The sequence below is a fragment of the Phallusia mammillata genome, chromosome 5, assembly GCF_965637545.1.
Source record: "Phallusia mammillata chromosome 5, kaPhaMamm4.hap1.1, whole genome shotgun sequence".
Lineage (NCBI taxonomy): Eukaryota > Metazoa > Chordata > Ascidiacea > Phlebobranchia > Ascidiidae > Phallusia > Phallusia mammillata.
This window is the reverse complement of record NC_137256.1, coordinates 14,468,979-14,529,926: the sequence shown is the minus strand read 5'-3', so window position 1 is coordinate 14,529,926 and position 60,948 is coordinate 14,468,979. Positions and strand designations below refer to the sequence as shown.

The window sequence follows — 60,948 nt, the reverse complement described above, 5'->3', positions numbered from 1 at the left end:
AACTGCAACCTTTTCAGGCTCTTTGTGTAATCTACATACAACTGGTTAAGATATCTTAGCCGAATCGCTTTACCCCGTACAATCGACCGAAAAGTTGCAGATGGATGGTGCGATGACCCATGTAAAAACAAACGATTGTTGCTGGTTGGCTTTGTGTAGCTGCACGTTACAAACCGATAGGGATGTGCTGGCGTTGTTCTGTGAAGCACATCTAAAAATTCCAATCTCTTGTTGTCTTCGTTTGTGTGTATCGTGCGCAGAGTTAGGTTTAACCCAAATCGCCCAAATTGATGTTTGAGGGCATCATGAATAATTCGCTTGGCAGAAGTCTTACCAACGCAAATAAAAACAATGTCATCAATAAATCTCTTGAAGATTTGCGCTTGAGACAGCACTGGGGCGATTCCAGAAATGATGTGATGCATGGCTATGTTTGCGATAGCAACTGAGTGGTTGTCGCCGGTTGCTATGCCATTTTTTATTCCATAAAAGTGTTCCTGGAACTGCGTGACCACGTTGGTAACAGTAAAGATTGACCAGCGAAGACTTTATGAGGGAATGTTTGATATTGGGATATAGCGATACAACATCAGCTGCAACAATATGCAGAGGGTTTGTATCTAGCTGTTCTGGAATGCTGTCGATGTTAGCTTCTTCCCAGTCAATATACTGTCTGCTATCTTTGCAAAACTCATCTACCGAAGTATGGCAAAATTCCTCACTGATCGGTTGAAGAATAAGTTGAAGAAGCGCGGTTACACGTGTGGTCGTAATGTTGCCTGAAGCTTGCACCAGTCTGACAGGTATATCTTCAATCGAAATGTTATCAAGTTGCGTCACTTCCAGCTTATGTGTCTTAAAAAGAGGGTATGCATAAGCGGGTTCCTGAACAGAAAAGAACTTTGCGATAGAACCTGGTATATGTTTATACTTTCCATCAGCGATTTTCATGCCTATTACATGCTTCAGCATGGTATCGTCTATGGCACCAGCTTGATGGAGACTTGTCACAAATTCTTCGCACTTTTCCTTAATGTTTTCCAAGTGAGACTTTATTGAGTCCTGGTCCAAGCGTAATAGAGGCAATTGTTGTAACTCTCTTTTCATAATGCTGTTGTACGATACCTAATTGAGAATTACCACTTTCCCGTCTTTATCTGACTTACACATAACAATTTTATTGTCCTGGACTAATTTTGAAATTTTCCGCATGCTGCTGCGAAGGGAAAAAGAAAGATTGTTTTCCCTTGTGAACGTTCGCTTTACCTTTGCTTCTGAGAGACGTATCTTAGCAAATATTGATTCAGTGTATGTTTTGGTTGTTTCATCTAAGACTTCCGTATCCGGCCGCGAAAAACTTGGAATCGCAAGCTTACCAAGAAAATTGTGGTACGATTTGTCACTTTCGTTGTCACAAAAGACAAAATCCCACTCCACCCTCCTGACGTGTTTCAATGCTTCAACCCATTCAGTTGAATCTAACCGCGCGGTCCAACGAGGTGTAGGTACAAAATTTAAACCGTGAGCGAGCAATAATTTGTCTTGGGGTGTCAATTCTGTGTCGGATTTGTTGAGTACTGAAGCTTCCGCTACCCGAATGTTATGCAAATGTGTTGATCGTTTTCGCCTGTTTCTGTATCTCTTTCCGTCCCTGGTGTTCTTGGATTGTGCACGCTGAAAGGTTTTGAGCGTTGCACGAACGTTGCGTTGTTTCCTTAAAAGCCAGTTAAATCGTTTTATGAAGTGCTGCTTGGCTTTGATGGACAAAATGGTAAGACTGGCATTAGCCTTTGAATCAAGTTGTGTTCGCAACCTGTTTGCCATCGATATGGACTGTCGCAAAAGCGGCAATTGAGGACGAAACTTCCTGTTTTGTTGCTGGAGGAGCAAGTCAAAAGCTCTCTTAAGAGAGCAGTGCCAGAAGGGTATTTATGCAGGACAGAAATTAATTTTTCTACGGAGATGTTCATCTCGTTATGTGCTGCTACTGTTACGGAATTATTTCGGCAGCTTTGGGAATTCGGCTAAAACATCTTTCAAGTGGCGATGTTAAATACCAATCAACCCCTTAAACCTAATTCTGTACCTTAAAACCAAAACTGCCTCCCTAATTCGGAAACGGCCCGAACCCTGCAATAACGGCTCACCACTAAGACAAAGAAAGACCACAAACTGGTTTCACTAATGGGCGCCTTGTTTAAATACAGCGATAAAAAGCCTTCACACAAAACAACTCCGAATTCGACAAGTTTCGCTACAAGTCAACGCCAGCAATACACGACACATAACAACACGGTGTTACTCGCACGGCGCCCAGAGGAAGACTGACCATGCTTTCTTCTCAAGCACGTTTTACCACACCAATCACGTTGATTAACAAATCACGTGATTCCAAGAGGCACATCCGGGTATCGCAGAACCAACAAGCGTAAACACGCAAACGGCACATATGAGGCGAACGTATAAAAGACAGGAAAAGCATCATGTGTAACAAGAACCATTTAGTGAGGATACTGTGTGGTGAGAATAACACGCAAAACAATTAAGTGAAGAAATGAGTGGCGAAACATGACAACGATTAAACAAAACAATTAAGTGAATAAATGAGTGGCGAAACATAACAACGATTATACAGACTAAACAATAGTGAAATACAGGATAATAAACTGTAAAGAATGTTATGTGCATGAAGGTGTGTAATAATCCGAACAAATATAAAAAAGTAACGTGAAAGAATAAGTGAAAATACGTGTGTGAAGGAAAAATATTCAAAAGATGCGTCATAAATAAAACGTGATTAAAATTCGCCACATTCCCCCCGACTTAAAATGGTCCTACTCCCGTAGGACAACAGTCTACACCATCGTTTCCGGTGAATATCGCGCTGGTCGACGACGTACCCGAGTCGACCTTCTGCACCCATCCGAATTGCCCTGACGATTCCACTCGGTTGTGTCTTCCTGTGAAACTACTTTAGGGTTGTAAACATACACGACTGCAGGCATTTCAGGTGGCGGTTGCGGATGTTCTAAAGGTTCTTGCGTGGCGCAGGGAATGTACTCGTCGTTGGCTTTAGTCTGTTAAAATGTACAGTTTGCCTCTTGCCTGTCGCGTCTTCGATTACATAATTCACAGGACCTCGGATATCGGTGATCCTGTATGGTCCCTTGTATGGATACTGAAGTTTTTTACTTTGTCCAATCGGGACGACCGGGTTTATCAACAAAACAAATTCGCCTACCGAGTAGGGTCTTCCTTGTTGTCGTTGATTGTACCAGTCTTCCATCCGCTTCCGTTGCGTCGTGAGACTCTCTCTCACTACCTCTTCCGCAAGTTGTAGGCCATCACGAAGCTGGTCAATCTCCACTCCATACGAATGTGTGGTGTCACGCGCCAAAGACCCCAACAAGTCTGCCGGCAATCGCAATGGTCGTCCGGTTAAGAGAGTATGCGGAGCTTCTCCCGTTGCATCGTGGGCACTCGCGTTGTAGGCGGCCACCACTCCTGGTAATGCTTCGTCCCACCGCCGGTTATCTTGTTGTATATAATTTCGGATCATAGTGATAATGGTCTTATTGTTGCGTTCGACCCCACCGTTCCCAGGCGCGTGGTATGATGTCGTGCGACTTTTCTTACATCCCATTAGGCGTAATAATTCTGCGAACAAATGGCTTTCAAAATTTGAACCGCGGTCGGAATGAACAGTCTCCGGTACCCCATGTACGGTGAACCAATTTCGATATAACAAACTGGCGGTCTCATTAGCAGTTTGATTTCGCATCGGCCAGGCTCTTACGTATTTTGTGAAAATGTCACACGCTACCAAAATAAACTGGTAACCCGACCGGGTGAGAGGTAGAGGTCCGACAACGTCCACTTCGATCCTTTGCATGGGTCTGTCCTCCGTTGTGGGCATGAGCGGGGCTTGAAAATGATGCGTGGGTCTTTTATTGTATTGACAGATGACGCAGTTGCGGCAAAAGGTCTCGACAGAATCGCGCCATTCATGCCAATAAAAGCGTTCCGCTATCATAGCCAGCGTCTTAGCTATGCCCAAATGCCCTCCCCCGTGTACGTTATCATGAAGACTTGACATTGCTTCATCGACTAAACTCTGTGGCAAAACAATTACAGAATCACTGCCTAGTGTAGAGTTTCCACGACAACAAAGTACACCTGCTTTAAGTAGGAGGCTGGGAAAGCGAGACCAATAATGGCGAAGTACTGGTGATTCTTTTTTAACGGTTTTGAATTTCGAGCGCATACCTTTATTCAACCATTCCAAGACGACTGCTAGATCAGGGTCATCTTTCTGCCGCTCCAACAAGTCCTCATGTTGATATCCTACCGTAGACTTTAAGTCAACGACGTGAACTTGGGTATCTTCGATACCCTCGGCCAATTTGTATGGGCATGCCCCGCAATCTTCTATGTCATCAAGGCGTGACAGAGCGTCTGCATTCCTATGTTTGCTTCCCGACCTGTGATGGATTCCAAAGTCATACGCGGATAGGTGCTCTACCCAGCGGGCGCACTGCCCGTATAACTCTCTAGACTTCCAAAGCCACCTTAACGAAGAATGGTCGGTCCGTAAGGTAAATTTTTGACCCAGTAAGTAACACCGGTACAGCTTTGTCGCAAATATTACGGCGGCCGTAATACGGCCAAAAGCTCTTTTCTCGTGGTGGCATAGTTACGTTCCGACCTGCTCAAAGTGCGACTACCATAGGCGACCACGCATTCCTTACCGTCGATTTCCTGAGAAAGGACACAGCCAACAGCAGCGTCAGACGCATCCGTATCCGTATCCAGTAGAAACGGCATTTTGAAGTCAGGGTATCGAAGAATTGGTGCAGTCGTCAAGTGTTGTTTTAGTTGAGAGAAGGCATCCTGACACTGGTCATCCCACTGAAATCTTCTTCCCTTTTCCATCAACCGGTGAAGAGGACACGCGATCTGTGCGTAACCGCAAATAAATTTACGATAGTAGGAAGTAAGGCGTTGCGGGGAGTCGGCCATTTAGCAACTGCCTTTATTTTGTTAGGGTCGCATCGTATGCCCTCTTTCGATGATACGTGGCCCAAAAAGTCTACTTCGTGTTTAAATAGAGTGCACTTGCTAGGTTTCAAAGTTAGACCAGCCGATTTGATTCTTGTTAGCACGTCCGACAGTCGCTTTAAATGCTCTTCGAAAGTTTTCGAGTATACAATGATATCGTCCAAGTACGCTAGGGCTCCCTGCCATTCGATTCCGTTCAGGACAATACGCATCAGGCGCTGAAAAGTCGCTGCAGAATTGCACAGGCCCATGGGCATTACATTAAATTCAAAAAGCCCGACGTGGCTAGTGAAAGCCGCTTTTTCCCGGGAAGAGGCGTCCATTGCAACCTGCCAATACCCGGATTTTAGATCCTTGAAAATAAGTTGAAAAATAGGCGGCGTTGGACATTTGGTCTAAACTGTCATCTATCCGGGGAATCGGGTAGCTATTTTTTTAGTTAACTCATTCAACTTGCGGTAATCAACGCAAAAACGAGTCTCACCGGATTTCTTTCGGACCAACACAATCGGGCTGCTCCACGGTGATTTCGAAGGCCGGATTAGGCCTTGTCTGTCCTTTTCAGCTAAGATCTCCTCTACCTTTGCTTTGTTGTAATGAGGCATGCGACGCGGTGGCTGTCTTACAGGGCCGTTGTCACCCGTGTCGATAACATGACGCACTATATCAGTGCGCCCCAAGACATCTTTGGAAGTCGAAAACGCTTGTCGATTGGCACGCAGCAAATCGAACAATTCACCTCGTTGATCTGCCGTTAATCGGTCACCGATGGTGACTTTGTCTACAATGTCCTGAAACGGATCTTGGTTAGATATTTTCTGGACCGATACGGAACAAATCTGGGTGTCTGTAACAAAACACTCAGGGTGTTTACATCCAGGGACACCTCCCTCTACCACTATACAAGTACCCGGGATTTTGCAATCGAGGTTACCAAAAGCATACACAGGGGTAACCGTAGCGAATCTCGCCCCACTTGGTATTGTTACATCCTCATCCCCCAAATTTGCCACAAACACCTTCACCTCGCGGCTTTGCGCCATCGTTACACTTGTCGCAGTCAATAACCCAAATCTCTCCACGAACCCAGCTATCTGCTCCGTTAGAACCGGAGTGGCCAACTCTTGTGAATTAAGAGATTCTTGACATAAGCTGCCTGTTACACATACCTCTGCGAACGCTGGGATAAGGACGTCATCCGCAACACATACGTCACAGGGTTGGGACAAGGCTGTCGAAGAACTAAAGAGCGGAAGTCTGGCGTTTCCTGCCGTTAGAGTATTTTCCCTGTAGCAGATTCGGCACGCATTGGCCTGCAGAAAATCCAATCCTAGAATAAAATCATGGTTGAGGTTCTGCACGATATAAACGGTCGCATGATTCGTTATGCCACCAACTCTAAGGGGAAGGCTAATACTGCCCTTCACCGCCAATTGCAGCCCATCGGCACCTACCAAGTGCTAGGGGACTTATTTATCTGTAGGTTTTGTTCTGCTCCGAATGAGTCCCATTTTATCGCACTCATCAGACATACACCCGAGCCGGTGTCTAACAAAGCACACATGGTTGTCTGCCCAACTAAAATGGAAACAAACCGTGCCAGCGCTGGCGGTGATGCGATTCTCTCCTTAGGCATAGTTTCCGGCCCTGGTCTATTTGCTCTGCCTGGTGCGGTTGGTTGTTGACTTGGGGATTCTTTTACGTCCACTGGGTGTTTGGACGGTCTGCAAAAAGAAGTTGGTAGTGACCTAGCCTCGCGACTTACCCTAATCATTTTGGGGCGCATACTCAGGTGTGGACAGTCGCGTCGAAAATGACCTGGCTGCCCGCAACCGTAGCACTTGCGTTTTTGCTCGTGTTTGCCATAAAAATGTCCTGTCCTTTTAAGGGAATCCATTTCAGCTTGCAGAGTCTTCAAAGTGTCCTCGAATTTAGCACTCCGTTCCGCCGTACGGCGCTCCATGTCTTCAAGTTTTTTCAAAATTACCTCCATTTCCGCGCGATGTTTTTGCGTTAACCGTGGCCACCTGGACAAAGCTCGGTACTTGAGCATCGACCACGACCTGGGCGGCGGCTCTGAACGTCCTTGTGTACTTGGTTGCCGCAGGGATAGTTTCCGCAAGGCGCCTGTCTTGCAAGCCTTGCAGCAATGTTATGTAGAGCACTTCGTTTTTGAGGGCAGCTTCTGAAGAGTTGCTGTATGCATTATCCCCCAGTGTTTGCAAGGCATAAACAAAGTCTCGCGCGGATTCGCCAGGTAACTGCACGCGCCTTATCAGCTCGGCGCGTTGGCGTTCTGCGTGTTGGCCGCTAGACTTATGACGCAGTGCGCGTTCTTTCAAGTCCTTAAACGGAATTGTAAAGAGATTGGAGTCCTTCTCTTGTATTGCCCATTTCAGATCATTGCCAATGCTTGCTAAAAACAGATGCCGTTTCATTTCTTCTGAAGCGTCGACACTCGTACAATAAGATTCGAGCATATTAAAATATTGACCTAGATCCTCCCCAGGCCGTAAAGGCGGAGGTTGCATTAAAACGTTAAAAGACATTATAAAATCAACCTAAAATACAATACTTAAAAACACAAAAAGGGGAGTCTTCCTAGTAAAACCAGCGGGTAGTGGTGACAGGGTCCTGGCGTGCTCGCCAAGTTGTTACGGAATTATTTCGGCAGCTTTGGGAATTCGGCTAAAAGATCTTTCAAGTGGCGATGTTAAATTCCAATCAACCCCTTAAACCTAATTCTGTACCTTAAAACCAAAACTGCCTCCCTAATTCGGAAACGGCCCGAACCCTGCAATAACGGCTCACCACTAAGACAAAGAAAGACCACAAACTGGTTTCACTAATGGGCGCCTTGTTTAAATACAGCGATAAAAAGCCTTCACATAAAACAACTCCGAATTCGACAAGTTTCGCTGCAAGTCAACGCCAGCAATGGACGACACAAAACAACACGGTGTTACTCGCACGGCGCCCAGAGGAAGACTGACCATGCTTTCTTCTCAAGCACGTTTTACCACACCAATCACGTTGATTAACAAATCACGTGATTCCAAGAGGCACATCCGGGTATCGCAGAACCAACAAGCGTAAACACGCAAACGGCACATATGAGGCGAACGTATAAAAGACAGGAAAAGCATCATGTGTAACAAGAACCATTTAGTGAGGATACTGTGTGGTGAGAAAAAACACGCAAAACAATTAAGTGAAGAAATGAGTGGCGAAACATGACAACGATTAAACAAAACAATTAAGTGAATAAATGAGTGGCGAAACATAACAACGATTATACAGACTAAACAATAGTGAAACACAGGATAATAAACTGTAAAGAATGTTATGTGCATGAAGGTGTGTAATAATCCGAACAAATAGAACAAAGTAACGTGAAAGAATAAGTGAAAATACGTGTGTGAAGGTGAAGTATTCAAAAGATGCGTCATAAATAGAACGTGATTAAAATTCGCCACACTACCATGTAATTTTAGAAAAGGCATCGATTTTGACTTGCTCCTCCAGCATCATTTCTGGAATCGCCCCAGTGCTGTCTCAAGCGCAAATCTTCAAGAGATTTATTGATGACATTGTTTTTATTTGCGTTGGTAAGACTTCTGCCAAGCGAATTATTCATGATGCCCTCAAACATCAATTTGGGCGATTTGGGTTAAACCTAACTCTGCGCACGATACACACAAACGAAGACAACAAGAGATTGGAATTTTTAGATGTGCTTCACAGAACAACGCCAGCACATCCCTATCGGTTTGTAACGTGCAGCTACACAAAGCCAACCAGCAACAATCGTTTGTTTTTACATGGGTCATCGCACCATCCGTCTGCAACTTTTCGGTCGATTGTACGGGGTGAAGCGATTCGGCTAAGATATCTTAACCAGTTGTATGTAGATTACACAAAGAGCCTGAAAAGGTTGCAGTTAAAGGCGAACTGCTCGGGTTTTTCCAAAAGAATGACTGCTGCTGTAGTTGAAGAGGCAAACGCTTGGAAAGATCAGCGTTATGAATACAAAAGACATTCCAAGAACAGTACGTGTGTAAAGGAAAGAACAAAGAAACTCGTTTGGGCCACGGAATTTCCAGCGCTACTGCACCTCACAGATAAAGAAAGGGCACTTAAACCCAACTGTATGGTGACATGTAAACGACCACCCTCCCTACAACAACTGTTTTTACGCCCTAGGAAACTTGCTTTAGGGCAGCGGTTCTCAACCTTTCTGGTGCCGCGACCCCTTAAAACAGTTCCCAAGTTGCGGTGACCCCACGCATAAGCGCCGAGTTTTACAAAAATGCAAGGTGGTGGATTTAAATTATGACGTCACTAATGCGTGCAGCCAAACGAGCTCCAACTCAAAGCCCAATATACTTTTAATAAAAAGCAAAGTTCGTCAATTTTAACAAAAAAATGTTTTTAAAATAATATTGATTTGGAACAATTCGCTTTAACGTTTTTTTGGTTTAGCAATGTTTAGAAACAGTTTCGTCAAGTCGTTGCTTTTGTATCACCCAAAGTGACCATTTATTACAGAACAATCGCATTGTACACCATAGTGCCCAATCATACACTGCCAACAGTTGTGTGTTTGACGTCATACAAGTAAGGCACCAACCAAACTAGTTGCTTTTTCGTCAGCACGCTTGTTCAAAAGCAAAACTGTTCCCAAATTTGTTCAGATTTTACGGTGTTTCGTAAGATACCGATACAAACAAACCCAAATATCCACGGTAATTAAGTCTTCGAAAATTAAAGATCCACCCCAGATGTAGTTACTAGTTTACATAAACAAACAATGAAGGGAAGGAATGTGGTGCCCAGTTCTTTTGTTTTTTATTTGTTAAATTAGTCTATGGCCTAAAATGAGTTGGGAGCCATTCCCTTAGGCGACCCCAGGCAAATTGTCAGGCGATCCCAGTTGGGGTCGCGACCCACAGGTTGGGAACCGCTGCTTTAGGGCGACTAAACCATTGCGCTCCATCAGGATGCTATCCCTGCGGGCATTGTGCCCTATGTGGCAACCATGGAAACCACAAAACCGGCATGGTTAAACATACCGCATTTCTGCAAACCTCGATGCGCAGATTTAAGATCTTGCAACATCTGACATGTAGGAGTTATGGCATTTACGTCGCCACTTGCAACTTATGCCAAGAACAATATGTAGGCCAGACAAAAAATCGGTTTGCAACTCGGTGGTCGGGTCACCGCGCCATTTGGGCGAAGTTTGACACTTCGCAGCGCGATGATGGGACGGCGCTTTTACACCATTATAAAGAACGACATCCAAACGAGTTTGCGAAAAAGCCATCAATTGAAAGTTGCTATTGTGTCGTGTTTGTTGAACAGCCACGTACTGCTGACCTGGATTTAGCCGAAGACAAATGGCTAAACAAAATCAATGCGAAAATAAACATTAAAAAATGGTTTTACTGAGGTGTAAGTGACGCGTGTTTTTTCCTTCGCCTTTTACGCTTTTACGTCTTTATCTTTCGTGCGTTTTCTTATCTTTCGTTGCGTGTCCAGTCATGCAGTTTAGTCTGTTGGGCTTTCAGTTGAGGATTGATTGTGTGTGCAAAGGAAACATTAGATTTTTCTATTTTCAATGCCTTTTCTATTTTTAATCCCTTTTATTGCTTTCTAGACACTGAAGATGCTTTTTAGCGAAATTAATTTGTTTTTACAACACTGTCAACACTGATTTCAGCCTGGAAATAAAGATTTCCCGAACTTGTGATTTAAAAACCCTTTCGTTAATTTAATTTTAATTCTACCCATTACCTTCACGGCTTTGTCCAACACCAAATATGTTGACTGTGCACTGCGCAAAACATTTTAATAATGTAAATCCGTCCTTTTTAACGCCCACTTCCTGAGATAATAACTCACGTATATTCTACAGTATGTTGTTCTAAAATCAATATTGCTTTGTGGTGGCGTCCAAAAAAATAGAGTCCGCATTATCATTGGTTCTGTTCAGGTTTAACGCTAACGGGGTACAACTCCGGTTCTGTTTCTTTTTAAATGCATCTTAGCGGTTCGGGCCTAATGAATTAAATCAAGGAATCGAACCGGAACTGATCCCACTCGTGAACCGGTTTGAGCGGTTTAATTCATAAACCGAACCGAATCCAACCGTAATTACATTTTCTTGAAAACCCAAACCGGAGTAGAACTGCTCCAATTGCAATAATAATTTGCAATATCGTGTTTATTCGATTGATGGCCTGCAGTTTGTGCCATTACCATCTTACATTTTAATATCATTAGTTCTACACTCCCGCTTTTTGATTTATTTTTCGTTCAAAATTATTTTGCGTGTTGGTTTTAGCACACCAAAACATACGCTCTGCTGGGTTCAATTATTTGGGTTGGGTTGAGTTAAGTTTATTTCACTCAGTGAAAAAATCGTAGTAACACAATTGTACTAAATATTCACCTTGCCGGAGACTGCGCAACGTTGAGTTGTAAAGCGCGACAAAGTAGAGGGCACGGGGTGGGGCCGCCACCTTGGGTTTGTAAAGCACGGTGGCGGCCACCGTAAAAATTTTGGTTCGTTTATGGCGGTATCGTACGAAATATCGTAAAACCTTAAGAAAATTAGTCTTTTAACAAGCGTGCTGCCGATTCAGCCACAAAATGTGGCTTAAAACTGCAACGTGTTTTGGTTAGTGCCTTGTTTATGACGTCAAACACACAATTGTCTGCCAGTGAATGTTTGGCCATAGGCGCCGAATAGGCAGTGGCGGGGTGGCGCCGCCAGCTTGCCTTTTTGAAGCACGGTGGCAGCCACCGTGGAAATTTTAGGTTAGTTTGATAACGGTATCGTACGAAACATCGTAAAATGTGAAGAAAATCAGGACTGATTTTGTATTTAAACAAGTGTGCTGGCGAAAAAGCAATAAAACGTGCCTTAAAACTGCAACCCGTTTGGGATAGCGCCTTGTTTATGACATCAAACACACAATTATTTGGCATTGAATGGTTAGTCATTATTGTGTACAATGCGAATGTGTTGTAATAAATAGTTATCTTAGTTGGTACAAAGCAACAAGAATGTGACAAAACATTTTTCAAAACGTTGCCAAACCAATGATAAACTCTGCAGCAACGTGTTTCAAATTAATATTATTTAAACATTTTGTTATTAATGATTTTGACGAACGTTGCATTTTATTGGAACTTTGTTAGGCTTTGAGTTTGCTCAAGCTCTTGTGGTTGCAGGCATTAGTGACGTCATATTTTACGTCCGCCACCTTGCATTTTTGTAAAACTCGGCGCCTATGCCCGCTGTATTATTTTGGAAACATCATGTCATTCATGCGGCTCTATCGCGTAACAATGGGTTTGACCATAGATAACTTAATTCACTAGATGCGCAACTCGTCTGCCGACTAAATTTTTTAAAAAATCTCTCGGGTAAATTACTGCATCAAATAAGATGTAACTTTTAATGAGTATTTATGTGTTGTTGATGTATTTTTTAAACATTTTTATTTTATCAAATCTTTTTTAATTACCACGAACGCGAATATATTGGTTTTGCCTTCCCTCAGACGTTGCACGCTTGAATGAACCAGTACACATGTCGTGTGCATTGGTAACAACATACACATATTTTGTGGTCTTGTCGATAGTTTTTTTGAGCTGCGACGTTTAGTTTGATAAAATTGTTTTAGTTTTTAGAATTTCCCGTATAATATCATAACAAAATGGCAATTAACTTCACTTATGTGGCAAGTTTGGACTTCGAGTTCGCTGAATTGGACAATATGCCAATGTACATTTGTGAGGAAGAATTGTGTGGCAAGGTGTTTGGCTCACTTCAAGATTTAAAGGTTCATTTTGATTCCCACCTTTCTTCTAAATTAGACGATGATGTTTTAAAAGATATCTTCACCACAGCTGTGTGTGAGTCGCAGAAGGTGAACAAAAAAATTGCGACCCCTTCCGAAAATCAAAAATTTCATCAAATACTTAGTCACAGAATTTATCAAACAAAAAAAAGAAGACCAGTTTTATATGCTTTATCCTCAATATGCACCTTCAGCAGCTAGTCATCTCGGCATTACAAACCAATTTGAAGCCGCTCAAATTCTCATCAAGATTTTTGATTGTATTGTAAAAAAAATTTCTGTTCTTCCACCGACAGAATCAAGTCCAATTCAGGACATTAATGAAAGGGAAACAGGTTTGGCTAATAAAATTACGATTTTGTTTGAATTTTAAATTTATTGCATTTTTCAGAAATATTGGAATATATTGATGGGTACCTAATAAAAAAGGCTAAAACTTATTTTCAACTTGATGATTCCTTTATATCATATATTGTAAAAGAGAAAGCATCTGGCAAGTTTGTGGAGATGATGGAAAAGAAAGCAAATGTTCTGCACTATCCAACCAATGAGTTTCAACAATTTATCCAATCAATTTTCATCCGTTACAAAAAAGAAACTGCAGTATCTCCAAAATCTGTCAACTTTTTTAGCATAACTAATGCTCTGTCTAATGAAGTTTGGTACAAAAGCTTCATTGCAACTATTGTTGGGATGTGTGGAAAAGATGAAAGTTTTGTTTTGAAAGTATTTGAGTATATTGTGCATTTGTTTATGAAAGTTTTAGGTCATAACTTTGCCAAATGCATGTTTCATAAGTATTGCAAAGCGACATCTAAACTGAATGCTGGTCTGAGAGGGGAACTTAAAAAAATCTCAACTAAAAAGTAGTATGGAAATTATACCCTGTGATCTTTTTTGTTAGGGATTGAATTTATTTATCTTTTTGTTTATCAAGTTGTAGTTGCTGTAGTTGTTTAGACCTAGAAAAAGATAATTAGTGTAAGTGGGTAAAATGACATTGGTTTATATGTTCTACCTTTTGTCTTTTAGGAAATGGTTCGTCACATACCTCGGTCCATGCATTTTTGTTCCCATACGTTGTGTTACCCCCCTTAACTTGTTTTATAGCTTTTCGCATAGATAGAGAATTGATACCAAAGCCAACTTGATTAATATCTGGGTTGGTGTTTCTCCTCATTGCAGCTCTCTAAACAAAATAATACAAACCAGCTGATTTTAACTGGGATTTTAAATTATACTTTGCACACCAAATTGCCAAAAACAGCTTCCAGGACATCTTGGGTGAGGGTCCCAAGGCAAACAAATCTCATGCCATCTTGCAGTAACCGCTTTGTAAGTGAAATCATGTTTGTTGTTGTAAACAAAAGTCCATTAAGTGTAGTTTTTGAAATTATGCGTTTGTTTTCCCCAGGATATATGATTTCCACTTCATTCTGTTGGATATTTAAAGAATGACAGAAAAACAAAAGTGAAATAGTTCAACTTCAGATGTTTCATGAGGGAGGAAAAAACCTGACTACCTGCCAATCAGTTAGGTATGGAATAAATTTTGATTCCAACCATTGCAACCGCTCATCTTCTGCTGAATAAATTGCCCTGTTGGCTCTGCATGTTATGATATCAAACCACCTGTTTAAATAATTAGTAATATCTGCTCTCAACTCTGGTTATTATGCTCCATCATCAAGTCAATGAGTAAAAAATAACTTAAATAAAACCTAACCACAAAATATATAATGCAGAATATACTTGTCCATCATGCAGATAAATTGAGCTGTTCCTTGTGAATGTGGAACATCTTGCTTTAATGCGACAGCCACACTCCAACTTAAAGTCTCTTTTGCAAAAGACACTCTCATCTAAGTTTGTATCATAAATTTTTGTTGCATTTTAAAGCTAGTCTAATTAAGTTAGTAGGCGTTGTACCTTAGTAAAGGAATTTAACTCCATGTGTACTTTTGAAAGTTTTGTTTTGTGTAAATGACGCTGTGTTTCAAGCTCATATAAAAGTTGGATATGACTCCACAGAATGGAATTCCCTGATTTACTCAAGTATTTTGTTCCAGATGGCTTTGATGAAAATAATGCATTTCTGGCTGTCTGGAAAGGTAAACATCTGTTGACAATTGTCATATACAACATAAACAATTAACAAAAGTAGCTCAAATCTAACACCTTTAGCAAGTGACTAGTGTCGCTAAGTAGAAAAATTGGATAATCAGGTCTGTAGGGATTGGTTGTAGTGAAAAGGCCTGTTTGTTTTTTTGCATTTGACCCATGAATAATGTCAAAAAATTTTCTGTTAACAGCTGCGCCATCAGCTACAACAGCATTTATGTGTGCTCCATGGTGTTCTGCAATGCCAACAACCTCCCAAAACATGGAAGCCAATTGAAATGCAGGTGTGACTGTGGTTGGCCACCAAGAGATAAGCATTGAAATTTCCTTCTTAAAAGATCTGAGGTAGAACACTGCAATCATGGTACATTAGCAAATACTAGTTAAAAGCAAGTTTTGCATTATGTGTGCAATCTTACTACATATATGGGTTGCCATAATGGTGTCTGCATTTCTGGCCCCGTAGTCAATAAATCCAACTAAATGGCCTTCCTTGAATACTAAATTTTCTTTGACTACATGAAAAAAAAAATTTAAAAAAACATGAAAAAGTGCATAAATTGCTGTTGTTAACTAACTTTTCATTTCATCCACAGTTATGTATGCCTCGATTGGGGAAGCAAGTTTTTCAAGAGCATTGACTGCCAATTGGTTGATACCACATGCACCAGAGCCAAAATTTCTAACAATCGTCCATACATTGTTTAATAGATTTGTGATCATATCTCATTTTATAAATTTATGTGTCAAATTGCATCTTATACCTGTACTGCTGTAAAGTACGTGCTGATGGCAATATAAGAACACCACTGGTTCTGAGATGATTATATGCTGCTGGAGATCTAGCAAACAACTCAATTGCCCAACGAACCACACCAGGGTGGTATCGTCTCCCATTAATGGCCTTTGAAGCATTCTTACACTGCATTTTAAAAAATAAGGCTTGCCACTCATTTAGTGAATGTTTTTGACTCTCAACCAAATCCTGCAGATGGGAAATGATACATTACTGTTCCAAAAACAATGAGAAACATTTGATTCTGCATACCAAGATATCCGAATGAATTAGGTCATCCACTGTTACCAATTCTTCTTCACTAGTTGCACTTGATTTTATTTGCTGCACTCTGTTGTGTTCCATTTTTTTGGCATACTTCGCACACATTACTGGCCCTTTTTCTGTTACTGTGTTTTGAATGTTAGGTGATCTAGCTTTAAAAACTTTAAATGTGTTGCCATATCTACCGACTACATTGCAGTATGGTGAGCGAATTATGGTTGTGCCTGTCAGGGCCTATCCATTCCATGCTTGTATGACATGTTTATTAGTATTCTTGTTTTCTCTGCTTAATCCCATACAAAGTTTAAAGTTATCCAACTCCCCTGTAATGATGTCAATAAAAGCCTAATGGTAAAAAACTGCCTTCTTTCAAAAGCAGGTGTTATACTTAAAAATGCATTTAAAGTTGATTTCTTTAATGGAGTAATACCAAAGGATAGTGGTTTAACTCGCCATCCATGAAATGAAACCCATTCAACCTCAACATTGCTTGAGATGCAAAGTCTACGGCAAAAAGTATAACATACAGAAACCCAGATTAATTCTTAATAAACATAACTGTACCTTATGTATGCCTCAACAATCTCATCTTTATATTGTTCTACCAAAAGGTATTTGCCTTTTCTATGAAATGACCACTTTTCTAAATGTTGTACAACGTTGTGTAAAATAAATTGTTAACTTAAGAAGTGTGTACTACCTTTCAGTTGAGGACCTAATTGTTTAAAAGCCTTCTCAATACTTTCAATGCTGTGGTGTTTAACTCCAGAAAGAACCTTTCTGTCAAATGGTACTTTTCTGCTTGTCTAGGCCACAACAAATGTTATTAGCTATAATAAACATTTATATGTTCATAGGCAATGTTACCACTTTTGTCCTGCACAGCTGTTTAGGAATATTTTTGGATGGCAAAGCACCTATTTTTAACTTTTTTCTGCAACCAATAATTAGCAGATCGCTTTTTTCAAAGTGATCTTCACATATGAATGCTCTGAAAAAAATACTGTTTGATTTTGACAACAGAAGTGGGTTAAAAGGAAAGAAATATTACGTTTCTTTGTGAAGCATGTCCTGTATTATGTCTCCCTTGGTTGGGTCACGCAAGGAGAGTACACATTTTTGTAAATTGCTGTAATGTTTCTTCATAGCAGAGTTGCCTTGAAATTTAGGACTGCAAATTTTAAACAAAGATTTTTTGACATTGGCACGGTTGTGCGCATAACTGCATTGAGGTATGCAACAATGGCTCATTTTTACTGCAACCTGACTACACTGCTTACAACAAAATAACTTTCATTATGTGGCTAACCTAGCTATTACACAGAAATACAACTAAATCACATATACGAGAATTTAGTCTTGTCCATGGTTATATTTAACATACAAAATCAATCAAACAAAAACGGTTAATGATCCTTTAAAAACACAAAATAAACTTTTTAAAACAATTAAACTACGCGAGATACATGAAACTTATGTAACCTGCAAGTTTATTATCACTTCAATTTCAAAGTTATTTGACGTTTAATGCAATAAATTGCGATTTTTTGCCAATATCTTCACACTTCAACCATTGCCCGCCATTGTAAAGAAGCCAATGTGTACTGGTTCGTTCAAGCGTGACCTGTCTGGACGATTTTGCCGAGTTGCGCATCTAGTGAATTAAGTTATCTATGGTTTGACAACTTGTGTTTTATGTGGATTATTGCATCACAAAGATTGTCTTGGAAAGTACAATTATTTGGTCACTGCCAAGTGATTTTCATCTACATCTTTATTGAAGTAAGCGGAACTTACGCTTCCGTATATCACAATTTTAGTGGCTACCCTGTATGCCGGTAATGTCTTGTCACCAGCTGTACTGATGAGACCTTACAGGTGAAAACTATGTGCACTATCTTTAACTTAGCCTTCTTGATCATTTTTTCCAGCTCGTGTTGTTATAATACACATAACAGACCTAAATAACCCTGACAAGTTAGTTTTATGACAATCAGGGATATGCGAGTGCCCTTTCAAGATCACTACTAACAACTTTTCGCTTTAAAACTGTAGTCTGCATTGCTGGAAATCGACGATCTTACCCGGGTCATCCAAGCGTGACCGATCTGGCGATATTTAGGAGTGTCGCCTCTATATTAGTGCCCTATGGTTGCATATACTGTAAGATACACTGGGAAATGCGGTTTGATTGGTGTTTGGTTTCGTTAAAGGTATTTTTTAGATTGTCCAGAATTTTGCCTTTGCCGATATGGTAACCCATAAGGCCTAGATTACTGGTAAAAGCCCAGTCATGTTTTAAATTAATCTATTAATCACGGTAAACATTTATGACGTAACAAATGTAGTGTGTTCTTCATTGTTAGCAGAAGCTTTTACTGATTATCGTATTTACTCGATTGTAAGCCGCCCTCGATTGTAAGCCGCATGTTGAGGTGTTCAAAAAATAATGTAAGCCGCACGCTGGAATTTTAGATACGATTGTTTCTCAATGCATCCTTCTGTTGTTATGACTATTTGCCCATATCTGTTAGTTATGTTGATAACTGTAGGCTACCCAACAGAACGTATATCGACGTATAATCTGTACATGGATACAACATTTCCTGAATAATATTTGCTTCATTACTCATTGCTATATACTTTGCTGATCTGGGATTAATAGCTACCACAACATAACGAGTTTAAAAATTATCTGGTATCTATATTACATCGTTTGGGATACACAACATATATCAATGATCAAAAATATTTAGTTTTACTAACATAAACACCACGTGCCTCAACCCCAACACAGCAAATTCGTTCACTTTTGCATGCACGCGCTGTCGGAACAATGGATTTTCAATTCGGACAAAACATTAATAAACAAAGAGTAGTGTTGATGGGGCCATAGACCAACTATAAATCTATAAATGTGGCTACAAATTACGATCGCGCATGCAAGTTTATTGGTCGCGCGGCGCGACCGTACGTCCGCATTTTTGCACCCCTGGGCTAGGCCTACCCTATGTCGTTTTGGTTCCTTCGTGCTTGACTATATTAATTTCCTTGTTCACGGTGCTTCGTTAGTCTGTAGAAATTGTAATTGTGCGAATTCTGCAATAATTATTTACCTATAGCTCGCTTGTTTGGAACTTTGCAATATTTCCTGTCGCAGTTAATTACGATGTAAATGTGACTTTGTGATCTGGTGTTCACGTACTTTACCCTAATCTTTTGTCCTGTGCCGTGATTGGACGTCGACTTTGTGCAGGAATTGTGTGAGAGCCAATCGCAGGAGCTTTTAAATCGCACCGCTGATGTAAATTTTAGCCCAAAAGCAGTTAACTCCTAATCGTGTGCTTTAACATAATGTAGGCCTATAGTTGTATGCCAATATGTAACTCCAGCTAAAAGTGAGTGTTGTTATTAATTTCTACGATTTTGTTGTTTTATAATTTTTATGTGCTTGTTGATTGCACAAGACAACAAAGAATCTGAGATACAAATCCCTCCCTATCGAGACTCATGAGTCAGTGATTGAACAGCAAGAACAATGACTCTGTGAAGACGGAAATACAGGTAGCCTTTATCTACCACACGTCATACCGCCTGGGGTACCCCGGTATCGTCCGCTTTTGTTGTACAGAAACAGGGACTGGGGTGCTGGGTTCTTTGGACTATTTCGAACTCCCGCCCAGGGAAGAATTTATTCAAAGTGTGTTGACTAGAGACATTGCCGTGCAAATAAGTTCATTCAGAGTCTACCGTCGTCATATAACAACTTTAATTAATTAAACGATCATACGAGATCCTGACGCTGATCTTGACCACGATCTGTACGCTGTACGTAAATTTATCCCCAAACGCACCGTGGTGTTGTTTAGCAGATTACGAACACCGTTTACTATCCTGTCCCCACAGATCCCTCTTGCTGCCACAAAACTGGTGGATTTCAGAACAACGTACTAAAGAATGCGCAAGAAAACTGCCATAGGTTTTGTCAAAAATGCGAATTATAAGTTCTTGCAGTGCATAGTCAAAAACCTTTTGGTGTTTGATAAGGTCATGAAAATAATGGGTAGAAATAAACTAAATACACGGAATTGAAACCGGTTTTAGCTGCAAACTAAAACGGGTAATTAACCCGAACCTAAAATATAAGTTTTTGAATAGAAGCCCCCCTTAAAATTGTGAGAACACACGGTAAATAGCGAGAACACACGCCATTAAACTAAAAAAAAACATTAAAAATTATGAATGACAACAATTTTAATTCAGGATGAATTAGCCTACTAACAAACTAGATTTTATGTAATCTTCCGTTGTGTTTTTAACCTTTTTCCTCCTTGTAGGTATATAATTATAAGATAGTTGCTGTTTTTTTGAAATTGTTTTTGCCACTTCGCCCAATACATATATTTGGATCAACAACTAGTATGCAGCAGTTTCTCAAAAAACCATGTTATGATTTAAGTATGCTGAGTACAATATTTGTGAAGACAATTTAATTACAACACAAAAAGAAATGAACAATTTAGGAGCTTCTTAGCCATGTTTATGGTTTTTAGCAGAGTCTGCTACGGGTGCATTGCACAAAGAGAGTCAAATCTTCTCCTCAATTCATCAAATTTGATTCTTCGACACCGATCAAATGACCAACATTGCACCATTATTCTGTAAACTTGTTGGGGACAGTGCTCTGGCTGACAAAGACGAGTTCCATTTCGGAGAAGTTCTTCCAACTTAAACAACTCATGTACTGTAATGCTGGGTAATCCAGGGTATTGTGGCTTTGCACCATATGAAAACATTTCCCATATGGTAACCCCATATGACCACACATCAGACTCAAAATAAAATGATCGTGTTCCGTCAAGCCTCAAACATTCAGGTGCATACCACTGCACAGGAAGATCAGTCGGATGAACAACATAATAATCATGATCTTCAGCTAGAATTCTTGACAACCCAAAGTCAGATATTTTTACAAAGTATTGTGGGTTGGGTGGTGCTTGGCCAAGAAGGATGTTTCGCAATGCAAGATCTCGATGCAATAGCCGATGTTCTTGTAATGCTATCATGCCTTGTGCTATTTGACTTGCAAAGCCAAGAAGTGATTGGTGCAGTGTCAATATGGATACACCTTCTTGTTTTTTTCGATGTAAATATTCAGACAAAGATCCACACTGCAAATACTCCATTACTATTCTCACTGATGGTTCTGCTATTCCCAACAGCTTGACAACATATCTATGGTTCACCTTTTTCATTGTTTTTATTTCATTGTCAATATTAGCAGTGCTTTGTGGGTCACTGGAGGTTCTGCGCACAGATTTAACTGCAACTAACTCATTCCTACCATTCCGAAACTGATCATATTGATACAAATCAACCTGGCCAAAGTGACCTTCACCAAGCTTTTTAATCAGCATTAGGTTCCTGTCATCATACACTTTCAGCTCTGTAGTTACTCTGTCCCGGTTATTAACATTTTGGGCATTTCTCATGTTTGGTCTGACAGGAGGAAGAACATAGTCACTCGACAGAACTGTACCAAGTTCCCGTAATATTTGTCTGAAAGCAGGCCGTTTTAAAGGATAAGAGGACCAGCATCGATTGATTAATTCACCAATGCCAACTGAAGACAGTAAATCTGGTATTGGTACTACAGAGCCTGTCATGTAACCTGTACGCATTCTACCACTTAGGTTGTATGCATTATCTGGTTCATAAGTTGCACAGTTACAAATTTCACACAAGGTAGTAGCAAAACTCCACTTGTCACCACAAATTGTTGGATTTGCAATGACAGGATCTTCAAACACCTTGCAAAATTCATATGCAAGCCATGGAACTGTCAGTGCAGGCTCTGTAATGATCCGTTGTCTTGTTCTTTCTCCACAAGTTCTCTGACATGTTCTTACTCCAGGGTCACTTAGCTTGACTAATGGCTGTGGTTGGTCCTGCCAGAGCAATACATTTTTTCCGCATATATTACCATGAGGACAGTCAATATCCTCTAGGTACGTACATGCATGAGTCAATTGCCACAAAACATACACAAACCATTCAGGTGATGGTTGTTCTACCTGCTCTTGCAAGAATGTTGTTATTGACCCCATTGGAACATATTCCAAAACCAACATGTTTTTCATTGTGCCTAAAATCTTTACTATGTGAACATTGCTGACATGGATAAACTTCATTATTGACTCTTGAAATGACTCATCAATGTGTTGCTTTTGCCCCAAGTCATGGCGTCTTGATAAATCAAACACTTTTTTTACAACTATTTGGTGTTCAGGTTGTTGTCTCATAGCAAGTAAATTATTCTCAGTGTACCTGCCCCTACCCAAATGGCGTACAAATGTGTAATCCTGCTGCATGATTAATGTTGTATGGGATGTAGGAGAAATCATTCCACCATACAACTTTGTGTCATCATCCATACATCTCTGAATAATTAAGTTTGATCTCTGTTTGATTTGGGGGTTCATTAAATGATCAACATTAAATGGCAACACCTTTCCATGGTAGTGGCCACCAATGCATGCCTGAAGTAGTGATCCAATACTCCCATGTTGATGGGTCTCATCATCACCATATATACCTAAATTTCCTTCAACCTTGTCAATTTTATAGTTTTTTATCACCACTTCTGGGTGTACCGATGTAATTGTGGTGATGAAATATTCATCATAAGACTCTGGACTACAGCGAAGCAGACAATCACAAACATTTTGGTATGATTGAGAACTTAAAATGTGCTCAGCAAAAACATACGACATTGGTCCATGACATGATCTATTTAGTCGTTCCACAAGCATGGGTGAAGCAACATCCTTACAAAGGTAATGATGTGGGTCAACAAGTATTTGATAATATCCATCGATGCATGATGCAAGACTTTCTGCTTCCTGAACTGAGGTCAGAAGAAATTTTGTCTCACACCCATTCATTTGACTTAAACTAAGAATATAAATTGTTGTTTCAGAATCCAAATTTCTTCTAACTTGTAAACTCATGTCAATTATATCTGCAAAATCACACCATTTTTCAGGAGTTTTGCTGTTTGAACAGTGCTTTACAATACCACAGTCAGCACCCACTTCAACATTGGTACAGTCACTGTCAAAATTGGATATTGGGTTTAACTTGTATGTTTCAATATTTTTGTACCCAACCACCAACTCCAAATTTTCCAAATACTTCGAATGAAAAAATGACACATTACATTGAGAGTTAAGCCATGATTCACATCTTGCCCGAAAATGAACAAGGTAGTGGCGAAATTTCATCCATACCCTCAACCTATTTATAATGCTGAAGGATGCCAGTTGTTGCTGGCAGGATACTGGCAAAAGTTTTTTGAAAGGCACAACTTTTCTTATCTCTTGCACATCTTTTTCCAAAACATAAGCAAGGCGAAGCATGTCTAAAACAGCAACACCAAGTGCAGATCCAAGACCATCACCAATTCCTTGGTCAATCTTTAAGTGGCCCTGCAAAAAATCTTCTCTCCTCTGATAAAACAAATATTGCAACATATTTTCATTCAAAACACTAGTAGGTTTTCCATGTGTGGAATAACGTTTGGCCTGCTTGACTGCCCCATCAATTTGACATTCACTTTTGACTGTAAATCTCAATCGAAGTTCTATGTGACAATTTTCTTTTTGATTACCAGTTGTTCCAACCTCACCAAACTTGTATGTATCCAATCTTGCTCCTGGTTTGATCCAATGTTTCGTACAATAATCACACAGACTAAAAAGTGGAAGAAACAATGGAGGAATATTACATGCTTCAGCACACCTTAACAGAATTTGATCAAAAGTAGAAGTGCCAGGTTCTTCAATTTCAAGAATTGAATAATTTTTTAACAGATGAGGTATCCAGGCATCATGGCTAAACAGTGTCACTGGTTTTTTGAAGTAGGTTTTAATGTATAAACTAGTTTTAGCCATTTTCTGTTATTGTAAACATAGTGAACAAACCAACCTAAAAAACAATTTCCAAATGGATCTTTATGAAAATTGTGGTTGATGTACACATTTATTACAACTTACTCATTTTTTTAACCAAAAACAGTGTAAAAACCAGTTAGCATTGTAGTTTTAGTTCTGAAACATAAATATACAACAATGAAGAAGAAACTTAGGTGGTTCCTAAAGTTTTTGTAGTGCTGTCTTTATGGCTTATTGGGTTGGGATGAGGGTTTGAAACTAAAATAACGTTTAAATCTGGTCTCAGATACAACTTTAAAGCTTATATTCAGTGGTGGCATTCAAATTTTTTGTCAGCCGGTTGTATCACAAAAGTCATATTTTTCAGCCGGTTCTTTTACAAAAAGTCCATTAACAGTAACCACACTAACCAGTAATGCTAACCGGTTCGCTGATCTCATAAAATTTCGTAAGACGGTTCTATAGAACCGGCTGAATCCCACCACTATCTTATATTCCTAAATGTTGTATACTATACCATGAAGTGTTTAGACCAAGAGTTTTCAAACATGTGGTTCACAAGGTACTTTTGCACGGTATGTATTTGAATTCGGTGTCCACGCCTTTTACTAGTTACCATTAGAAACACATGCAATGTTTTCATGGGATAAGTCAAATTTTTTCATTATTACGTCATTGTATATTGCCATTATTTTCCAACAACAGTGATATAGCACAATTGGTTTTTTCACTCTGCTACACTGTATGTATGTTTGTTATTTATTCAATACAGTTTTTTGATGTACAGTACCTACTACCTAGATACTGGCATAATTACACAATTTATATTTCTATTGGGCAAAAATAACACACTAGAACCAGTGCTCTTCAATCGTTTTTGGTTTGGTGAACCCTTAAAGGTGTTATGGCGAACTCATGCACCCTATCTACTTAAAAAGTAAACTGAGGTAAAAAGCGAAATGAAAAATCATTTTGCATATTATCATGTCAATTAAACCGAAACAAAATTTTTTAGACATCAACATTTTTAAAAAATACAGAGGTTCATTTATACATCAGTTGAAACCTACATCTTTTTTTCTAATATCCTGAAAGTCAAATATTAATGGTTCATTAAAAGTTTGTGATGTACCCTTGTATACCTTTTCGTACTGGTGCATCCCATGCACCCTAGGGTCCACCGTGCACACCGGTTGAAGAGCACCACTCAGCACTGCCCTAGACCAGTGGTTCCCAACTGCCGGGCCGCACAAATATATTGCCGGTCCGCAAATTATCTTACTTTATGCCGAGTTACTTTTTAAAATGGAATGATAAGTAGACCTATTGCAAAGTTGTTGGTACCTGCGAAACTCATTTTACGCTTGGCTGTAAAACTGGGGTAGCTTTCCACCGTTGATACCCGCGAAATTGTTTGATAAAGCTTTTGTGACGTATATGTTTGTTTTGTCAATATTTTTTTGGAAAACAAAGTTATTCTTCACTTTTAACTTTGAGATAAGATTCATACTGGAAGCGAAACAACAGCAATTTTGTATGTAAATAGATAGGTGTTTTGTTGTTTGAGTTGAGTTGATTGCCCTTTGGTTGTAACGTTCCGTCCTAAATACATAGGCTATGACTAAATCTTGCATTATGTTGCGCAACGACAACTTTGGTGAACAAAAAGCTTATAAATACATGTTGCATTCATTATACGATCTTTTGTTGCCGGTCCGTGGATTTTTTTTCAAATTTTTACCGGTCCCACAGTGTAGAAAGGTTGGGAACCACTGCCCTAGACTACAGTCCTACCCGCTACCCTGCTGAGAAACGGTAGATGATTTGACGCCAAAAACTAGCGGCACTGGAGTCCGGTTCACTTTAGGTCAAGAAGGTAACGTCAGGTCAAATGTTTGAAAATGCTTGTTTTTAACGTTATTTATGATTTTAAACCTTCACCTGACCCTAATAGCCCTAACCGCCGGCATTTCTACAAATCTGCAAAAATTACGCGCATAGAGGCATTGTTTCTTCCACTACAGTAACAGTTGCATTCTGGTGGTTTAAACAGCACTTATAAACTATCATAAACTATTTGTCATTTGACCTAAAGTGAACCGGACTCCAGTGCCGCTAGTTTTTGGCGTCAAAGTATCTACCCTGAGGAACTTGGTAGAGCTACTAACACTGAGCTTGGGCTGGCCCCCGCCCTGAGAACGTCTGGTAGGTGGCGTAAAAGAGCATAGGCGTTTATGGTGCTGACTCAGCAATTATTCTTACCATATACCCAAATTGGCAATGGGTAAAAGGTAGACCAGACCAGACCAGCGAAAAGCTTGGACCAGTGGCGCCTTGTAGCGCTGAGGATATGTGCTATTTTTTAAAACAAAAAAATCATTATTTAAACGTAAAAACATGATTTTCGTTTAAAAATACCTGTAACGTCCCGTGAACGCGCCCCGGTTATAGCGCGGAACGTCACACGAGGAGAGAATTGAAACGCGATTCCTAATAGCCTCCAACAACCAGTCCACACAGATAGATGTTTTGCTGATCTTATTAGGCGAATTCTTTGAATGTAGGACGATGAAAACGAATAGGAAACGTATAGGAAACGTTAGGAAACGTATCGGAATCGGTTTCTGCATAAAGCATGACATTAACACACTGCGCTTTAAATGCAGAAATATAGCACAAATCTTACCAACTGTTGTGGTAACCGGAGAGTAAATAGCACGGGTATTCAACTCGCATCAATTACTGGTACACACCTAAACATACAATAACATATGTCACCACACTGCGCCTTTATGACGTCACACACAGTTCTTACCAAGCTATGTTTGGCGACAGTACAGAATAAGTCACGCTTCACGTGAAGATAAAACAGAAATACTGCGTAAACAAAATGCAACTTAAGCATCTTGTCTAAACCCAACTACACGTACAGTACAACTATTACAAAGCGAATGACATATTAAGTCATTGCGGTTAAGTTCACATTCATTACCATAATTCACATTTTAGAGTCATTAAACACATATGTACAAAGTGACTCACCAATAATCGTCAACACGACAATAAATAGCCTTTTCTAATTCAACCGACGCAGCACCGTGCTCCACGGAAGTCAGCAACGAAAAGAACTAAACCACGTTGCGTTATCACACAAAACTGGCAGTCCATTGTTACGTCACACAACGCAATAGATTACAACACAAGTTGTACTGAGGAAATGCGGGAATCTATAGAAATCTGCAATTACTGGCAAATAAGATGTAACATACCCCCCCACAATGTACGAATCCAAGGAGTACATTTACAACACAACACACAAACATCGGCAGTAATTGCGAACACAAAAAATAAACAACTAATCACGCATCGCGGCATAGCAAGCACAATTTTGCAATTGGGCGTCTGAGTGCTCCAGTGTGAGTCTTGACGATCACCTGACGCACTACTCCCTTCCGATCAGGAAGCACATCGGTCACGCGTCCCAGAAGCCATTTGCTCCTAGGCTGATTATCATCCGCTACAAGCACAATGTCGCCGACCGTGAAATTAGAATGTCCATTTGCCCACTTCGATCTGGGCATTAGCGTCGGCAGGTACTCGCGCGACCATCGCCGCCAAAATTGGTCGGCCAAGTATTGTACTTGGCGCCAACGGTTACGATGGAAACAGTCCTTCCCCGTAAACAGTCCAGGGGGCATATTCGGCGCTGCACGTTGCAGCAGTAGGTGATTTGGTGTAAGGGGCTCCTCATCCTTCGAATCGAACGTCACCGGAACCAAGGGACGAGAGTTCAGGATGGCCTCGACCTCCACCATCAGCGTCATCAGTTTCTCATCGGACAATGTCTGCTCCGAAAGCAGAGCGTTGAGAATTTTGCGCACAGAGCGTATCATTCGCTCCCAAACCCCACCCATGTGGCTGGCAGTGGGAGGATTGAAGCTCCACGCAATATCACGTTGTTGCAGATATTTGTAGATCTGCTTTTGATTCCACCTGTTCAGCTCTTCGCGCAGGATGCGCTCAGCTCCAACGAAGTTTGTGCCGTTGTCGCTGTAGATCTGGTCTGGCCGTCCTCGACGACCGATAAAACGTCGGAGAGCTCCAATAAAGGAGTCCGTAGACAGTGAATGCGCAATCTCAATGTGCGCGGCCCTGGTGGAAAAACAAGTAAAGATGCACCCGTACCTCTTTACCTCACTTCGTCCTTGCTTCACAAGGAAAGGTCCAAAGTAGTCGACACCGACCACCGAGAACGGCGGCTTATTGGCCTGCAGTCTCGCAGCAGGAAGGTCTGCCATCATCTGTTTGCCCAGGGGGCCATTTCTTCGGCGACAGGAAACACACTGTCCAAGAACACGCCGAACTGCTACCCCTCCTTTGATGATCCAGTAGCGTTGCCTGAGAGACGACCACGTGTGTCCCATTCCAGAATGGCCAACCTCGTCATGCTGTTGCATAATCACCAGGTCGGTAAACCGATGGTCGTATGGAAGAATCATAGGATGTTTAACATCGAACTCGACACACGCACGCTCGATCCTTCCACCAACTCTCATAACTCCATCGACTAGAATTGGGTTGAGCTTTCCAAGAGCCCTCTTTTTCTTTGGTAAACGAACGTCTTCTCCTTTGGCCTTTGACATCGCAGCGATAACGTCCGGGAAACTTCGTCTCTGTACATACTTTACAATCTCAAGCTCGGCAGCCTTGAGTTCAACAACGGTCAGTTGCCCAGTAGGTACTTTATACTTGGCAGGAAACCTCCTTGACATCAACATCGATTTGAATCTGAGCAACCAGCTTACAGCCCTTTTCAGCCGATTGAGTGATGAGTATCTCGCAATGAGTCGATCCGTAGCGGACTCGCTGGTGACCAGACAAACGGTTTGAGTTTCTTTCTTTATCAAAAGAAATTCGATTGGCAATGACGACAAGTCTGGGCATGAAGGCCATGTATCTTCTTGTTCCCAAAGAAACTGGGGTCCAGTAAGCCATCGGCTGGACCTAAGGAATTTATTCACACTGAGTCCACGAGACGCCTCGTCCGCTGGATTTACCTTGGTGCTGACGTGTCTCCATTGACTAGGCCGGGAAACATCCTCGATTTTGGCCAAGCGATTTGCAACGAACACTGGGAAGCGCTTATTGCAGTTGCGAATACTTTGAAGAACCGCAGTCGAATCCGTCCAGAACACGGATTGGCATTCGTCCAGTTGCAGCTCCTTTCTCACAAGTCGATCCAACTTGGCTGCAACAACGGCCGCCGTCAGCTCCAGGCGGGGAATCGAACATGTCTTCAGGGGGGCAACGCGTGCCTTGCCTATTAAAAACGAGCAGTGAATGCGTCCTTGCTCGTCTACCAGCCTCAGATAGGTCACCGCGCCGTAAGCTGTGGATGACGCATCTGCAAAATGGTGCAATTCCGTTTTTCGCACCTTACCAAAATCGTGGGGCTTCACGCATCTAGGCAGAACGACGCCTCCTAACCGCGGTAGTTGCTGCAACCATTTTGCCCACGATTCGGAGTCTTCATCGGAAAGAACGTCATCCCATCCCAGCTGCTTTCTGCAGAGATCTCTTTGCATCGTCTTGGCCACCACGATCACGGGCGCTGCAAAGCCAAGAGGATCGTATAAGGAACTTACCACCGACAGGATTGACCTTCTGGTGTAGGCTGTAGGCTGCTTTACATCGACATTGAAACCGAACTCGTCCGACGAAACGTTCCATCGAACACCAAGTACCCTCTCGCAGGAGGAACCATCCACGTCCAGCTCCTTCACCGATTTAGCCCGTTCCTCTTCATCAATAGACGCGAGAACTCGCTCGCTGTTGCTAAGCCACTTGGTTAGCCGAAATCCCTTCTTCTTGAGAAGTGCACAGATACCTTTGACCAACTGAACTGCTTCTGCTTCAGTCGACACGGATTTTAAACAGTCGTCAACGTAGAAATTCTTTTCTACCGTCTCGACGACTTCCTTTGGAAATTCGCTTCGCAAATCATCAGCGGCTTGTTTAAGACAAAAACTCGCACAGGAAGGGGAAGAAGTTGCTCCAAACAAATGAACAAGCATCCTGTGTGCGGTGGGCTTCTTCGACACATCGCCATCGGGCCACCACAAGAACCGAAGTGCATCACAATCTGTCAGCTTCACACGGATCTGATGAAACATGGCCTCCACGTCGGCCACAAGAGCTACCCTTTCCATCCGAAACCTTGATAGAACTCCTACTAAGGAATTGGTCAGATCCGGACCCTGGAGTAAAGCATCATTCAACGACTGGTCGCGGTATTTGGCAGCACAGTCAAAAACTACCCGCACCTTTCCGGGCTTGTGTGGATTTGTGACAGGGTGATGCGGCAGGTACCATACTACCTCTGCAGACTGTTCCTCATTTGGAACTTCTTCGGCATAGCCTTTAGCTATGTAACCCTGTACCGTCTTTGTATACGCATCACGTAGCACGGCGTCGCGTCTCAGGCGACGTTCTAAAGAACCCAAACGGTTTAGCGCCATGTCCTGGTTGCACCGAAGCGGTTGTGCGTTCGGGCGCCATGGCAACGGCAACTCATAATGACCTTGCTTGAATTGCACACTAGTTTTCATTTTATCCAATACGTAACGGTCTTCACGCGACATAGGCATCGCGTCGGCGTTGGTATCTTGAAAGTCGGTCTTCCACATTCGCTCTAACTTCTCGTGCAGCGAATCATTGGCAACTTGAGTAAAGTTGACGGAAAACAAATCAGTTGACTTGTTAGAGACAGGTCCTGCCAATGCCCATCCAAGTGGAACCCTGAATGCAATAGGTTGCTTCGATTTTCCCTTCCGTACCTCTTGCACGAGAAAGGCCTCTGGAACGTCTAGCCCGATGAGCAACAAAGCTTCACTGCAATCTACCTGTGGGAATGACAGGTCTCTAATATGTGGCAGTGCATCCAATTCCGCGTTTCTCGGAAACTTGTTGGCGGTGATAGGCAAACAATCAACAGCGAAAACCTCAGGAAGTTCCACTGTTGTAGAGCCATCGAGCGAAGCAACAGATAAATTCACTCTTTCGCCCTCGCGCTTGCGACTGTTCCCGTTGATCGTTTTAAGCGTCACGTTGCTAGGTTCACCTTGCAGCCCAAGCTTATCTGTCAGTTTCTTGTCGCACAAGGTAATGCCCGAGCCAGTATCTAAAAGAGCGTAAGTATCAACAGTCCTACCGTTAGCACTGACTTTGACCGCAACCATCATCAAGTTGACGCTCTGTCTACCGGAGGAAGCATGACAGTTCTTTCCAATCGCCGACACAACCGAACAAACTGTCCGTTCCGGCGCAGGTCCTTTGACAGGAGACTCGTCCTCTCTCTTCTCTGGCGGATGCAATAAGGTGTGATGGGCTTCATTGCAGTTCCTCACGGTACACGCTTTGGGGCTGTTGCACTTAGTGGCAAAGTGCCCAAATCTGAAACAATTATCACAGAGTCTACGGCGCCGGGTGACGCGCAGACGATCGCGGTAAGGTAGGGATTTAAATTCCTCGCACTTAGCAAGCACGTGGTTTCTCGAACAGCACTGGCACAACGGGGTAGTGGGAAAATGGGAAGGTCCGGCACGAACCTTCGGCCTAGATTCTTGTTCGCTTACAACGACATGACTGGAAGCCTTTACATGACTACTTTTACCTTTCGCCTTCTTAGCTTCGTTGCGATGCTCATCGAGCATGCGGCTGAACAGTGAATTTGCAATCCGATCCTCCGTTTCCACAAAGTCCACAAGATGCTCAAACAAAGGTTCACGGCCAGTATCTCTGAGAATTTTCTCAACACGCCGTTTCCAAGCCTCTTGCATCTTGAACGGTAGACGATTCACAACAGCAATCAACGTGGGGTAATTATTCATCTCGGAATGCTCGTCAATGTCTGAAAGTGTAAGTAAACAATCGCGCAGCGACTGCGCAAGCTCGCTCAAACCAGCAGCATCGTTCGGTCGCAATTCTGGACCGTTGACCACACACCTTACACATGCATGAGCGATTATGTGTGACTTGCCAAAGTGGTCGTACAGTAACTGTCTCGCTTGTTGGTACCCGTTTACCTTTAGTCTAAAGCAGTGTTCAATCAGTTTACGGGCCTTGCCATCACAATGCTGCGCCAAATACGACAATTTGGCACCATCGTCGTCGACCTTGTCGTCGATACGAGAATCGAAATTGCGCACAAACTTCCAATAGTCCATTGGATTGCCATCAAAAACGAGAACCTTAGGCTTCGGTCTGTTTATGTGCTTTACAAGTGATGCAATCTCATTGTCATGCACGCCAGTTGGCTTGACTGAATCGTATGTACAAATATTATTTACAATTGGGTTTGCTGCGGTAAAGGAACCTCTTTCGTCAAACGAAGATTTAATTTTAGGCGCATATTGGGATGGGGACTTCGAAGGAGCAACATAGTCAACCACATACCGCTGGTCAGGAGGGCTTCGCTGCGACGTGACAGGCGGTGACGTGAACAATACGCGACGTTGATCCCCGAGCGGCTCCTCCGGGGGAGGCGTGGTCGATTTACCAGAACCTTCCTTCACCGTCACGTACTCCGTGTTTCCTGACATCTCGTCCCAAACTTTCTCTTCAACCTCTGCGGCTTGGAGCTGGTGCTGCAGTTCCAGCATTTCCATTTTGTCCCTTTGACGCTGTTCTTCTTCAGCACGACGAATTTCTTCTTCGGCGCGACGTCTGTCTTCTTCTGCGCGTCGCATGTTCTCTTCTGCGCGTAGTATATCGGTTTGCCGTTTCATTACTTCGTGCTGTCTGGCTAGCTCCTGCTTCTGCGCTGTCTGTTGAATAGCAAGACGCGCAAGCTGCGTAGTAACTTTAACTCTAGTTCTACTGTTAGTGGAAGAACTAGATCGCCTACTTCGTCCGCAGAAGGAGTCGTTGTCCCTTGGACTCTTATCACCACTTCCACCCGGACTAGCTATGTTAACAGGTAAAGCAATGCTAGATGGAGAATTTACCTCACGAATCCAGTGAGAAACTCGGTCATCAAATTCGGCCTTGTTTTTCCTCACGCTAGCTAGTTCGGCGGCAAGATCGGGATGCGCCTCGTAGACAGCAACAGCATCCACAAAAAGGTGTTCAAGCGCAACCAAGATCGTCTCGAGCACCTGTTTGTTGCGGTGGTCCTTCATCAGACACTCGGCGGCTAGATATTGATCATCTAGACGTCGACGACAGTCAGCGATCGCTTCAGGAGTTGTAACGTTTGATTGGCTCATCTTCGACCGCTTAAATATTTAACAAACGGTTAAACTGATCTTCAACACACAGTTGAAGCTTATTTCAAGAAGCAGTTGAAACTTGATTTCAACTGTATTGTTCTGTTCAACGAACAGTTGAAACTTGATTTCAACTGCAGAGTTGTGTTCAACAACAGTTGAAACTTTCTTGCAGGAAGCAGTTGAAACTTGATTTCAACTGCAGATTGTCTTCAACAGCCAGTTGAAACTTTCATGTAACGTCCCGTGAACGCGCCCCGGTTATAGCGCGGAACGTCACACGAGGAGAGAATTGAAACGCGATTCCTAATAGCCTCCAACAACCAGTCCACACAGATAGATGTTTTGCTGATCTTATTAGGCGAATTCTTTGAATGTAGGACGATGAAAACGAATAGGAAACGTATAGGAAACGTTAGGAAACGTATCGGAATCGGTTTCTGCATAAAGCATGACATTAACACACTGCGCTTTAAATGCAGAAATATAGCACAAATCTTACCAACTGTTGTGGTAACCGGAGAGTAAATAGCACGGGTATTCAACTCGCATCAATTACTGGTACACACCTAAACATACAATAACATATGTCACCACACTGCGCCTTTATGACGTCACACACAGTTCTTACCAAGCTATGTTTGGCGACAGTACAGAATAAGTCACGCTTCACGTGAAGATAAAACAGAAATACTGCGTAAACAAAATGCAACTTAAGCATCTTGTCTAAACCCAACTACACGTACAGTACAACTATTACAAAGCGAATGACATATTAAGTCATTGCGGTTAAGTTCACATTCATTACCATAATTCACATTTTAGAGTCATTAAACACATATGTACAAAGTGACTCACCAATAATCGTCAACACGACAATAAATAGCCTTTTCTAATTCAACCGACGCAGCACCGTGCTCCACGGAAGTCAGCAACGAAAAGAACTAAACCACGTTGCGTTATCACACAAAACTGGCAGTCCATTGTTACGTCACACAACGCAATAGATTACAACACAAGTTGTACTGAGGAAATGCGGGAATCTATAGAAATCTGCAATTACTGGCAAATAAGATGTAACAATACCTTAAAACCATCAGTTAAAAAAAATCCCAAGTCCCCATCCTCCCGGAACAGGAATGGGAGCATGATGAATTTTACACCCATTAACCCCTTGTAAATCCTATCAAACTCTTTGTTAGAAAACAAACTACACGTCAACTTAAAGGTATTTAAAATATCTTTCATTTGGTGTAAGTTTCGTACACGAGCAAAGATGTTAAGACAGCAAACACGCAGGAAAACTGAAAACAAATCCTCCTCATCAATGATCCGACTTAGAAAAAACCACCTATACCTCCATTTCTATCATCAAAATATACATCATCTGAAAGTTTTTTAAAATATCTTTCGTTTGATGTATGTCTTATCTACGTGCAAAGATGTTAAGAGGGTGTAAGAGTGGGATCAATTCACAAAAGTCTTCCTCATCACCATTTCATCTTCCAAAATACCATTTAAACCTCTATTTTTATTAACAAACTAGACATCATCTGAAAGGTATTTAAAATATCTTTCGTTTGATGTAAGTCTCATGTACGAGCATAGATGTTAAGAGGGTGTAAGAGTGGGATCAATTCACAAAAGTCTTCCTCATCACCATTTCATCTTCCAAAACACTATTTAAACCTCTATTTTTATTAACAAACTATACATCACCTGAAAGGTATTTAAAATATCTCTCGTTTGATGTAAGTCTCATGTACGAGCAAAGATGTTAAAAGGGTGCAAGAGTGGGATCAATTCACAAAAGTCTTCCTCATCACCATTTCATCTTCCAAAATACCACTTAAACCTCTATTTTTATTAACAAACTAGACATCATCTGAAAGGTATTTAAAATATCTTTCGTTTGATGTAAGTCTCATGTACGAGCATAGATGTTAAGAGGGTGTAAGAGTGGGATCAATTCACAAAAGTCTTCCTCATCACCATTTCATCTTCCAAAACACCATTTAAACCTCTATTTTTATTAACAAACTATACATCACCTGAAAGGTATTTAAATATCTCTCGTTTGATGTAAGTCTCATGTACGAGCAAAGATGTTAAAAGGGTGCAAGAGTGGGATCAATCCACAAAAATCTTCCTCATCACCATTTCATCTTCCAAAACACCATTCAAACCTAAATTTTTATTAACAAACTATACAGCATCTGAAAGGTATTTAAAATATCTTTCGTTTGGTGTAAGTCTCATGCACGAGCAAAGATGTTAAAAGGATGCAAGAGTGGGATCAATTCACAAAAGTCTTCCTCATCACCCTTTACAACTCCACTCAAAGCTCTATTTTATTAACCAACTATACATCATCTGAAAGGTATTTAAAATATCTTTCGTTTGATGCAAATCTCATTGAAACGTAAAATGGCTAATCAAAGGTTTATTTCTCGTTAACCATTCATCGTTTGTCAGACCTCTGAACCCTTAACTGACTTTTATTTACAAAAGGTACATTTATGCGTTGGAATGTACTGACCACGACTGCATTTTGTTGGAAACCGGACATCGTAATATTTTTGTATACTTAAACAAACGAGATGTCAGAGGAGGCCTGTTGCGAGCTTGTATGGCATAGTAACGGTTTGCGTGATTATTTGATGACTTTATCCCATGCGTTTGCAGATGATACGGTATAACAAGTAATAGCGAAAGCGAAAAAAATGACAAACCAACTCAACACACAATCAACGAATATTAATCCTTGCTGCGCTCATCAACGATATATACTCCTTTTGCTTAAAAGTATTCACTTGCTGCGGTTGTTCCATTCCTCTTTGGAAACATCTAAGCACAATGGTATGAGATAATTTTGGTGAATTTATTTTATAACTGAAAATATTTGTACTTACCCTTTCTGCTGTCCTAAAGTCAACATTGTGGATGACCGAAATAGAAATAATTGCCGCCTCTGACAGCAGCACAAAAAACACCAAGTCGATTGTTTTCTTATGATTAGGTTCATCTTCAAAGTTTTACAGGTAGTCACATACTAGAGTTTGGACAGGTAGTCACATACTTCTTTGAGGTCTTTTTCGTTACCGAAAAATACAGGCTCGTATGAAAGAGGTTTGAAAGTGCACCTCAGTGATCGTTTTGGCCATCGAGCCCAGAAACTATTCATTCTAACAAACCAAAAAGGAGGTAAATAAAGAAAGAACATTTTAAGCAGATAAGCGTGTGCAAACCTTAAAGACGATTGTGTTCCATTGACAACATCCGCAAGATATTGATTACAATCTCCATTCAAAATATGCCTCTTAATGTTCTTTGTTTCACAAGAACGACAAATGTACTTCGAAGGAAGGGTTTTGTCGTTTTCCCCTACACATACTGTGTGGTACCACCTTCGGCAAACATCCTCACAGAAAATCATTTTGTCGCTAAGAGGTTTGTTGCAGTTTGTTGCAGCACATTGAGACCAATCCTCAACAAATAACTTAAAAACCGCCCCAGTCAAAAAATGCAATGTAGATTTCCATCCAGTTGGCGGTTGATATAAAACAGAAAATTCTCCAAACACTGCTGTGTTAGGAAGGGGTTTGTCGGACGTTGAAAGCTTGGTACACACATCAGCATGTTTGTCGACGTTTTGGGATTTAAAAGACAGAAGGTGTCGTTCTATCCACTTTCTTAGGGTGGCGGATCGATTTGTTTTGTACAACTTTTTTTCCCCTGTGCACAACATGTATGCATTCAAACATACAATCAATCAATCAATCCACAATCAAAAGAATTTTCCTGCTTCATTGAATCATTGGGAACAAAAACCTTCCATTCTTGATTATCTAAGGCAGGGGTGGGGAACCTACTTAGTACTGCGGGCCGCATGAATTGCACAACATTTTCGGGCGGGCCAAATATTTTTTACTTTCAAATTCCGTGTAATAATACCCTAAGCATACAAGTGATTTTATATTTCATCGCTCCAGATTTGATTTTTTCTTTGCTGCTACATGTTTGCAACAAACAAGGCTTACAGGTTCATCACTTAATTCGACTAAAATCTGTCCATTCTTTCTGGAACACCCTAGCTCCATTTAAAACTAACACCGCATGGCAAATGATTTGTTACTGGAAGAAGAGACAATCGAGTGACTGTTACGTCACAAATACAGCAAGTGGTTGAATGTGTGGCAATTTTAATAAGTTTGGCGTCAAATATAGAAATGTCGTCTTTTCAAGTAAATGTTTGTACATAAACATTTTATTATTGTTTTTTTATGCTACGTTTTATGCTGTACTTTAACAAAATTGTGACGCGGGCCACTTTCAAAATGCAAGCGGGCCGCAGGTTCCCCACCCCTGATCTAACGGTATGTTTGCTTGGGCGTGTACAAGTGAAATAAAATTCATAATTGGTTTAAGGAATCGGGTTTGAAAACCATTCATTGAATCTAAACAAACGACATGTTTCGATGTGATCATGATAATTATCAAAATCCAGTGCACACCACTGCAATTGACTGGGAAAATCCATAGATCTGTTTTCAATGGCATCATGCTTAGCCATTTTGCGAACCCCATTCCTTGACATCCATTACAAAGCCAAGTATAAAAATGGAAAGGAAAACTAAGCACTTTTGCGTTGTTTTCTGTCAAAAAAGTAGTTCTTGAACAATACGATAAAAAATCATCTATGAATACATCGTCCAGCCATTCACCAGGTGCCAAACATGCGTACTTTGTTTTCTTTTTGCGAAGGATTGTACGTTTAGAAGAAACCTCCGTCCCGGCTATAGATTTGCTGCACGCAACTTCTGATGATTTGTCGGTGGGTTGCGTTAGCATAACCTCTGCAACAGTGCTTTCTGGATGATCAGAAACTAGAGATTTTTTTGAAGGATTTTCTACATCACATTCGGGCATAGCAATATCACATGTTACTTCTGACGATTTGTCGGTGGGTTGAGTTAGCATAACCTCTGCAACAGTGCTCTCAGGATGATCAGAAACTAGAGATTTCTTTGAAGGATTTTCTACATCACAATCGGGCATAGCAATATCGCATGTTACTTCTGACGATTTTTCGTTGGATTCCATTAACATTATCTTTGAGTCTGGAGCAGGTGAAAAGCTTGTGACAAAACTTCTTGGTCTTTTTCGTCCCGATCTTGTACGTCCTCTTTTTTCTGATCTAAGTTTGGTTAGACTGTACTTCTTTGCAAAACAGGTATCAGTCTGACCCAACGCCAGTTTGCATGCTTTGATGTGACTGCATTTATGTTTAGCGATGCAGGAACATTTTTCTGTGGGAAAAAGCACAACATTGTAAAGTTTTCCTTGCAATCCTTTAATAAGAAAACATTTTTTTTCTGGGTGAAAGGTTATTCTTCCTTCCGATAGAAAATATGAGGCAAGACCATGGATCGTTGTAGAAATCTGTTGTTTTTTATCGACACGCCCGGCGATAAGTTCAGAAATCTCAGAAACCTTGCCAAACGTATCACTTGGGAACAAAACTTCGGTTGCTGACATCTTTTTTGTTTTGTCTTTTAAAGTCCAGTCTCCTGCATCACAATATGCCCGTAGTATTTCTTTGTGAAGAAACTGCTGGAGCATATAAATTGCCAGTAATATGCTGTCCACTCTCATTTCAGAATGAGGCAACAGTTTCTTCAACTGCGCATTGAAGCTCTCCGATATATTTGTGGTTACACCTTCACCACCAGAACAAAGTTGTTTTGCATTCAATGCCCATTGTGCATTTGCACGTAGATCGCATAAAACGTTATTTGCCACGTACTTTAAAAAAACGGGAGACCACTTTTGTTGCAAATCTTCATACATTGTGCTAAACTCTTTTTCCGTTTTGCTATTCAGCAAAGACCGAATATGTGAAACATACACCACGCGGTCATCTTTGGTTCCAGCCTTCTTTTCTACCCAAAATCGAATATCACGCAGTATATGGTTCCAACACAGAAAATGGTCCCACTCCGACATTTCCTTTTTAATGGCGTTGGTGATGGCCCTCTCTCTGTCTGTAACAATTTTAACCCCTTGTTTTTGCATCTGAGGAAAAAACCTTTTCAATGTCGAAAAAAACAGCTCATGGTTGGCTTCTTCCTTTGTGTCATGGAGAAGAAACGCCAACGGCATTATTGGCTCCTCTTTAAAATTTGTGTTTTTGCCAACCAAGATACTTACATAAAAGTCTCCACAGTTGAACGTAGTGTCATAAGAAAGATAGGAACCATTTGTAACTTTTAGGCACCTAAAAAACAAGAATTTGCTAGGCACATTGTGAATCATGGAAGCAAGCGAAAATCTAAAACAAAGTCATCCAGCGTCAGACCTGTAAGATACGCAGCGTATAGATCATCGTGCGAAACTTGTTGCTTCCTGGCCTCATTTTTTAACTTGTTACGGATTTGTTCCGAACTTCTTGGCCACATTGATGGACAACCATGTTCTGTTTCGTTAACAAGCTCCCTGTATAATATCTTCGGTTTTTTGGTGGAATTTTTTTAGGACATTTTCTAAGGTTGAAGGAATTGTCCTGGTATGCATTTTATCCACGTCATTTTTTCGGTTACCGTGGGAATATTTTTTTACCTTGCTTTCATCACCGAAGTAATGTATAAGAACATGAAAAACTGATTCTGAAACGTTAAGTAAACGATACGACCGTCGAAAGAAACCATCGCCACCTTTTAGACAATAAAATCTTTTACGAATCACAGGATTCTTAACAGGTACTTTTTTGGTTGCGATGCATACCCATGGAATTGTGTCGCAAGCCCAGTCTTCGTGTTGACATAAGTTGTTTGTATCATACTTAAATACATAAATATCACCGCTTTTAGGGTCGCACGGTGGATAAACAGAAATAAGAGACATATTTGGATGTTTAAGAATTTGATGTGCTTCTGCAACTGTCATCGTTTGTTGGTTGGTGTATACAACTGCCTGTCCAACCTGCAACAAGTGTGGACATCATAAGTTGTACTTAATTGCCTACTTTAATTATTACCTCAACATGGCACAAAAGTTACGTTAGTGATATCCGATTTACATTAAAAAATGACAGTAAATTTGGTTTTGGCATGCTAAAGTAGTTACACACGTAAGTTTAATGTTTATTTACCTGACCGTTTCCCAATAACAACGCAAGATAACTTACTTGCTTGAATTGTAGTTATAAGTGCGTTGATTTTTTCTTGATTTCGTTTGGTCAGGTACGACAAATTTCGACGATTAGTTAAATTGTTGGTCTTGTGCATTAGCAGGCATAAATCACCCCATTTACAGTCTTTTTTAGTGAAAGGTACCACCCATTCTTCACCGGGATAACCAAGTTGTTCCAAACAACTGGCTAATTTCTCAAAATCAGTTGATTTTTTGCTTGGCATGTTTAATTGATATGTGTTTTTTTTTTCAGTAGTATTAACAGCAGCTGTTGCTATCCAAAATACATTACAAAAGCGTTTATTGGCACCAGCATAGTATACACCAGGCCTGTCCGCACTGTGACAAGTTCTTAAGTAAACTTTCATTTGTTCGAAACATGTTTTAAATTACCCCACAAAAGGCCGATTAAATTATCTACAACTGTTAATCATATGTAACAGTTAAATGTTGTATACCCTAAAACTGCTTTTGACAATCATATCTAATAGGATATCTCTGGTTCTCATCTACCAAAGCCAGGAAATTTAAAAACTTTTTTGTTAACAAACTTTACATCATATGATTTATTAAATCTTCTAATCTTCAAAGTATTCAACTGATCGGATTCAGTACTAAAGCGGTTGCATTTTGCAACCAACACTTTTTATATTACGTCATAGATCCCAAATAATCGATTCTGATGACTAACAATGAGCTTTTTGGAGAAAGACGGTTCAATCGGGTTTCCGTGGAAAGTTGGGGTTCCATGCATAACTTTAACGGGTCCGGTGCTCATTTGTGGTAAGGATTTCTACAGCAATAATTGCGTGTATAATATGGTTACATTACCTCGAATGGCGAAACAATTTCGAACAGACCTTTCATGAAACCTGTGCATTTTCATAAGTTGCAGAAATTCACCAGCAAGCGTTCGAATCCCACCTTGGGTCTCCGGAACGAAATACCGAAATTATAAACATTTAAAATACGATAAGAGTTAATGCATTGGAGAACGCCTTGCAACAGCATTATTCATTTTCACAAGGTTCTATCCGGAAATCGATGGACCTCACGGTTCTTACATCAGGAAATGTCATTGTACTTATAACGAGGACATGTTTTACACTTACCTTTATGGAGTTGCCACAGGTAATAATTACTCTGTATCGTTAGCAAACACAGCGGTTCACTGCACTGTGGTAGAGGCGAAGCAGATTTTTTTTTTTTTAGTTTTACCTCGCAGTCACAAATCTCATATTACGCCTTATTGCTTTTTCTTGCGTTGTTTTTATCCGAGGAAAAAATGATGCCCTGCTGTCATTCTCCCGAATGGCGCAGTTTTTTTTACGAAAGTGGTTTGCAAAGCAAGATTTCACGCAGTTGTACTAGAGTTGTTGTAGTTTTATTACCATTTTACCGATTTTCAGCCCAATATTTTTTAACAGGCAAATGTTTTAAGAATACGGGTTTCTCCTGGTTTTGGTGCTTGTATATAACTTACAGACATTGATAAAGCTATTAAAGCAAAATTGTGTATCGCAAAATCTTAAGGACGATGACTTAAAGTCTTTCATGAAGTTAAGTTAACAAAAGCTCTAAAGATGTTATTTTGAACACATTTGCTTCATTTCAAATCTGGATTTTTGATTTATCTTACACTTTAGAGCTTTTTCTTACACTTTTTATCTTACACCAACTTTTTGTTTGCACATGAGACTTATGTAACGAAATTTTATTTGCTTCTTGGTTTTTGTCACCGTCACTTATTGTTTTCATTCTTTTTCGTGTTGGCACCTTAATTACGTTTTTGTGTTGTGGCACCCTCCCCGCTTCCCTTTATGAGTAATTGGTTTCCAAAGCGTTGATTGCACCGGAATGCGTCTTACTGTTCCGCATGCCTTAAATAGCGCGTCGCTAGTCGATGTTATGGCTTTTTCTCTGGGCGTTGTGAAACTTGGTGGTGTTGGTGTTAGTATTGGTGGTGGGTTGCCACGTGCCCGGTGTAACGTACGTCGTTTGTTCTAAATATAAGTCCGCGCCAATAAGCTAGACCAGGGAGTATTTGGCTTCAGTGGTGAGCCGTTATTGCAGGGTTCTGGCTTGGTGAATGAGATCGATTTATCAGGCCTGCCGAAATAATTCGGTAACACTTATAGGGAACGAAAGATATTTTAAGTATCTTTCAGATAATGTACAGTTTGTTAATAAAAAAGAGAGGTTTGAGTGGTGTTTTGGAGGATGGAATGGTGATGAGGAACACTTTTGAGAATTAATCCCACTCTTGCACCATCTTAACATCTTTGCTCGTAAAAAAGAGTTGCTTCAAAAGAAAGATATTTTAAATACCTTTCAGATGATGTATAGCTTGTTAATAAAAGTAGGGGTTTGAGTGGTGTTTTGGAAGATGAAATGGTGATGAGGAAGATTTTTGAGAATTGATCCCACTCTGGCACCATCTTAACATCTATGCTCGTACATGAGACCAATATCAGACGAAATATGTTTAAAATATCTTTCAGATGATGTATAAGTTGTTAATAAAAATAGAGGTTTGAATGGTGTTTTGGAAGGTGAAATGGTGATGAGGAAGACTTTTGTGAATTGATCCCACTCTTGCATCCTTTTAACATCTTTGCTCGTAAAAAAGAGTTGCTTTAAACGAAAGATATTTTAAATACCTTTCAGATGATGTCTAGCTTGTTAATAAAAGTAGGAGTTTGAGTGGTGTTTTGGAGGATAAACTGGTGATGAGGAAGACTTTTGAGAATTGATCCCACTCTTACACCCTCTTAACATCTTTGCATGTCCAGAAGACATACATCAAACGAAAGATATTTTAAAAAACTTTCAGATGATGTATATTTTGATGATAGAAATGGAGGTATAGGTGGTTTTTTCTAAGTCGGATCATTGATGAGGAGGATTTGTTTTCAGTTTTCCTGCGTTTTTGCTGTCTTAACATCTTTGCTCGTGTATGAAACTTACACCAAATGAAAGATATTTTAAATACCTTTAAGTTGACGTGTAGTTTGTTTTCTAACAAAGAGTTTGATAGGATTTACAAGGGGTTAATGGGTGTAAAATTCATCATGCTCCCATTCCTGTTCCGGGAGGATGGGTACTTGGGATTTTTTTTAACTGATGGTTTTAAGGTATTTTTAAACGAAAATCATGTTTTTACGTTTAAATAATGATATTTTTGTTTTAAAAAATAGCACATATCCTCAGCGCTACAAGGCGCCACTGGTCCAAGTTTTTCGCTGGTCTGGTCTGGTCTACCTTTTACCCATTGCCACCCAAATTGCTGTAACAGCACCATAAACGCCTATGCTCTTTTGCGCCACCTACCAGAAGTTCTCAGGGCGGGGGCCAGCCCAAGCTCAGTGTTAGTAGCTCTACCGAGAAACTTCGCTGAGACCCAGCGTTACTTTATTGGTACATTCACAAGAACCGTTTTAAAATGCTTTGCGTTTCGTGATCCGCACAATTTTACCACTGTTTGCCTGGTAAAAAACTTACATTTTCATCGCAAATGAATAGCATACAACGTCGTATGACGTCATATACGATTTGGTCGATTCGGCCGAATTTGTTTGGTAAAACTCTCGAATTTTAGGTTTCGGTCAAACCCAAATTAGGTCGATTCGGAGCATCTCTACTCTGAAGTCTGAACTGTTTGCAAAAACGCGAGCATGTCAAAATGCATTTAAAATCAGGAACAAACAGTCCTTTTAAAACTCGCCACCAGTGGCATCAAACGCTCGACTAGGTGTCAGAAAACCAGCCCAATTGTGCGAGAAAAACGCCACCCTGGCAAAAGTATGTGACTGCTATTGACGAACTCATCACTTGCCCGTTTACAAACGACCGCCTGGGTCCTCATTTCCTCGCCCCTTTAAATTTACAGTCAGTGCATGGTTCACAATTAAACGACCAGTTTTAACAAATTGTCAACCGAACCGTTGCAAAAAGTTTATGATTTATGTTGCTTCTCCAACGTAGGCTACTATAGCCTACTATGTCATTACAGGTGTTTGGTTTGAACGTCCTATACTTATAATTTTATACCTGAAAAAATAAAATGCAACTATATGCAATCAAGAGCGACAGACTCTGAATTTGACTTTTGTGGAAAAATCTTTGTTACGGTGTGTAGGCTATCTTTTGTGCATTTGCCATACTTCGTAACCTACTTGATTTTAAAAAAAGGTTTCATGGGAGCGTGATAATGTTGGTGCGTAAAATATCCATTTGGCGCAGTTTATCTTGCAGCCACATTTTGACTTTTTATATCATCTAATGTCATCCAATAAATAAATGAAACACAGAATTCAACTACTGGTTAATTGTGGCGCCTTTATTAGATTTGCTTATAGTTACTAAATGCCATGTAAATTCTGTTTGTAACAGTTTGCCATATTGTTTAGTGATTTACAATAGATGTAGCCTACAGTGGTCGAGTTATTTTTTTCTTTTATTGGATTTTGTGCACGGGTATTGGGTAGAATTAAGAGCTAAGAGGGAGAGTCGCAGACGCAAACTAGGTCAGTTGGGAGCAAGGCAGATGGTGAATTGCGTCGCCAGATGTACATGCCATGAGAATCGTCGATTTGTTAGGGTTTTTGATGTAAACCTCTTGTCTGCATCCAGCAGTATTCATTTTTTATTGCCTAATAATGACCATGTCTCCAAAGGACGAGTTTGAAGTGGCTTTCAGGCAAAGGTTAGTCTCGTTCAAGTTTTGAGTAAACTCATCCAGTAGTATTTTCGTAAAATTCTAACGTTTTTGCAGAAATTCTTCAACTTCTTCATTTACTTCAAAGTGTTGCAAAAAATGTCGCCGACGTAGAAAGGTAGGATAACTGCATGCAGTTGTTTTTTTAGAACAAAAGTAAGGTGTAGACCTATCGAAACGAAACAAAATGCGTATTTTTCAGAAAAGATTGTTACAAAAGCTGGCACATTTGAGGGAGCCAGCAGACCGCAAACGAAATAGTTCGCGTTGCAGGTAATAACTAATTTTACACCATTGAAAATAGTAATTAAAATTGTTTCGGCAGTTTTCATTGGGGGAAAAAACCAACGTCAATATACTAAACTGCATGATGTTACTTATACAGATCATCATCTTGGGATCGCAGGAGCCCATCTATTCCACTTGATCCGAACCGAACATCTCCTTCTTACTTGGAGCGCAGAAGAATAACAAGGTAATGTTTTATGGACTACGTAAAAACAGACACTCCGAACTTAGCATATGTTGGATCACGCGCCCAGTGCGACATGTGCGTTTTAAATATTTGATGAGTTTTGGAGGATGTTAAATAATTGATGTTCACAAAATAGGCACTGAATGGTAGCTGACGCTGAGTGTTTGAAATGCATAAAATAAAACCTAAATGTCCATACAGTATCTTGCACATGGTAGGCTTTAAGAATGAAACAAAATCGATTTTAGGAGCGAAAATCAATATATTTCAGCGCATTCGCAATGCAAAATGTAGTTTTATTCGTATTGCATTGTAAGCTTGTACGCAAACGGCCTATTTTTAGCTGCTACATTTATAGTCAGTAAAGCCCAGTTGCTACATAACAAAACAAATGTAACCACTGAAATATTCGGAAACAGTGCAAGAAAACCGCCTGTTCCATACAATCGAAACTGGTCCGATGACTGTAGCTCCGAAGATTCAGACGTTTACTATCGCTGATGGCAAATTTGTTTGTCAAAATACAGTATGGATGTAATTCGCAATGTATTATTAAAGCATCAGGCTATATCTCTTTTGAATGTATTGTTTGACCAAGCTTTTGCGTAAAAACGGTTAACAACTTATTGTTTGGTCTGTATTTGCCGTTTCTGCTTTTATAAACAATTGTACAGTAAATATTTCTTATAGCTGATGAAAAAGATTTTATCGTTTCTGAAATATGGTTTATTAGCACGTTTACTAAAGTTCCGTATACGATTATAACGCATTAGTTCGTCGTACTTTATTTTCACAAATAAAACAAATTCGAAGTTAAGTTCTTTCATTGTATGCTAAGAGTTATTAACTTCACACATTTTGCCACCGTGGCAATATTTTGAGAACGGAAATGCGGTCGTTTCCAATTTCGCAAACGTCGTACACTTTGTGCTACGAACAATACGATTTTCAGAAGATGGTCTTCTCGAACCGTTTGCAAACATAACGAATAAAATAATGTTTGTTCACGAAACTGACGCAGCATCAGCAATTGGGTTTGCATGAATAGTCACTGTTTGAATTTTAACATCACTGAGTGGGCGGTAGGTTTTTTCATTGACCGGAATCCTCTCCAACTCGTCCAAAACATCAAGTCCATCTATGACTCTGTGCAAACATAAAAAAGTGAGTAAGACAGACGCAACGCCATTAATTTGATTGTTTCTGCTTTATGAAATTGTTTAAAGGTGCACTTTTCTAAACAACAGATGTTACAAAATAATATTAACAAGTAATTGTAACCAACGTCAAAAATTAATCACTCTTTCACATACACAGGTTTAACGACTGTTAAGTAGATGAAAATATGAAGAAAAATAGAAATAAGAGAAGAGGTGTGGGGGCTATTACGCAAAATAAATAATGAAGTTTATTCACATTTCTTCATAATCCTCTGGCAACTCATCAAGATTCAAGAATGAATTAAAACTGAAAACATGACAAGCACAAGGCAATTACACCACTCTTGGTTTTACACAGTATATACCTTCCAAATATTGTGCAATTACACAATTACCTTCCAAATATTGTGTACTTCATGTCAATATGGGGTTGCTTTGCATAAGTGATGAAAAACTGGGATGCATTTGTGTTAGGTCCACTGTTTGCCATTGAAACAACACCTTTTGCATTGTGCTGAAAAATGACAAAAAAGTTTATTTTTTGAAACAGGTTTATTAAATTTGATAAAACAAAAGAACTAACATATGCAACCAGTGGCGTATCCAAGGGGGGTTGGGGGTCTTTCTGTCAATTAGATGGGTAGAGAAACCGCCAATTTTGGAAAAAAGTGTTTTGCCGCATAACGCGTCGTTTTGAACGACGTCATTAGGGATTTCCCCCCAAAAAATTGTGCCCCCCCCCTTTAAAAATTTCTGGAGACGCCCCTGTAATGCAACAATACAACAGACCTTTAAGGAATCAACAATCTCATCTTCAAAATATTGTCCCCATATACTTGTTCCTTGCTTGCCAGTGCCAGAAGGATCGCCAGTCTGAGTCATAAAACCTTTGATGTTTCTGTTCAAAAATAAACTTAATGAAAGCTTGACTTTTTTAGATTTTTTTTTAGACAAAATGGTATTCAACAGGTGTTTTGCTTCTTCTATAACTTTAATTTTTGAATCCACAAAACAAAACAGAGAACATTTGCAAATGCAACAGACTACTTTTCTCTTTATATAGTCTTTTTTTAGCAATGAGGTTCACCCCATATGTGCAATATTTAGCAGGAATAAAAAATGTTTTGAGCAAGCAAGGTTGCTAATTATGCACTAGAAAGGGGTAGTGGGTGGAATGCCAAAAAGCCACTCTTAATGAAATTAAGTACAAACAGTACAAGTAATCACCTAACACCTCTGCAGAAAAGGTGATGTCACACTTGAAAACTGTCATGGGTGTGGTGCAAGTAATGGAGAAAAACATTCCACAGCTTGACACCACCTAGGGCAGTGGTTCCCAACCTGGGGTTCGCGGACCCCCAAGGGGTCCGTGAGATGCTTTCAGGGGGTCCGTGGAGGCAAACATTTGTAGCATTAACAGCAGTACAATATTTTTAAGTTCCCAAACCGTTTTTCCATTCCTGCGTATGAGTGCAAACCATTTATCAAACCCCTGGATCAGGAAAACTTGTGATTGTTACCTTCATTGTGACATCACAATTAACAATAACTTATTGTGCTTTGTTTCAAGTATTGTACACCAGAAAGGCTCTTGTTGCATTTGACTGCTACAGTACAGTACTTTATTGAGATTAAAGGACTGTGAACGTTGAATAAAATTCTGACCCCAAAACGAAAGTATAGTAAAGTATAATGCAGGAAACGAAAAACATAACAAGACTAAATTACATTGGGGGTCCGCGGACCTATAAATTTTTTAAAAGGGGTCCATGACTACAAAAAGGTTGGGAACCACTGACCTAGGCATACATTAGCAACATTGGTTTTTCAGGTAATAGCCTTGCCTTTTTTAATCAATCTCTGCTTCAGATGTTATGACCCAACCTTGAGGTGACTAGGCGAGTTTGAGAGTTGTGAAAAACACTAAAAAGTTTGCCGTTTACGCAGAAGAGAAAGAGTAAAAAGAAAAAAATTCAGAACGATTCCCAAAATATTCACAACGATTCACAATAAACAGGTATATATATACTCCACAACATGCCACACATGCTGCAACATACATTAGTGTCACTGTCTTTGAAGTAAAAACAACCCCTTTTTCTGTCAGCATATGCGGTACAACATTGGACTGTGCAAGTTTTACATGAAAATCAACAAACCAATTGATCAAAATAATTATTTCAATCCATTCTATTTGTCCACATATTTTACACTAAGGACAGCCACAGCACAGGTTTGAAAATTGCCAAGAAAAATCCATTTTACCATTAACTGAATACTTCAAACTCATTAAGAGTTTATTTCCATTGCAACACTTACCTGTGAAACACATTGTTATTATAGTATCCACTGGCACAAAGAGCCAAAAAATTTTCAGCAGCTTTTGGAGTTAACTCACAATATAATTCCAGTTTAAGGTCTCCAACATCCGTATGTAATGTAACCGCCTTAAAAATAGTTAATAGTAAGGAATTATATAGTGGTATAAAATAATTAAACCAACCTTACCATTCAATCAAAGCGAGGCAAAGCTTGGTCCAAACTTCTATTTTTAACATAAATACTAAAGATAAACATAAACCCTAGACAGCTGAAATCAAAGAGAAACAGAAATGTAGAAAACATACAATAAACAAATGTTGACAACATAAAATAACTGCTTTAGGAAAGATAAATCCTCCGCGCCATAATTTGGATTTCCCCTTGTAATTTGCGCAAATTTAGCACTTTAATCACCATCATCATTTCGCCGAAATGAAAAGTGCGAGAATTGTTAATAAGCGTTACGCACCACTGTGTGTAGTTTCCAAATTTTTTTTTTTATTTTCATGTTTTTTAAAACCATGAAACGTGGTCAATGTAGGTACAAATCGACATTTTGAGGTCTGGGAGAAAAACGATCAGCTTGTAAAATCACATTTCAGGTTTCAAACAGTATTTGGCAACGAAATGACTTTTACCGATATGCTCGCAAATGTCGCTCACACCTAAACGCATGTACAGTATAGGGTCCAATGTTCAGAACAAAATAAAAATACATTCCGCGCCTAAGATTTTTCTATAAATTGGCACAGATGTGTGTTAGAGCAAGTAGTTTCGACTCGTAAAGCCCAATTTGTGGTCTCTTTTCGTATTTGCCAACGAAATGACTTTTACCGATGTATGGTCGCAAATGTCGCTCACACCTAAACGCATGTACAGTATAGGGTCCAATGTTCAGAACAAAATAAAAATACATTCCGCGCCTAATATTTTTCTATAAATTGGCACAAATGTGCGTTAGAGCAAGTAGTTTTGACTCGTAAAGCCCAATTTGTGGTCTCTTTTCGTATTTGCCAACGAAATGACTTTTACCGATGTATGGTCGCAAAAGTCGCTCACACCTAAACGCATGTACAGTATAGTGCATAATGTTCAGAACAAAAAAAAATACATTCCGCGCCTAATATTTTTCTATAAATTGGCACAAATGTGTGTTAGAGCAAGTGGTTTCGACTCGTAAAGCCCAATTTGTGGTCTCTTTTCGTATTTGACAACGAAAAGACTTTTACCGATGTATGGTCGCACTCGAAAATGTCGCTCACACCTAAACACATGTACAGTATAGTGCATAATGTTCAGAACAAAATAAAAATACATTCCGCGCCTAATATTTTTCTATAAATTGGCACAGATGTGTGTTAGAGCAAGTAGTTTCGACTCGTAAAGCCCAAATGTTGTAAAATTCTGAGCGACGACCCTGCTCGCTAGAATTGTACCAGACAAGATTGCCTTCAGAGTCCTTTATCTGCTACATTTAATTAGCCGGTATTGGTTGCAAGCCACTACACCACGTCAAGGTTCCGGCAATTGTAGTGGTTTTATTTTACAGATAAAATCCTCATTTTGGCCAAAACAAAACGAGGCAAAACAACTGTTATTACGAACAGAATAAACCCAATAATTACAATAATTAAACATTACTCGTTTGTTAGTGATGCAAATGACTTTTGTACAATCAGTTTTAACCTTTTCTGGATTTAGGTGGGGTATATTAAATTTGATCTTGATCGCATCCAATTTTACTGCTTGCATCGTGGTATGTTAAACTGTCAGTTTTCATCACAAAATATGTGATTGCTTCCATGTTTAAAACATGGGTGAAGAAAAAAGGTATATCTAAGATTTTAGTGTACAATAATAACTTGTCAAGTACGGAGTGCTTAACAACAAACTGAGGTCTTATGCGTCTTCCCTGGAACGTTTGCCGAATGACTTGATCTCCAATCAGTTGTTGTCGCAGACGAAGGTCGCAAAAGTAATAGTCAATAAATCGCAATAGATCTGTCATGAAATTTGGAGTCAAACTGGTTTTATCTATTGTAAATTGTGCATTGTAACCTCTCAAACGCTGTCTGTATCCCTTACTAAATAAACACAAACGATAACAATCAGGTCTGCTTCGGGCCTGTTCGGGTGTTGTGGAAATTAGATCTGATATATTGTTGGTAATATATTCATAAACTACTTTTTGTTGCCCAGAAAAACTGTGAAGACCAGAAATTTGAACACCATTTATCTCCAAATCAGTGTCTTTGTAAATAATTCGTTCCGAAGATTTAATGGCATTTTGGTCAATTCGGCGGCGCTTTCTGCGAACTACCTTCACTGGTTGGTGTTTAGCAACAGGGGTGGTAATAATATCGGTTTTAGTTTTTTTGTAGTAAAAAATACAACTTCCAGTTAAAACGCTATTCTGTATATCTGCCCACGTCCTTTGTCTCACTGTATCGTCATCAAACTCCATTGCACCACATTCATTAAATTTGTAGGCAACGTAGTGACCAGAATCATCATCCAAACCAACATGAACCACAACTGACGCTAGAGTATACGTGACTTTTTTAGTATCAGAGCAAAATGACAACAATCGATCGAGTATTACACGCTTGCAACTCTTCGAACCACCTAAGTTTCTGTGCAACACAATACATAAAATGTCGGAAGCGGATGCAATATGTGAGACCACAAATTGGGCTTTACGAGTCGAAACTACTTGCTCTAACGCACATTTGTGCCAATTTATAGAAAAATATTAGGCGCGGAATGTATTTTTATTTTGTTCTGAACATTATGCACTATACTGTATATGCGTTTAGGTGTGAGCGACATTTTCGAGTGTGACCATACATCGGTAAAAGTCATTTCGTTGGCAAATACGGAAAGAGACCACAAATTGGGCTTTACGAGTCGAAACTACTTGCTCTAACACACATCTGTGCCAATTTATAGAAAAATATTAGGCGCGGAATGTATTTTTATTTTGTTCTGAACATTATGCACTATACTGTACATGCGTTTAGGTGTGAGCGACATTTTCGAGTGCGACCATACATCGGTAAAAGTCGTTTCGTTGGCAAATACGAAAAGAGACCACAAATTGGGCTTTACGAGTCGAAACTACTTGCTCTAACACACATCTGTGCCAATTTATAGAAAAATATTAGGCGCGGAATGTATTTTTATTTTGTTCTGAACATTATAAACTATACTGTACATGCGTTTAGGTGTGACCGACTTTTGCGACCGTACATCGGTAAAAGTCATTTCGTTGGCAAATACGAAAAGAGACCACAAATTGGGCTTTACGAGTCGAAACTACTTGCTCTAACACACATCTGTGCCAATTTATAGAAAAATATTAGGCGCGGAATGTATTTTTATTTTGTTCTGAACATTATGCACTATACTGTATATGCGTTTAGGTGTGAGCGACATTTTCGAGTGCGACCATACATCGGTAAAAGTCATTTCGTTGGCAAATACGAAAAGAGACCACAAATTGGGCTTTACGAGTCGAAACTACTTGCTCTAACACACATCTGTGCCAATTTATAGAAAAATATTAGGCGCGGAATGTATTTTTATTTTGTTCTGAACATTATAAACTATACTGTACATGCGTTTAGGTGTGACCGACTTTTGCGACCGTACATCGGTAAAAGTCATTTCGTTGGCAAATACGAAAAGAGACCACAAATTGGGCTTTACGAGTCGAAACTACTTGCTCTAACACACATCTGTGCCAATTTATAGAAAAATCTTAGGCGCGGAATGTATTTTTATTTTGTTCTAAACATTGGCCACTATGCATTTAATCCAGTGTCACTCATGCGTGACGAGAACAATGAGTCGGCCTTCCTGGTTATAGTGTTCTTTGAATATACCCTATCTACACGTTTGTGTATGGGACGTTTTCTCCCATACCTCACAATGTCGTTATTAGTACTTACCTGGACCACGTTTGCGTTTTGTTTAAAAAAAATTAAAAAAATTTTTGGAAACTACACGCAGTGATGCGTAACGCTCATTAACAATTTTTGTACTTCGCATTTCGGCGAAATGATAATGGTCTTTAATCCGCGTGGAAAAATGTTGTTCGCGCAAGCGGCGCAATTTCGCACAGCTCTCATCTACGTAAATCAGTCAAGCGCATCGGAACTTAGCAATCGTCACGCTTGAAATAACTTGTCGCGGGTCGCGAATGTAGTCATTTGTCAGGGTGGGCAAACACGGCTTTGGGATCGTTAACACAGACCCGCACAACACCTAAAGATGGATACAAAAGCAACTTGCATTGTTGAATGTTGGGGCAAGGAAAATTTATAACAAAAAATGTCGAGTATCCTGTGTTGCAACAAATGCCAGTTTATTTTGAAACAGTTGCGTTTTAACAAATGTTTGCACCTCGCGACACTACAATCATTCAAGGGACAACAAACGTATTTGTATTTTAGCTGGAAACATACTATGTCAGTGGTTTCCCAACAAGGGAACAGAATAAGATAAAATATAGAGATAACTGCGAAGTACCGTAGTGCTGGATTGTTGTTTTGATTACTTGTGGTTGGACGCGAATAAATGTAAAAGGAAAGGTTTGCTGCCGATCAGAGTACACGAGCGTTAGCTGTTAAGGAACTTCCGATAGTCAGTCCCAATCTTTGGCGTACCCGTAAAACGGAACGTGACATTGAGGGGGTCTTCAACCTTTTTGGCTTAATAATCGCAGTGTGAAAGCGAAACAAGTTTAAGGTAAAGGTCGTTAACGTTGTATTTAAAAAGTATGACCCGTCACCACACATAGCCTCAATTAAGTGTCCTTTGTGGCAAACTAAATGCCCAAACCTTGCTCTCGAGATCGCGAAAAATACAAACAATCGCCGTATTCAAATAATAGCATGTTTAAGCTGAGCCCTTGTGCCTGGTGTTTGTTTGCAAGACGAATTATATCTGCTTGAAAGTTAAAGCTAGCTGAGCCTCACAGCTCTTGTACATATTTATACAATCAGTAATGTTAAAATCGATCCTTTTTGAAGTAAAATCGCCCCTCAACCCAAGATTGTCACCATCGCCCCCTCGGTAGACGAAATTGCCCCCGTTGAAGAACCCTGATGTACAAGAAGTTGACCAGGAGTCCGAAATGTGGATCAAGTCCACTTCACACAATATGCACTGGGTGGCGTTTTGCCAGCCGAGCTCTTTTGCAACTTGTGCTACTGCCGCTAGTGTCAACTTGTGTGGTCTGTGGGTTGGCATTTCTGCCAGAACAATTCATTCAGAATACGAAACCGTACACACGAAATTTAAGGTACCATTAAAAAATACGACAATATAAAAAATTCATAAACAAACCCATTTATAAAATGGTTCCGAGGGTAAGCTTTTAATCAGAAGGCTACTATATTGTAGAGCAAAGCTTACTCTTTCATTTCCAATTGACATTACGAGGTAGCATTGGCGCGTTTGTTCAGCAAAACAGTCTTAACAGTTAACACTGATCGCTATCTGCTGCTTGCATGATGGGTCGAGTACAGACCAAGACCATAGGCGCAAAGAAAGCTGCCCGAGTTATCATTGAGAAGTACTACATGAAATTGACACTGGACTTTCACACAAACAAGCGGGTATGTGAAGAGATTGCAATATACCAAGCAAAAAGCTAAGAAATCAAACAGCTGCATGGGTTTGTCACGCATTCAATGAAGCGAATCCATGCTGGGCCTGTGCGCGGAATTTCCATTAAGCTGCAGGAGGCAGACATGGGGTCGAATACACGCGTCCTGTATTCGAATACTTTACGAATACCTGCATGACTGTATTCGAATTCATGAATACTTTGGTAATTTTTGAGTGACAGCAATTCGAATGGTATTCGAATAAAACGAGTCAAGTATTTGTATTCATGAATTGTTGACCAAACTACAACGACAAGTAATTCGAATACTATTCGAATAAACCAAGGCATGTATTCGTATTCATGAATTCTACGCACTTTTTAAAGTTCGGCATTTCGAATTGTATTCGAATAATGCGAGTCAGGTATTCGTATTCACGAATTGTTTCGTAATGTTAAGGTGGCAGCAATTCGTATTGTTGCGCTGTCTTTTAATTAGTAGAGGGCGTGACTCTATGCGCCCAGACAGCACAGCAGGGGTGATCGCTTAAATTCCTAGAACGGTTCTCAACGCGCCTTTCCTCGCGCTCAACAACTCCAAGGCACCAAGAGCCAAAATAACGAACTCTTTTATTAAGGCAATTCAGGACAGAGATGGCGCTCAAGGGTTCAGCAGCAAGACGAGCACAAAGGCAAATGCTGTTTCTGCAAATATGCACTAATTTAGTTAAGGAAACAGACGAGAAATTATCAGTACAGTTGACTCTTACTGAACTATTATAGGACCAGAGTCACAGTAACATTCAAAGCGATCAGGAGATTTTAGGTTCTGCAAATACAGCATCAAATTCAATAAACATCACCAAAACACATTAGTAACGAACTGCGAGGCTTTAAGCAACAAGGCTTACCGGAAAAATACAGTTATTTACAGCAAACAGCAAGTTGGCTGACGACGGTGGGATCCGTGGGCCAGAAATGCACAATTACACATTGGACGACCGGCAACAGTTCAGTTAGCACAAATTTCCTATTCGTTAGCAAAGAAACAAACATAACCGGTCAATTAGATAAAGCATGTTGCCTCTATAACATCCACTCGCCAATAAACACGAGGCAGTCACGCTTACAAGTTGGGACTTCAGTAAAACAATGCCAAGGTTGTGACATCATAAGCACCAAATGTGTGACAGACAATGTCACCAGGTAGCACAACATTGCGCCATACAAGTGAGTTAAGCCTACTGGCGGGAAACATAGAAAACATAATAATATGTACGATGGCGATGTAACACGTATCGTATTCGAATAAAGCATGTTAAGTATTAGTACTCATGAATAGTTGACCAAAAAACAACAACGTGTAATTCGAATAAACCCCAAGCGTGTATTCGTATTCATGAATACTTACTTTTTGAGATGAAGCAATCCGAATTGTATTCGAATTAATAGTTCTAGTTATTTGTATTCACGAATTGTTCAGTTGTTGTAAGAAGCAAACAATTCGAATAACATTCGAATGCACCGATTTGGATATTTGTAGTTGCGGAAAATAAAAGAAATAAAATACCCCGAAACTTGAAAGGTATTCGATCAAAAAGTAACACGGGTTTATGAATTGCAAATTTATTGGTAAAAATGTAAATCAACGAGCTTTTTTGCCACATTAGCTTGACTGATTTAAGTCTCCGTTATAAAAACTTCACCAAATTTACGTGAGATGTTTGCTTCATGAACACGCTACACCTGTCATGTGCTGAGAACAACCCAATGTTGTAAGCTTTGTAACACAATTCCATTTATGTAACGTCACAATTAAACTTCTATATGTCATTGTTTCGTAACATAAACAAAAACTTGTCAAATCAGGTCATATTCACTCCCAATTTGAATTGTATTCGAATCTATTTGGCAAAAATATGTAGCAAAATATTCTCGACTACTTCTAGTCTGGAGGTAATCGACAATTCGAATTGCATTCGTAAAAATGTAGTCATGTATTCGATTTTACGTATCTTACGTTGCCAAAGGCTGACAACAATTCGAATTGTATTCGTAAAAATGTAGTCATATATTCGATTTTGCGAATTGTACGTAGCCACAGGCTGACAACAATTCGAATGGTATTCGTACAAATGTAGTCATGTATTCGATTTTACGAATTGTTACCTTGCCAAAGGCCGACAACAATTCGAATTGTCTTCGTAAAAAATATCGTGTATTCGAATTTGCAAATTCTTAGGTTGGAAAAAACCTACAACAATTCGAATTGTATTCGAATAAATTTACTCAAGTTTTTGTATTCATGAATTGTTGGTTCAAAAGTTAACTTCAACTATTCGAATTGTATTCATGCACTATCGAACGAAAGCCAAAATCATTCGAATACAGCACGAAGGTGCCAAAACCTGTATTCGAATGCATTCGAATACGAATGACGAATACGAATGGCCCCATGTCTGGCAGGAGGAGGAGCGCGAAAGACGAGACAATTATGTTAACTTTGCAAGCTGTTACAGATTACAGTTCCAAGTTGGCCCGTGAAAACCGTTTAATTTCATCTCAAACCGTTCGTGTTTTATAGCCGACAGTCTTAATCACTACATGCGACCGTTGTTGTTTATGGCGTGGACGGTCATGCTCTTCGACTAATGATGATGTACGCTTCTTATTTTCGATTTGCTTATGGCAACAAGCTGAAACTGCTTATGGCAACAAGCTGAAACTACGCTGTTACAGTTTGCAATTCCAAGTTGGCCCGTAAAAACTGTTTGATTGTATCTTTCATTTGCAACTTTTTTAAGTTAAATGGGCGACCCTGCCCGAATAATTTTAGACAGGTGTAATAAAAATACACCTTCCGCAGGTTTAGCCATAACTGTTGTCGGTGAGTGGCAGACATCATCGATCTGCAAAGATTGCTGGGAATAGTGATTGTTTTCTAATTGATGTGAAACAACCGATAATGATGTAGCAAAGCATACCTATAACGCAAGGTTTGAAACGAACAGGACATTCGTCATTAAGTTTTTATTAATCTTCTCACTGTAGTTCGCGTTGCTTTCTCGTTTGCGTCACCTGAATTTTCCATTGTCTAAAGCAGGGGTGCCCAACCCGTCGATCGCGATCGACTGGTCGATCTCGGACTGATATCAAGTCGATCGCGAGGGATGCAGAAAACAACATAAAATAAATAGTTGTTTTGTAACACGTTTTTGAGGAGTGTCCCTGTACACGGATGACCTTATTATAAAAATTAATTATCGGATTATCCCTAAATGTTTACACCACAAATACTCAAAAGGCTCATTGTTACGTCACAAAAGAATAGTTGCAGTGGTAATTGTTACTTTGTACTGGTAGTTGCTCTTTTTTTTCCAATTAAATTTGTGTCTTGTATTTTAAAGATTATAGTATTTGATCAAGTTTGTAAATAGCGCTCATGCACTGCAAAACAATCACCAAACGATGATAAAACGAAAAACTGGGTTGGGAAAAATGCTAGTTAATTATCCTTGCTAATCAACGTCTTGTATTGTAATGCTAATTTTTATTGAAATGGTAGATCCCGAGAGTTAGAATACCTCAAAAGTCGATCTTGAGTACCCCTGGTCTAAAGTTTATAAATTCACATTTTCTACCGACATAACCAATTTTTCTTTTGTTTCTCTGAATTGAACTTTCTCAACCTTGCCTTTAGTCTCTAGATCTAGAGCAGTGGTTCTTAACCTTTTTGGTGTGGTTTCCCACTAAAGTCAATCACCAACTTCGAATTTCCCCCTCTGTTATTTTTATAAACATGTTTTGTGCTCTACGTAACAAAAAAAATATTCTTTAAATGAAATAATTTTGTGGAGCGCTTTGGTCTGGACCCTAAAGGTATACTGCAATCTTATTTAGCTTAAATAGTGCTTCTGTGAGAGATTAAACGTTTTTGGAATACTGAAGAGTCTGCTATGCTTGCATAAGTCATTTATTGCATCACAATCAACAAAGGAAAGGCTTTTATAAGTGCACAACAGCAAAGTCATTGATGGTTTCAGTCTTGTCTGTGATGTAACAAACGGCCTTTGGATTTGTATGTGTCTTGTAAACCTTGCTTAAATCAATCTTACATGTTGTTGCAGAAAAGTTTTAATAATGTATCTTTCAACGGTTAATTCAAAGCCGGTTTCGACCATCGAGCCCGAGTTTGCTCTTTTCAAGCTTACGTAATTTCCCTCCGAAAACATTAAATTTCCCACTAGTGGGAAATTTCCCACCAGTTAAGAACCACTGATCTAGAGTGTCTAGACCAGCGGTTCTTAAACTTTTTTATCCACGCCCCCCTAAGATGTTTGTCGGACACTTCACGCCCCCTCTGCAACAGGCAAAACAGCGGCTATTTTTTCGAACACTTGCGATAATGGAACTACCAGAAGTTTCCGTTGCCTATGTTGTAAACCAGGGGTCACCTAATTGCGGCCCGGGGGCGTTAAAGATTGTGCAAACATTCATAATACATTTTAGTAATAATTTCACCAGGTCTCACAGGATAACAAGGCAAGTATCATCCAAAAGCAGTTTGTTACGTCACAGACAAAGGCAAAAAAAGTATAGTAATTGTGTGCGAACAATTGCCTTTTTGTTCTTTGTGGTAGAATAAAGGTGCATTAGTTGGTATGAGACACTTTTATATTTTTCGTAATTTTACTGATAAACAGCGGCACAATCTTATGCATATAAGCTCGTGGAACGACACGAACCCTTTGCGATCTTGTCAAAATCGCCTCGCGAGTGCCAGTTTGGGAAAAGCTCAGGGCTTGTGACCCATGCGGCTCTTGTGCGTGATTATCAAAATTATCCCACCCGCAGTGAAAAAAGTTTGGTGACCCCTGTTCTAAACTCATGAACTAAAAACTTTGCCACGTATGTTATTATTCAAAATTTGTGTTACGCCATGGGGTAGTGCATCATAATATTTGTTTCTTTTTTGTAACGTTTGTGCTCGCAAACAATGCACTACACCTGGAAAATTAATTTTGTGGGGAGGTGGGTCCAAAGTAAAATAAATTTCCTTATTTAACTTTGGACTCGCGCCCCAGCCCTGCCTCAAACATACATCTAGATTAGGACATATGTATGAACACAATATCAAACAGAAACCGGTTTAAGCAAATTTTTAGCTTTTTTGAGACTTTGGCCCACTTCGAAGTGTGGATCGCCATCGCAAATGCGAAAAGGTGTCTCAAGGAAAACGTTCTGCTGAACAAACGCGCCATTGCTACCTCGTAATGTCAATTGGAAATGAAAGAGTAACACTCTACAACTGCTTTACTGCTTTACTCTACAACATGGGTCTCAAACACGCAGCCCTCCAAGGGTTTTTGTGCGGCCCGCGAAGGAACTTTTAGATGTTATGTGTTTTACTCGGAATACCCTGTAAAACCAGTGAGTTTACATGATATAATCATCCTCTGATAGCAGTATTTGCAACGTTTAAATGGCATGATCGAAATAGTCCTTCTTTGGAATCAGCAATTGCGATTGTTGCGTTATTTTTTTCATTATTTTGTCACTGTATGCCATTGTTTCCACACAAACCAACAGGGCAGAGTTGGCTCTTTCACTTTGCTACACTGTATGTATGTTTGTTATTTATTACAATATTGTTTTTTTAAATAAAGATAATGGGATTAATGAACATTTCCCTTTTAATTACGCAATATGTTTGTTGTCATGTTACATTGTAACGAATGTTTCGATAGTGCGGCCCTCGACTTACTTAAAAGTTTGTTTTTGGCCCTCAAAGCAGTTTGAGTTTGAGACCCCTGCTCTACAACATGGTAGCCTTCTGATTAAAAGCTTACCCTCGCAACACTTAATAGTCGCGGTTGTTTATGCCTAATTTTAGCGCATGTTAACACTTCGAAGTGTGGATCGCGTTCGCAAAAGCGAAAAGGTATCTCAAAGAAAACGTTCTGCTGAACAAACGCGCCAATGCTACCTCGTAATGTCAATTGGAAATGAAAGAGTAAGCTTTGCTCTACAACATGGTAGCCTTTTGATTAAAGCTTACCCTCGGAACCCTTAATTAATCACGGTTGTTTATGCCTGATTTTGGCGGCATGTTATCACTTCGAAGTGTGGATCGCGATCGCAAAT

General features: G+C 40.0%; 6 protein-coding genes and 2 long non-coding RNA genes across 13 annotated transcripts; 4 read left to right on the top strand and 4 right to left on the bottom strand.

Moving 5' to 3' along the window:
- Window positions 1-8,005: 8,005 nt before the first annotated feature.
- On the top strand, window positions 8,006-10,716 carry LOC145228910 (uncharacterized). Its single transcript, XM_080094124.1, has 2 exons — window positions 8,006-9,282; window positions 10,011-10,716. Exons 1-2 carry the CDS (start codon window positions 9,032-9,034, stop codon window positions 10,507-10,509), a joined length of 750 nt encoding a protein of 249 aa, XP_079950250.1. The 5' UTR covers window positions 8,006-9,031; the 3' UTR covers window positions 10,510-10,716.
- Window positions 10,717-12,752: 2,036 nt separating this feature from the next.
- Window positions 12,753-13,799, top strand: LOC145230203 (uncharacterized). Its single transcript, XM_080095592.1, has 2 exons — window positions 12,753-13,264; window positions 13,321-13,799. The coding sequence occupies exons 1-2, from the start codon at window positions 13,096-13,098 to the stop codon at window positions 13,797-13,799; spliced, it is 648 nt and encodes a 215-aa protein (XP_079951718.1). The 5' UTR covers window positions 12,753-13,095.
- A 36-nt stretch (window positions 13,800-13,835) lies between these two features.
- On the bottom strand, window positions 13,836-14,278 carry LOC145230204 (uncharacterized). Its single transcript, XR_013860580.1, has 3 exons — window positions 14,180-14,278; window positions 13,948-14,118; window positions 13,836-13,891 (listed from the first exon to the last, which is right to left on the bottom strand). It is a non-coding gene; the product is annotated as an uncharacterized LOC145230204 (long non-coding RNA).
- Window positions 14,203-16,798, top strand: LOC145230206 (uncharacterized). Of its 2 annotated transcripts, XR_013860581.1 has the most exons (6): window positions 14,203-14,264; window positions 14,344-14,467; window positions 14,675-14,795; window positions 14,999-15,040; window positions 15,242-15,334; window positions 15,647-16,798. It is a non-coding gene; the product is annotated as an uncharacterized LOC145230206 (long non-coding RNA). The 2 variants fall into 2 exon arrangements; XR_013860582.1 differs by having other exon boundaries at window positions 14,675-15,040; window positions 15,242-15,395.
- Window positions 16,799-20,532: 3,734 nt separating this feature from the next.
- LOC145229790 (tyrosine-protein kinase JAK2-like) lies at window positions 20,533-24,131 on the bottom strand. Its single transcript, XM_080095117.1, has one exon. It carries the CDS (start codon window positions 24,060-24,062, stop codon window positions 20,673-20,675), a length of 3,390 nt encoding a protein of 1,129 aa, XP_079951243.1. The 5' UTR covers window positions 24,063-24,131; the 3' UTR covers window positions 20,533-20,672.
- A 2,355-nt stretch (window positions 24,132-26,486) lies between these two features.
- LOC145229149 (uncharacterized) lies at window positions 26,487-34,406 on the bottom strand. Of its 5 annotated transcripts, none has more exons than XR_013860376.1 (2): window positions 26,749-34,406; window positions 26,487-26,686 (listed from the first exon to the last, which is right to left on the bottom strand). XR_013860376.1 is itself a non-coding variant. In XM_080094436.1 (2 exons), the coding sequence occupies exons 1-2, from the start codon at window positions 33,326-33,328 to the stop codon at window positions 27,422-27,424; spliced, it is 5,727 nt and encodes a 1,908-aa protein (XP_079950562.1). In that variant the 5' UTR covers window positions 33,329-34,406; the 3' UTR covers window positions 26,487-27,421. The 5 variants fall into 5 exon arrangements, 3 of the variants coding, with proteins under 3 accessions (XP_079950562.1, XP_079950560.1, XP_079950561.1); XR_013860377.1 differs by having other exon boundaries at window positions 26,487-26,939; window positions 27,105-34,406; XM_080094436.1 differs by having other exon boundaries at window positions 26,487-32,887; window positions 33,068-34,406.
- Window positions 34,407-45,023: 10,617 nt separating this feature from the next.
- Window positions 45,024-46,528, top strand: LOC145230004 (serine/arginine repetitive matrix protein 4-like). Its single transcript, XM_080095354.1, has 5 exons — window positions 45,024-45,224; window positions 45,294-45,354; window positions 45,439-45,509; window positions 45,622-45,711; window positions 46,131-46,528. Exons 1-5 carry the CDS (start codon window positions 45,178-45,180, stop codon window positions 46,210-46,212), a joined length of 351 nt encoding a protein of 116 aa, XP_079951480.1. The 5' UTR covers window positions 45,024-45,177; the 3' UTR covers window positions 46,213-46,528.
- Window positions 46,481-49,489, bottom strand: LOC145230003 (peptidyl-prolyl cis-trans isomerase-like 3). Its single transcript, XM_080095353.1, has 5 exons — window positions 49,380-49,489; window positions 49,191-49,318; window positions 47,661-47,769; window positions 47,267-47,385; window positions 46,481-46,857 (listed from the first exon to the last, which is right to left on the bottom strand). Exons 1-5 carry the CDS (start codon window positions 49,380-49,382, stop codon window positions 46,716-46,718), a joined length of 501 nt encoding a protein of 166 aa, XP_079951479.1. The 5' UTR covers window positions 49,383-49,489; the 3' UTR covers window positions 46,481-46,715.
- Between the last annotated feature and the right edge of the window lie 11,459 nt (window positions 49,490-60,948).

Bases quoted from the DNA above. Each gene is read 5' to 3' on its own strand.
- LOC145228910 (XM_080094124.1), top strand. From the start codon at position 9,032: ATGACTGCTGCTGTAGTTGAAGAGGCAAACGCTTGGAAAGATCAGCGT. The intron at 9,283-10,010 runs GTTCTCAACCTT...CGCGACCCACAG, and splicing joins AAACTTGCTTTAGGGCAGCG to GTTGGGAACCGCTGCTTTAG.
- LOC145230003 (XM_080095353.1), bottom strand. The intron at 47,770-49,190 runs GTAAGTGTTGCA...ATTTTTGAACAG, and splicing joins AATAACAATGTGTTTCACAG to AAACATCAAAGGTTTTATGA. The intron at 46,858-47,266 runs GTAATTGTGTAA...ATGTTTGCACAG, and splicing joins AAGTACACAATATTTGGAAG to AGTCATAGATGGACTTGATG.
- LOC145229790 (XM_080095117.1), bottom strand. From the start codon at position 24,062: ATGGCTAAAACTAGTTTATACATTAAAACCTACTTCAAAAAACCAGTG.
- LOC145229149 (XM_080094434.1), bottom strand. From the start codon at position 33,328: ATGAGCCAATCAAACGTTACAACTCCTGAAGCGATCGCTGACTGTCGT.
- LOC145230004 (XM_080095354.1), top strand. From the start codon at position 45,178: ATGACCATGTCTCCAAAGGACGAGTTTGAAGTGGCTTTCAGGCAAAG. The intron at 45,225-45,293 runs GTTAGTCTCGTT...ACGTTTTTGCAG, and splicing joins GAAGTGGCTTTCAGGCAAAG to AAATTCTTCAACTTCTTCAT. The intron at 45,355-45,438 runs GTAGGATAACTG...CGTATTTTTCAG, and splicing joins AATGTCGCCGACGTAGAAAG to AAAAGATTGTTACAAAAGCT.
- LOC145230203 (XM_080095592.1), top strand. From the start codon at position 13,096: ATGCTTTATCCTCAATATGCACCTTCAGCAGCTAGTCATCTCGGCATT. The intron at 13,265-13,320 runs GTTTGGCTAATA...TGCATTTTTCAG, and splicing joins CATTAATGAAAGGGAAACAG to AAATATTGGAATATATTGAT.